Raw genomic sequence first — 71,558 nt, 5'->3', positions numbered from 1 at the left:
TGCTGTTAAAATACTGCCCACTTGGGCATCCTTGTCATGTTTTTTGATTCCCTGCCTCACCACGTATAATCCAGCTCTGTTAAAGAAAGTGTACCAACGATTCTTCCAAGTTGAATAAATTCCAGACTCGCAAATCTTCCGCAGCATATTTCCTAACATTTTACCAACCCAATTTCGAGAAGAAATCCACCCAGATCTTTCACCGAGCAGGTAAAAATCATCGTTTTTGAGGTGCTCGAATCTCCTAGTTTCCTTAATTAAGGTTGTAAAGGTTTCCAGATTTGAAGAGGTTTGAAGAATAACGAATGTTTCTGAAATTTTGATACCTCCGACATTTCCGAGGTATGCTAGCGAGACAATCGAACCGTCGAATAAAGATAAATCACTAGCATTTGGAACTGTCTGAATCTTAATATTCCTCAATTGTGGAACATCTTCGATTAATTTATCCACTGATGTGGCATATTGATCATTCTGAAATGTGTAAACTTTGACACCCGGGACGTTCAAAAGTGCTACAAAATCACTTGGCAGGCTAGCTTTCACGTCCCTCATTAAGAACGAGTATAGCAAATCGGTATAACAATTAGATAAAATTATCATCATCAATGACCACGTAGCGATCAGGAAAGAGCCGACTTTGATTCTTTTCTTCACTTCATTTTCAAAAATGTGGTTCCCTTGGTTCAGAAATATGCTAATCGTCCAAAATAGGCTAGTGACCAGTTGAGGAGACGCTCCTTTTGGAACAGAACACCCTAAAAGAATCGATAAGACAATGGCTAAGACTGTTACAGAAATCCAGACCGGAGTATCGAATGGTTTCAGAAACATAAAATTTACAACTAAACTAGACTTATTAACGAACACAGCATATTCTAGGCCGTCCTGAGTTTCCGCATATGGATGAATATCAATCGAGTACAGATTAAATTGTTGTGCAACATAATTCAATTTGATACGTTTTATGAAACCTGAACTTTCATTTGTCACCCTATTCTGAAAAGAGTGATTCGTTCTTATCATAAACTCGATAATCAGACATAGATCTCCAGGTAAACTAAAGAATGTATGTAATTCCTTATGGTATGCGACCTCTGAATCTGTACAAAAGTCTTTAACCTTTTCGTAGAAATGTTTCGTCATTCTGTGAAGGCCTTGCTCCATTTCGAATGAATGAATGGCAACAATTCCCCGATTTTCTCCATTCCTTTCCCACATTTCCATTCGGAAATCGAGTATCGGTAATATTTCGGTACATGTATCTACCCTACATAACTCTACCAATTTTAATGATCTTACTAGGTATGAAGTTTTTATAAAACCATGGCGAATTTGGAGGAAAATGGATGAACAAATTTGTATGATTTGCCTGATTTGAATCAGGATGTTCGATTTGAAACTCCATGATCCTGTGAGATCGACAAGAATGATAAAACTTGGAATCTTTTTGTTTATATTTGTCCCCGAGTGTTGATAATGGTTTATATTGACTGGATTAATGCCGCCTAAATTAATTACTTTGGCGTAATGTAAATTTTTATTTTGGCTCCTTGTTAGTACAGATTTTGCCTGAAATGATATTTTGGTCATGTTAATTATGTTCGTCCTTATCACAGGGACATGAAAAAATTCCTGTGGACCTTGATGAATATCGCTAAACTTTACGAGTTCTAAGTAACAGTGGGTAAAGATGTTGAGATAATTGATAAAACTCAACATTGTTGAAGCGATATTTGCAGATATGTCTGGGCTACATGTAAACAAAAGCTTTAGTGGTTCATGTATGTATACTTATTTATAAATACGCCGGAAACGTCATTAAAATAAGTATGTACATATTCGACACATTTGGGAAACGGATATTTCTAATTTCCCAAAAGTTTATTTAGCCAAACTTTGAATTAAATATGTACATACATACATATGTATGAATGTATCACGTCGCTTATCCCAAGATTTAAGTATGTCAATAATTGGTGCAAAATTATTCCCTGAATACGAGGTAAATACTTTAATTGTCGTAAACTTTCCCTCCGCCAAACTATGGTTTAAACTATACATGTAGTTTAAACCATTGCTTTTCAATAAAAGACATTTATTACATGCATGTTTATTGAGGGCAGTTTCGTATTTAAAAAAATAAACTAGAACAATCCTTTCAGTTGTAAAACTCAGAATTACATGTATGTACATATGCATGTTTCAGGCATTGAACCAATTTCGTTTTATTAGCCAGATACTTAAAAAAGTGTACATCCATCCGCTGAAAATAATTCGGGTACTGAAATATATATGCAATACCCAAAAACAGAGCACACCGCGGGTAGCGATTCGTCTCCAAATTATTTAGAGTGTACATTAACCGATATGTAAATTCAACGTTAACACAATCTTACATGCATACGCTCCCATATTATTTTACTTGACGGTCATATGTCAGGACAGAATATTTACATACAATGCGATTGTTTGCAAGTCAATAAATGAAAAAGAGTGACGCACATAATATGTTGAGGATTTGTTAACATGTTATGTTAACACATCCCTGTATTATGTACATACGTAAGTATTTATGTAGCAGTAGACAGAAAATTAGTATGTAGCCATTCCCCATCCATCTCTCCACCAAACAACCCCACATCTTCACAAGTTATGAATCATACCATTTATCACTCATCAATAAATTAATTCAGGAAAGATTCGCATAAACTTCGCCAATATTCAAGAAATTCGTTTTCACGAAGTGTCCAAACAGTTATAACATGGGTCTAAACTTTACAGGAGCGTTTAAAGTGATTGCTCGATTACCGGAAGGACGTACGTTGAACTTATAATTTTTCTCATAAAAATATGTTTTTTTAAAAATTTATCACTATGTATTCGAGAAAAAAAAACTTGTAAAGTGTTCAATTTTTTTTCACTTTAAGCCATGAATTTACATCCGTACCTCCACTTCAACATGGGTGACACTACAATTACCCAAGTTTCTGAGGAGGGAAGGTACAAGCTATCGCTTAATCCGACCTTTATGAATCGCTGTCTGGAATTTACTCTGGGTGAAGAATTTGAACAAACTATTCCGGAACTTGGGACTTTTAAGGTACATACATACATACATATCTGCTGGTTCTTATTATTTTAAGCAAATACAAATGTTCACACTCTTAGAAATATGGTATAGTAAGACAGGTTTTGATTTCTTGGTATATTGATAATAATTTTTAAAAATCTCAATCCCAAGTCTTGTAATTAATCGAGATTTATGTAGGGCTTTTCCCTTTGCACAATTTTCTATTATACATAGAGTGTCATTTAAACCACCCTGTATGTACCGGCTATGAGGTTTCCTTGACAATGAAATTTGGGTTCGTGAACCTTACATAATCGCAATTTTTGTCCAATAGGATTCTTTTCCACGAAAGAAGTATGACCTCATCATTCCCAGTAAATATGTACATCCCTTGTACAAACATACATACACACATACGTATTTATTTACGTGCTAAATGGTTTTTTATGTGTGACCATGAAAACCCATAACCATCACACCATGGCCAATTACATATGTTTAGAAACGTATGTACTTTGCGTATGAACAAATTCAACCTCGGATTGAGCAAGCATTAATGTAGCTCATAATGCAGGTCTCTCAACGTATGCTTACAGCTTTGGACCAAACTAGCGTGAATCGATCACAAATATAATTAATATGAAATTTCCAAATGGAACTATCTGCCAAGTTTAGTGGAGATATTTGCATAAAAAGCGGGAAAAATGCGCAGCAAATTTGAAAAATAACAAATTTGCCAGCGTTGAGTGCATTTTTCTGCTCTTTTTATGCAAATATCTCCGCTAAACTTGAGAATTGGTAGATACTGCCATTTGCAAATTTCATACTAGTTATATTTATGATCGATTGATGCTAGTTTGTGTCACAACATATGTGAGCATACGTTGGGAGGCCTCCATTGTCAGTTTGTTGTTTATCTGTACATTTATACTTTTGAAATGATTATGTATGTCTTGCACGTAGTTATGTATTCGGTATTATGCAGATACATATGTGTACATGCTACAACTTCGGATTAAAATTATTAGAGTCGGAAAAAATTTGCTATCTTGATATGTATGGTAGAACTTTATTACCGAGGTGTTGATAGCACTAAATCCAGAGTTGTGAAAATGAAATACTCATTTCCGCATTTGCATTTATATTTTTGTAGACCACTTTTATCCTAAATGGAGAAAATGAGCTGGTCCAGACTGCAATTTCTTCCCAATCAAATGAAATCCTTGTCATAAGAAGGATTTATAACGGAAAACCGATTTCGTTCTACGCGCACAAGGAACAGGTGGAAATTGTGAGTAATTTACATATTATATAGATTGAAGACACATCAATGAGAACAAAATACCTGTGCTTCTACTTTAATCAATATGCACACTCTTAAAAGCAATGACACCCTTTTGAAAGTATAGAAATACAATTTTACATTAACTAAATCCTAAACCCTGAGGCTCTAGTTAAGGTTATTCTGGATTTGATAGAATTTACATAAAATGTAGCGTGCATTTATTTTTTAATGATAAAACTACTTTTAAGAGTGTTTTTAGATACATGTATTTGTTTAATTTTAGCGAATGAGCATTGATGGAAATGCGGTTCCCTGGTTCTACGTGATGGTGACTAGATGAAGGACTTTCTACCCGTGCGCATGGATAATTATTGCAGCTTATTTAACATGATCATTCATTCTGTCAATTCTTATTTGGCTTAAACAGAAATACATGAATGAACTATTTATGATGATTTTATTAAGTGCTCATACTTATCGCAATTATTTATTGTCATCACTTGTAATCCAATTTTCTAAGCGAAACAAAATTTGCAAAACACACATCCATTATATCCAAGGTTTTTCAAATCCAATGTTTTTGTTGAATCTTAAATACATAGTCGTGTATGTATATGCATTAAATTACTCAAATATATTTCCTATACGCACAAATTGTCATTACATACTCATGCACATGAATAAGCAACATATGTATTGGTACTCCATCCGGACTTAGCAAGTTTGATAATTTTGCGATTTTTGCGTGATAATTAATGGATATCCCTTCATCCAGGTACCAATGACAGGCATCTGTTCTAGGAATTCAGAGGGATCAAATTCAAGATGGAGAAACTACTTATGGAGCTGGGATACAATTAAATACAAACCTATTTGAAATTCCTCCAAAAAGCTACCTAATTTCTCCTCTATTTTTGCCGGTGAGGTGAGGATAACTCACCGCACATTAGTTTGAGTTGAGGACATCTTTTCATTCATTCATTAATTACGAAAGAAGTGAAAAATAATTGCATTCAGCAATTCATCTGAAATGACTGAACCCTTCATCGATTTTCTCTACAATGATAGGAAATTCATTATCATTCGCTACCTTCCGGAATCATAATCAGTCAAATGAATGAAAGTGAACATGTATACAACTATGCATTACAAAGGAAAAATAAATTATATGAAAAACATAAAAAACCTACAAGCCATTCACTAATGCATTGATTTCCTCCGCCGAAGGGTGGAAGGTCATTAAGAAATTAAGCGTCCAGTCCTGGATCGAAATACAGAACGTCGTCAAAACGGATGCATTCAGTTTGTAAAAGTAGAATCCCGCAATGCCTGCGTAAACCCGGAGGGGTCTCGTCGGCTTGAGTTTCTTTCGCATCCAACCATTCTCCTTGCGTCCCCCGGGTATCGAATGGGTCCAGATTTTGAGGATGTTCTCCGAATTTTCGTACACATCAATAGCCACGGGCAGCAGGGATAGAATTATCAGGATGAGCAGAGTTCCGAAGAAGGGAAATACGGCGTAGTACAGGGGCGGAATTCCAAAGTCGAGAAATCGAATTGTCGCAAAGTTCAGCGCGGCGCAGAAAAAGAGTCCGCTCGACATCAAGATGAATGTTTGCGTAGCCATCTGTTTTTCTGGTTGAGACACGAGGATGGAGAGATGTGTGTATAAAGTGATCCAATTCGGGGTTAGGTGTACATCGCCCTTCCTAAAAACAACGGATGACTAATTAGAATTATTAATTTACATTTATTGTAATTTATATTTTATTTGTTAGGTTAGTTAGTACACAAAAAATCAGTTTTTAACGATTCTTTGTAAAACGGCGAGTATGAGTCGGATATCGTTTTTTTGGGATAACCCAGGTGTTTTGTTTTTATATAAAAACAGGATCGGATCGGCTCGAATATTAAATTTAAACTGATAGAATGCATTTCAAAAAACTTTAATCTTTGTCAACTCTGCTTCAAACCTAATTTGCTCCGCGTATTCTGCAAATATTCGTATATTGATGATCACCAGCTTCCCAGATAATGCGTAGAAATACATCAGAAACGGAAATATACGTTGAGATTCCAGATAGGCAATGGACGTAATCAAGACGCGGAGAAAGGTGTGCACCAAAAGCAGGACGGGGTTAGAGCTGTAATCGATGTTCAAATATGACCACATGTCCTCCAGTGGGAATCGGTAAACATCAATCTTGAAGTAGAACACAGTAGTTGGGATCGAAAGCAGGCATACGATGGGTAACGCGATCAGCGAGACGAGTAAGGTTATCCCTGCGGCAAATAAAATTAATGTTATTGGGAGATTGCAAATTTATGGGTTTTGCACTAGATTTACACCAAATCGCTAACGTCATAACTCGCGCCAATTAAAATCTTTGATACGTGAGAATTCAGTATGAATATCTTTAAATCGCAATCTCCCTGTATTTAAGAAACCATATCGTCCCTTATACCACGATACCTGCCAAATCCAGACCGCCATCGGGCAAGAATATACTTGGAATTCTCGCTTTCCGAAGTGCCCTGTCCACAAAATCCAACAACTGATTCTCTCGGCCATCCACAACTCGAATTCGTTCTTCTAAACGAAAAAAACATGTCCCATCTTACACAATTTCTAATATTCAAAAATTTTCCAATTTTACATACCCGGGATCTCATAGATTTTCATCTTTTCATGAAAATCCAGTATTCCATTGACTATTTGGACGGCATGTTGCCCATATGCCATCACCACCAGTGCAATCCCTGCTGCTAACGAGCCCGCCCCAATTTGCAAGGCGAACTGAATGCTGTGCGAAATATTTAGCTCCTTCCGTGGGGCGTAGATTTGCCAATAAATGATGTAAACAGATGATGCCCCCATTGCACTGTAGACGCACCCAAATACGCAGAAATACCACCAGAAATATTTCAAGTGAGGGGCCTTATCGTACGTCATCCGATCCGTTTTGCCATCCCAACCGATCGGAGTTTGCCAAAGGTAACGCCTGTTAAAGCGGAAACTTTGGTCGATAGCGTAGAAAATTAGAGGGGTTGGCATATTTTTAAAGAAAAATAGAAGGTAAACTTAGACGTGGAGATATTTTTAACGAACGTAATTCCCTCCCAAGCCAAATGTGATGTCTGATTTGAGATTAAGATATTTTTGAAAAATTAAACCGGACGCGTGCAGGCTTGAGAATTAAGGCTTAACGATCTAAGTAAATAATTAGATTATTTAGACTTTAATGGGCTTAACTATAGGGGTGCCACTCCTTTTTGGTGTACCTCATTAGCATGTAAATTTTGCGCTGAATTTCTCTACTTTGATTCATGTAAATCTATGTAAGGTAAGCCATATACATACATAAGTGGTACGAATAAGAGTTGTTCTCTAAGGGACTTCTAACTTAGAGTTCCTTAGTGGAACGGGCTTTACCATAAATTAAGGTAGCCATAACAAGGTAATAAATTAAGGTTCTTTCAAAATGCTTAGATTTGGCTCATGCATATTCTAGTTTATTAGTTACTTATGTATGCCTTAAGAAATTCTTGTCTCAAGGATTCGTTAATTTTTATTGTAAGAAATACGTAAATACATACTTAAGTCCTAAAAAATGTATATGCTATTATGAATAGCTTACATATACACATGAATAGTTCTATAGATAAGATATTCAGCATAATAATTCTAGATACGTATTTAATTGGGGAAATGCTGAGTAGTCACAAATATTTACGAATTTAGTATTTGCATGAATTATGCCTAATAAAATCGACATTGCTTCTCCAAATCAGATAAGTTTGTATGTAAATATGTATACAGTATGTGTCCAACTCATAATTGTTGCACTGATATGTACATATTTACATTTAAATTCATATCTATAAATACATATTTCTTTATCCGTATTCCATCGATACAATAATATACACGTGTACGTGTGTAAATGTAAATATTTTAACATTTCTAAAAAAATTCAATTTTTTACATGTCTGTGTGACTAATACATACGAAACGGTAAAACATACATATGTATAACACCGCGAAATCAATACCTGTCTGCCAAAACCAGACAATTTGAGGAACTAAAAAGATTCCTTACCAAGAATTCCTAGTCAATGCATGAATTTCAATCACTGTTCTGAAATCAATGTCGACCCGAGATGATGGAGAGTAAATAATGAACAAAATCCATGTCGACCCGAGATGATGGAGAGTAAATAATGAACAAAATCCATGTCGACCCGAGACTACTACAAAGACAGGTCGTCAAAATGTTGGTTTTAGTATGGTTACAATCAAGAGGAAATATTTACCTTTCAAAAGGGTAACATGATTTTTATTTATTTTCGTTTTTATTTATTTTATTTTCGTGCAAAAATCTCGTAGCACAAAATTTTTACGGAACATTCGTCAGTTTAATTTATCTAGCCACAACGTTCTAAATAATCTTATTAAATTGATGCAGCACTAGAATTTTTGCCAAACCTCTCAGTTTTGCTTTTTCTAACAAACTTGTGAATCGGACATAATTTTGTTCCCATTCTCACTTTATTCATATTAAGTAGTACCCAAATCCCCATAAATTTACGCGTTGTATAGACCCAATTTTCCACAACCTTTGCCAAAATTTCACCCCATTGCACCAAAAATTTCCAATTTTCCGCCGCAAGTCCACCCACCCCAAACGAGATAACAATTGCACAAATGTAAAATGACGGTAGAATTAAAGCAAGAGAAACTGCTGTCGATTCGTGAAATACGATTGGTTCCCTGGCAGTCCCTAAAATTTTTTGCACGGTTTCGAAATATTTACCTCGTGCCAATAATTTTTCTTTATACTCCAACATTTCAAGGATGGGATTCAAATTGATCCATCTCTGCGTCAACCCGGACTCTTGCATCCGTCCCAATCCTTTCGCAAGGTAAGGGATGAACAAAGTTCGCTGCCCGCTCCTGAATACTACAACCCGAAATGGCGAATCACTACTACTCTTGACAATGTGACGATTTCCTAAGTAGTTAATATGCCTTACATACTTTTCGAACCGATCTCTAAAGAGGAATAATACTAGCATAGGATGAGTACGTGTTGAATTTTCGGCTACAACTTTATACCACATTTGATATATGCCCTTATCTTTAATTGATAATAGCTTTGCTTTAAATTTAGTTAAGAACTTAGTGAACGGGGAGTGTTTATTAACACTTAATATTAATTGATTAACAACGAAATCGCGAAGATAAGTTTTTCTAGAGCTATTCATAGTATAAGTATCCATAGCTACTACTTGAATATCTAAGTCGAGAAGTTCATCAACTCCACCAGGAGTTCGAGGCGGGTATAGGACAGCAAGGCATGAATATATCGAGCCCTGATAATAATTAACCATGAGGAAGAGATTCCCAAAGAACCATAAAGTGAATAGGATAATGGCTACCTTCGCTTTACGATATAACCTTCCAGAACTATCGCCTACCTGGCCGAGAAATATGCATGATACTGTGATTACCTTCTCCGCCATCACAGCAACATAGGGTAGCAATGCCTCCTGCTGTCGCCCATTATTTATCATAGAAACGCAATCACCACGGCTTCCTTCACGCCAGCCTATATACGTTAAAAATCCTGCAGCTGAGATAACGCTAACCAAGAGGTAATACCAAATTTCCAAGTCTAAAGGCAGCACGAACGTGGCAATCCTACTTGCAGCAGAGGGTGGGTTGGTAATAGTCATGAAATTAATTGATCGAAAATGAGGCTGAAAATAGGCAACTAAGAAATTGTTAGAATAAGAAAGCTGTACTGCAAATGAATTCCCAAAACTCTTGATAAACGCAGAGTTGTTCAGTATCATAAATTCCTCCACCTCGCTAGCCGTGGCCCCCAATATGGTCAAATTATACCTTTCCCCAATTATGACCATGGGGCAGAAGTCGAAAGTTGTTAATTTGACAAGTCCATCCTGTAGCAGTTCGCACTTTCCTTCTACCGGAATTTCCTGAAATGCTAGATACTTATGAAGGTCATTATTCTGAACGTCCCAAGATTTACGGATGCCCCGTAGCGACAATGTTCTAACTTTTGAAAAAGTTATTGGCTCACACGTCAAACATGGAACAAATAACGATGAAGGGATAACATCTCGGAACAGGACTAGTTTCATGGTACCCAAAAAGTAAACATGGAATGAAAGGCAGGACAAATCATTGTAACTTCGATAGTAGGCAAAAATTATTTCTTGTCGGAATAACACACTGCAAAACAGCATCAAGTTTTTGCACGAAATTAGATCGACAAAGATGACTTTAGCCCGCGCAGATTTCTCCGTTCCACGATAGTAGTGAGCCTTAAGATAATTTGAGTATGGGTTGCCACGCCTGGTTGAAAATATTGATTGCTGAAGGTCGAAATATCGCAGAGGGGTGTATGAATTTTCTCCCCGAATGGCCTGAAAATATGTGGATTCTGTGTCCTCGTACCTTACTTTATATCTGTATGTGAATGTGAAGGTGAGATCGGCATCTAGAAATAGACCGCTCCATATTGTACAATTACTATAATGCGACAGAGTGGAAAGTGTCGCGATAAGGATGAAAATCCAGTATAGAAGCAGCATGATAACTTTGGCGGCAGAAATTGTAATTATTGGCGCATGCGAATTTTTGTGTGGATTTCACAGATATGAAACATTCTGATAATTTTGAAACAAATATTCTACACGGAAGAGTACGGATTTGCTCTTTCCCGGTGTACAATTTTAAAATCTCTTTTTCAACCAAAGGTTGATACATATGTCCAGGGAAGGAAAACTAATGCCATAAGCATGAGCTAGCTGCCTTTTTCTCGTATACCCATTGAAGTTTTACATTACTGGACGCGCGTAGCAGATTTGTCTATTTGGTTATTTATATCCTGTACAAAAAACGTGATAAGATTATCTTTAGAGTGAAAGTGGGAAGATTGAAAATGTTCGCAACGGCGAACCATGAGCAGAGCGTTTCTGAAGTTGTGTTCTTGTTGAAATACTAATTTAAACGCGAGGATTAAATGTTCTCAGTATACGAAAGGCTATGCTAGCGTATCCTCCTTCAGTCACGTACACAAATAAATCAAAATAGCCGTTATCGAGAATTTCGTTAGAACTAACGTTCAAATTGGATTGATATGTGCATGGGATCGATACAAGTTTTTTGCACGAAGTATCTTCAATACCTGTTCAAAAATTCATATTTCATTCAAAACTCAGTTATCTGGCTTTCTGGTTGAAAATGTTCATTAAAATTCAATCATTTTAGTTCTACTTCATTTCACTTCATCGGACTACATTCTTACTTAGCCTCATGTACCTATGTATTGGTGAAAAATGAAAGTAATGAAAAATCTTTTCATTCATCTGAAATAAAGGAATCCTTCAGTTATTTTCATTCAAATGACAGGTAATTCACTTTCATTCACTATCATAGTCAGTCAAATGAATGAAAGTGAACAGGTTTGATGGGCCTCTGGCCTCCCAAGAAAGCAGCAATAAATACTCCAATGTAATTTACTAACCAATCCTATCCAAGTTACGAGCGGAAACATAACCTTGCCTAATATTTGTAACGTTAGGAAAACTATCCACTAAGAAGGGAACCTCAACTACTGTCCCATCTCGATTTCCTTCGGAATATCCTTGATAGATGGTAATTTAGTGAAACTGAAACTTTGTCATAGAACATGAAGCTTTGTAAATTGTGTTGCATTTAAAGGAACGAAGAATTCAAATTTGCGAAATTTTTCCGATTTTCGCAATTTGCAAAAAATTGGCAAATGTTTACATCACGTTTTTGCATATTCGTGATCGGGCTGAAATTACGCGGACGGGTACATAAACAATTTTTCAATATCCTATAAAGTTCATTTCATCAATCGAAAGGCTGGGGGCTATGTTAAAAGCATTGAGAAAATAGCAGGTTTTAGGGCAGCTCTCGCCAAATATTTCGCGAAAACGTGATTTTGCACCGCATGTTCTATGACAAAGTTTCAGTTTCACTAAATTATCTATCGATCAAGGCTATTCCGAAGGAAATCGAGATGGGACAGTAGTTGAGGTTCCCTTGTAAGATATAAGTATTACTTGCCTTCCATAACGAGCTATTGGTAAAAACATCATGTCGTGCAAGAAACTTATGCACGTACATAGCAAACTGCGATGCAAAAGTCAATCCACTTTTAACATTTGTGGTAATGAAATTCAGTGGCGGCGGAAGTTGGAGGGAAATATAGAGACATAAGCATTACGAGATATGAAGAGGAGGGGCTAATTAACATAGGCAAGATAGAAGGATTACGAATCTGGGAGGACTATGTCCTCCTGTCACCCTGCTTCCGGCGCCACTAATGAAATTCACCACCATGGGGATATTTATATGTATTTACATACGGGCATCGTGGAGTCACGCAAGGTTATAAAATAGCATTTGTCAGATTAAATTTAGAATGCTTTTAATCAATATATGTATTATGTATATCACGGAGTAGGGTTGCCGCGGGTAACGGGTCGGGTACCCGTTACCCGCATACCCGCACGATTCTTGCGGGTACCCGTTATCTGCGGGTAGCGAGAACTACCCGCACGGGTAGCGGGTAGTTCAGTTTTTATTTAATTTTCGACATAAATCAGTTCACAAAGAAAGTTAGCAGCAAGTTAGTCCATTTACCAACAAAAGCGTCAATTTATTATTTTTCCATTTCAAAATTTTTCATTTGCCAGCAAAAAACGTTTATAACGTGCGTGTCTTTACGGAAGGCACAGAGGCCTATGCCGGCCTCAAATATTTTTCACGTCCAGAAAATGCGGAGCAATTACATATTGTTTCTCAAGCATGGTTTGCCCGCTCAAAATATCAGTAATAATTTTACTTGTATTTGTGTGTATTTATTTATGTAAGACTGCCGAGATTTTAATTTGTGCTTTGAAGATAAAAAATCTTAATCCGATTGAAGACAAAAAATTTATTTATAGACAATTTTTTTGAATGAAAACTTCATTTAAATCAAAATTTGAAAAAATAGAAACAAAAATTGAACCTTTTTAAAGCTAAACCAAGATTACCCAGCGAGCATATATCAAAAAGTCACGCCAAAAATTAGGAATCGCGTGATACTTATGTATCTTTCCTTTGAATGGCCCCTTCGACGAATAATATTGGCGGTAAAGTTTAATTTTTAAGTAAATGTTCTGTATCTTTTTCCTGGTTTCCCGCTGTCGTGCTTTTCCGAAGTCCATGGTCGACTTTGAACTCTGCCCCCGCAATAGTTTCCTTTAAACTGTTCATTCAATGGGAAAATTAGTTCGATGTAATTCCTATTTTTTGGTTTAATTTTTTGATGAATCATAAATCTCTAAGAATACCCACATACATAGCTTGAAAAACGATCCAATTGTAAGCCAAAAAGCATGCCTTACTTGCATAGTATTATCTCAAAATACATATCAACCCAAATGAAAAAATAATTGATCAAATCAAACTTATTCTCATGCTTGGTTAGTTTTTAACCCAATTCTCATAACGGGTAGCGGGCAACGGGTACCCGTGCGGGTACGGGTAGTTGTGCTGCGGGTAGCGGGTCGGGTAACGGGTAGCATTTTCGCTACCCGCGGCAACCCTATCACGGAGTAAGATAAGAATTATGTATACTTGCAAAATCCTGCAAAAGCATCTACCCTTAATTTATTTCATTATATTTCCCATGTGAAAAGAGTTGGATTTTGAGTAAAATTTTTGGATATCGAAATTTTCGCTGGGGTGTTATGCGAATTACTTATGCGAGTTTAATATGATAGACATGACATTTCTCGAACGGATGATAAAATTACAATTTTTTTTGATGACTCATTGGATGAATACATAGCTCCTGATAAGTATTTCTTATTTTCCAGATTAATACTTATCTCCCCACTGGTTATGACTCCTGACCCGTATGCGGTTTCGATACCCACCCAAACCCAATGTACGGAAAGTACAATTGATGCATCTGGGCATGTAAACACACAAATTACTTTAGGTTACAAGCATTGACTAAAATCTTATTAATAAATGTATGTATTTATGACAGCAAAGTACAATTTTATTCTCTTTGAATCTTAATTATGTATGTATTTGTAGTTACAGAAGAAACGTATGACGAACCACCAACATAACTTCTTACGAGTTATTTCCCTACAAATAATTGTTAATGTAAATACACCAATCAGTAATGATTTACATAATACCTGTTTTCTTTCAGAATGTGCCATTTTTTGTCACTGTTTAGTTAAAGACAATTTTTTGGAAAAGGGTTCATTGCATTCTCGTCAAAGTATATGTAGGTAAGGGGTCTCTTTCCAGCTAATTTTGACCAGTAGCCGATGCACGATTGTCTATTCTTTCAGTGCATAAACCACACTTTATTTCAGGGACCGTCCATAAATAATGTCACGCAAGATGGGGGAGGGGGGGAGGGTCCAAGGGTCCAATGATATCGCGCCTATGTAATACATGTTAAAGAAGAAGGGGGCTCTAAAAATCGCGATTTTTGCGTGACATAATTTATGGATGGCCTTTTACACAATCCTTTATTCCATTTCAAAGTTTTGGAATGAACCTTTCCCAAAAATTTGCCTGAGGACAAGAAAGGGTTCAAGCTATTGTTAGCTTTGACACTTAATGGTATTTATGTCCTACGTATTTTCGCGTAATATGGGAAAAGATTGTGTGAAACATGTATTTGCAGCCCGTTGAACATCCAGTCTCTGCCACACTCTTCCAATAAATACATCCTGGTGCACATTTTTTTTTACTCAAAAATCGTTTTTTTCTCACCTTTACGCGTAATGGCTCCACGGGCAAAGAAACGCCCCCACCACGAGTGTCCCCAATGTGGCAAAATATTTAAGACGGGGTTCGAGCTTCGCAAACACGTAATCACTCATGATCCCGACGCCAAAGTAAAATGCCAAGTAAGTTTTGCATAATACCTTGCAAATATTTGCATATGTACAAGCTACGTTTCGACTTCACGTTAACTTATCGCCAAGATAAGTAGTCAAATTAGTATTCATTTCCCAGCTCTGCAAATTTATTTAAAAATTCTGTACCACGAATTTGTAGAGAAGGGCATTCCCAATTTTTTAAAATACACACTCCACATTATGGAGGTGTTTTAAGGAGGAGATTTTAACTTTCAAAAATCCTCATAAAAATTGAAACTGGCTCAAAAACCGACCTCCATTCTATGTATTAGTCAACTCACTGACTGCAAAATTTGCCGTCCATAATTATAAAATAAATTTCCAAAGCCTAGGTAGAAGTGTGCAAAAATCTGTTTTGATTTTGACAATTTTAGTGATCGACCATACATAATTACTAAATTGAATATTTAGTAGAATTTATTCTTTTTTTGGTACAGATTTGCAGAAAAACGTACAAAAACCCGGTGTCCTTAAAACATCACGTGTCCCTTATTCACACCAACCGAGTCCGATTTCCGTGTCCCACGTGTCGCCAAACGTTTGCCGAGCTTTCGTATTTACAACGCCACGAGGCCACAGTGCACGCTGCGGAGCCCCGACCATGCCTCCCGTGCAAGTTTGAAAGATGCGAAAAAACTTATCTTGATAAGGCGGCTTTGCGAAGTCACGTGAAAATGGAGCATTCTGACAACCCCGTCCGTTTTCCGTGCCCCCTGTGCGGAAGGGAGTTTAAACAAAGGGGAAGCCTCCGGACGCACATTGCCATCCATACGACGGAGAAGACGTACAAGTGCACCACGTGTGGGAGGAGTTTCGCGACGTTGGTCTGTATGAAAAACCATGAGGTGTAGTATATTCGAACAATAGTTTTTTTATAGCTATGCCCGGATTCTGGAGTAAAAACACGTTAAAAATTAGCTAAGAAATTAAAAATCACATGCCACCTACATAAATAGCTTCCCGTTGAACGATCCCTTTAAATTGAACTTTGCCTCCAATATTTTTTTAAAGGACTTTATCTTATCTTACACTTATCTTTCCACCACTGCTGGAAAGACAAGTATCATGTGATTAATAATTTTTGGCTTAATATAATTCGCCACACAATCCCGGTGTAGTTTGAGAAAAGGTTATACTCTAAGAATGTTAGAATGAATGGGATAAATTGCTTCTGTACAGAAACTACATATGCACACTCTAAAAAATAATTTGGTCATTTTCGAAATATAATGCACTCCAGAGTAACTTTCATACGGTAAAGGGTCATGTTTGCCCAGGATTTTGTATATCTAGTTCACTTAATATATTTACAATTCAGAATGCATCTACTTTTCAAAAGGGTAGCATTATTTTTAAGAGTGTATTCGTATATATTTATTTATTTTGTATTACATCTCATTTCAGGACACCCACAAAGATAAATCAACTCGACCCCTTATTCCGTGTCACCACTGTAATAAGAAATTCTTAAGTAAAACGGCCATGCTAAATCACATCCGGAAGGAAAAAGAAAATCGAAAAAAATACCCGTGCGAATTTTGCAAAAAGAGATTCAGATTTGAATCCAATGCAAAACGACATATGAAAATGGATCACCCATTACGTGTGAATCCGGTCCGTTCGTGTGATAAATGTGAATTCAGAACCTACTCGGAAGACTTATGGACGAGACACGTGGCCCAACACGAGAAAAGGAGCACGTGTTATTTCTGCGGCAAAAAGTTTCACGAATTTCAAGAATTAGTACAACATTGTGGGAGAAGGCATACCTTGGAAGTTTAAAATGGGCAAAGTGAGCCTCTCACTCACAATGGAACATTTCTTCACGCTGGTCCGGGATTGTCTACGATTCATGTCAAAAAAGCAAACACAAAATTAGAACTCACATGGCGCTTATCATTCCGTCGAATTTCAAGAAGAATATTGGGGTCAAAGTACCCAGGGGCTCGTTGGAGGAAATTTTCCAAAAAAATTGAAATTTTCCGTCCATATTTTTGTTGAAAGGCCATTCAACGGAAAGATAAGTGTCACGAGATTCCTAATTTTTGACTTGTTTTTTTGACATAACTCGCTAGAAAATCGCGGTATAGCGTGAAAAAAGGTTCCGATGTCAGTATTGATATATTTGTGCATCATAAGTACTTGACTTTATATATGTATGCAAATATCTGAGCACATTATACATAGGTATATTCTCTACTGATAAGGGAACGTTCACATTTTGCGTCATCAAAAAGGATGGGTGGCGTTGGTCGGATATGCAGCATACACGTTATGTCATGTTAAGCATACATGAGTAGGATATGCATGGGGCATGTGGTAGTTAAATAACCTCCGTTTTTCTCATGACGTAATATATGAACGTTCCCTACGTAGTAATCATTATACAAAGTCTGTCACTCCAAACATCACATTAACAATGTCGATTTATACATATGTGTTTACTATTTTGTATTTCGTTCGAGTAGAGGTACATACTTAATGTTTATATATTCAGTTGCCTCAAATTTTAACTGTCAAAAAAATACTTGATAATGAAACTGGGCAAAAAAAAACTTCTCAGAAAACTGTTCATTTAAATAAAAATTCCATGCGACTTATTGTCAATATTATGCAAGCAACTGGCACATCAACATATTTACGCTCTTTACGTACGTACGTAAATATGTTTCTCCATGCACCACAAAAATTTATCAGATCTGTCCTCTCCTCAACATAAATTCGATTCAGTCTGAATTTCTACATGAAGTAAAAAATAAGTACAACAAAAATCATTAGAAAATGGGACCATTTACCAAAATATTTCTCTACTTAATTGCAACGTTTCCCAACCAGGTAACTATTTTTCCAATCATTTAAATACTTTAAAGTCCTAATTTTATTTCCCAAAGTGGTGAATAAATATTTTACAAAATGACTTGCTCAATTTTAGTTTAATTGATATCCAATTTTTGTACCCAGATTTACACCAATCCAACAATTATTTCGGGAGGGCGGGCTATCCCAGTAAGTACAGAGAATCCGGAAAATATTCTCCCACAAACGGGGGAAGAAGTAATATTCAGGAAAAGCATTGCTGAACCATTATTCGAAAATGGAATTTTTTCCAAATATTGCTCTAATTGTGGAGGTCATACACCCGAGGGATGCAGTAATTATTGCTACAACGCTCAATATCCGTGCTATCAATGCTCCACTTGTCACTGCTACTGCATGTGGTACAGTTGCTACTAAATTATTAGCGAAAAAACAGGATAATAATCGATTAAAATCCAAAATAATCGTAAGTTTATAGAGCGGATAATTTATTAGCGAAAAGTAGTCTAATCTCCAGTGAAGAATATTTTGACCCGATTATAAATAATTAGGAATCGAGTATAATCAACACACTTAATCGCTAACGTTTTTTTTCATTCTTTGCATATCTATTTTATAAATTCTTCTCAAATTGTTAATGGATTTGTCAAATTATGAAAGATAAAAATCCTCATTATGAGTGTAAATAGCTATGAAGATGAATTAACAATTTGATAGGTTTCGCACAACTGTTTCGGACAAATATTTCAAACATACAGTAAGCAAAAATTTAAATCGTACCTTTCCCTAAGGTTGCACAAATCGATGCCTTTCAGCTTCTTGGAAACCAGTTTTGATTATGAAATGCATCAATTTTATAGGTGATTCAATATGCAGATTCCAAAAATGATATGCATTTGTTATTTTCCTTGCGGATAATGAAACATAAATTAAAAAGTGGAGGAGAATTGAAAATAAATGCAAATAAATTAAACCGTATCCATCTGTATTTCGAACTCAAAACCAATTAGGTAAATTTCGATTTGTTTGCAATTTTTAATATTTCTATGTAAAATTTTTCAAATTTGTATAGGGAACGTCCCTACGTCATCATTTTAGTGGGTGGGTGGTTTAGGTCTTCTTATCTTCCCCATGTTAAAATTCTCCATCCCTTAACGTTGACGTCGGGAGGGCGGATGATAATATCCAGAATTCTTGATGACATAACATATGTATGGATAAACCCTTTCTGTACATACGTATTTATATATAGAGAACTACGCACAACCACTGTGCAGAACTACCAAATGGCATTATTATCATATCTCACCTATTTATGTAAATTTGTATGAGTAAGTTACCTATCGTCGCACTAATTCTAAAAAGACGTAAGTGCATTCGATGCTTAATTTTAAAACCACGTAAGTGCACTCGATGTTTAATTTTAAAACCATGTAAGTGCAGTCGATGTTTAATTTTAAAAAGACGTAAGTGCACAAAAAAAACTAGTAAAAAGACGTAAGTGCACTTTTTAAAATTATAAAGAGTAATTACTTGTTCAAAATTGTCCTATCAAGGGAAATTTGAACTTATTGGCCCCCATAGGCAAGTAATGAAAGAAAATTCAAAATTTAAAAACCACACCCTCAGGGGGTGTGGTTCTCGGCCTTTACAGTAAGGTGAATTAAATCAAAACGTATTTCTCTCCTCACCCCGGTGACGCAATTCCAGAAGATTATTAAAAATTTAAAAACCACACCCCCTGAGGGTGTTGTTTTTAAATTTTGAATTTTCTTTCATTACTTGCCTATGGGGGCCAATAAGTTCAAATTTCCCTTGATAGGACAATTTTGAACAAGTAATTACTCTTTATAATTTTAAAAAGTGCACTTACGTCTTTTTACTAGTTTTTTTTGTGCACTTACGTCTTTTTAAAATTAAACATCGACTGCACTTACATGGTTTTAAAATTAAACATCGAGTGCACTTACGTGGTTTTAAAATTATGCATCGAATGCACTTACGTCTTTTTAGAATTAGTGCGACGCTATGTAAATGTTATGCTTACGCTTAATACTAAAGTGTTATAAAGCGCATTCATTTCATTCTGAGCAACTTATTTTTAAGGAGGGCGAAGGTCACGAAATTGTGTGGTCATTCTGGATAAATGAAAAATGCCCATTTATGTACATACATACACTCTAAATAATGTGGTGACAAATCGTCACCACAAATCGTCACGGAGGTACTACATTTAATTCTCAGTTTTCGGGAAATATCTAATTACACCGACGCTTTGTCACCAAGGGAAAATAGAAATAAGTCAAAAATTCGTATACTTAACAGTCGCAACGTCCTTATTTAAAAATTAATAGTTTTATGTAAAACAAAAATCTTATATTTGCATCAAAATGTCCAATTTTTTTGCAAATAGAGAGAAACTTGTCGTAAACCATTACCCAAAAATAGAACACTACAGCAGCGGGTGATGATTTATCACCAAATTATTTAGAGTGTAGTGATATATTTACTTAATTTATGTATGTCGCCTGCTTTGCTACACATTTCTCATATGCATTAATACAACACATACATAATTAAACTTGTATTTGACATTGGTACATACGTGACACAACTGTTCATTTGCATCTTATCTGTACTACATATTTATTTAATCTTAAAAGTTTCTGTGAAATGTTACATTTTGTCGTCCAACGTTTTTTCCTAGTACTTCCACTAATTTCAAGATTTCTGCCCACTTATTCTGCAACTGAGGATAATAATACCATTAAAATCTGGGAATTCAAGGATACATCCCTTTACTCGCTGGGTATTTTAACTATTGATTATTGGCTTATTAAACCTTCAAGTACTAACACTGGAACCTTTTACCAAGCTACACAGAGATTTTCAAGCGAGTTAAGCAAACCAGCCAAACAACTGCTGTTCTAATTCATGACGACCAGGGCTGGGATAATCCTGGATTTCAATCCCAGATTAAGGATTATTAATCTAATGACAGTTTTTTTTAAACTAATCCCAATCTATAATCCTGATTTATCCGGAATTATTATTTATAATAAATCCTAGAATAATCTGATCAGATACCAGAAATTCGTAATGTCGATTATGGATAATCCATAAGGGATTATGGATTACTATTCCGGAATAATCCCAATCATGATTATCAGGATTCTTGATTAATCATCCATCTGGATTATTCAGGTCACTTGTTTAACCAGTTATGTAGTAAGACGAAACTAAAAATTAGGAGTCACGTCACGTGACTGACGTGACTCCATACTCGATATTACGGACTACTGGCACCAGATGGGATTATTCCAGGATTTATTACAATTCCGGAAAAATTAGGATTATAGATTGGGATTAATTTTAAAAAAACTGTCATTAGGTTAATGATCCTTAATCCGAGATTGAAATCCATAATCAGGATTATCCCAGCTCTGCTCGGCACGAATTAAAACGAGAATTGTTGTCTCTGCTCGTCCAACGGTTAATGATTGCGAGGGATGAATCATAATCTCTATCTTCTAGTTGATGAGCCTACCTCGCATGACTTGTCTAAGTGTAGCTCCATCGTAAACGAGACAATGAACGGGGTAATCTACGCCATCGAAGGGGAACGATGTGTAAATCTTTATCAAGAAGAAACCGACTGTCACGGTCCGTTCGTTCGGTTCTTTGGACGTTCTGGTATGCAAATATGGGATCTGCATACTTACAAATGGTCCCAGGAAGGAGTTCTGACCAAGGATCGGCTTAGAGCGGCCTCAATAGGGCCTTGTTTTAATAAATGTGACTCCAGGAATTTGGAGGGTAACACGGGGGCCCCCATTGTGGTTTCCCTGTATTTAAGTGAAGATCATGAAGGTAGAAAAATATTTATTAACACTGGAACCTTTTTTAATGTATCAAGCTAAGTACACTGGGATTCTCCAACGAGTTATATATATATATAAGTCAAGTCAAAATTAGGAATCAGAAGTCAAAATTAGGTTTTACCTGAGTTTTGGTTTGGTCAGGGTCGTCGGGGTAGTCAGGGTAGCCGGGGTATTCAGGATCGTCGAGGTAATCAGGGTCGTCGGGGTAATCAGGGTCGTCGGGATCGTCGGGGTAGTCTGGGGTTTGGGGGCAAATTGAGTCAATACATCGGGTCTTAAGTTGTGCAAGAATCCGATTTTTCACTAACTTCACAACAACGCTGTTTAATAATTCAGTTTTAGTACATAACCAATTACTTTGCACAGTTTTCAGCAACGTCAAGGTATGTATAATATGCCCGTATTATGCATTTTAGTAAATTTGAAAACCCCGACTACCCGTGGGTAATTGGCTACCCCAAAACATACCCAACTCCCTAAAAACCCGGAGAAGAATACTCTGGCTCGGTGTCTAAAATCGGAAAATCTTGAAAAACTGGGTTTTGGATTATTCCAATTTTTCCAATTTTGGTATACTCGATTAATTTCCTTTTTCTCAACCTTTTTTCGACTTTTTTTCAACTTGTAAAACCGGTTTTCCGTTAACCCGGAAGCCGATTTTTAATCGGTATTTACAAATCTTAAAACCCGATTTTCAACGCCCTAACTCTGGCATAAACAAATAAATTTAATTATCAGGGAATGCAACAACTCTACATATTACTGGGGATGACTGCTACCTTATTCCATCCCATATGCCCTATGTCAGCTCTATTCAAATATCTGGGGATGAATCGTCCTGCATCGAGTTGCACGATGAAGCCTCCTGTTCCGCGGACTTTACACAATTACGACCCTGGTATCCGCAACTAAATCGGTTGGAGGATTGGTTTTCGAAAGGAAGATTCAGAATCAACTCTCCATATAATGCCAAAGCATTGGCGCGATGTGGAAGCCATTGCGGGCGAACGATTCCAGGCATAAATCCCGCAAATCCGGTACAACCGGGCAAAAATGTTGTAACAGTTTACCCCGAAATGGGATATTATGGTAAAACAGTTATCAGTTTGCAGTCTGAATACAGGGTGGTTTAAATGTCACGCAACGGCGGAAAATTTGGCACAGGGAAAAGCCCATTACACTTAATAATCCGGTAAAGTCACTCAGGCAATGATTTCTCGGTAATAAATTTGGTAATAATATTTTACCAAGGAGTAAAATTTCGTTATCATGATGGTAAATACCCTACCATTACCACACGGTACAACTTATCATTACCGCTTTGGCAGAGTCATATACATACTTGTGCTTTTCGGTAATGTTTATTACAAGATTATTTACAGTGTAGTTACAAGATTTGGGGTTGACATTATTACCAAAGTTGTTGGAACACTGGTAACAAAATTCTTAAAATGTTGAATTTCAGAGACAGAATTACAGTAACTAATGGAAATTTATGAATTTTTCCCATTAAAAAATTATCCAATGTAGCGGGACATTTAAGCCACCCTGTACATACGCATTTAGGGTTGCCGATCCTATCCTATCCTATCCGATCGGATAATCCGACATTATCCGACACTTGTTGTAACATATATCCTATCCGAGGCTCGGATGGGATACATGTTATAACAAGTGTCGGATATCCGTCATCCTATCCTATCCGATCGGATAGGATAATGTCGGATAAAAACGGCAACCTATACGCTGTTAACTTGTTTTTTTCCCAACAGGCCATGGAATTAATGCGAACCTTTCGAACGGATGCGCCAATGTGGAGCGACCTTTCCTTTCGATTAGAACTTATGGCACCTGTGTTACCGTGTACGCCACGCCAAACTGTAGTGAGGCGAGATTTAGTTTTAGGACGAATGGGGAATCCGTGGATTATTATAAAACGAGATTATCCGCTTTAACTACGCTCCGCCGAAGATCAATGAAACTGTGTGATGATGAGCAGGAAGTTGAAATTGAGGAGGAATCCGTCTCAAATCAGGGTTGCGAGTCGGTTTTGTTTGATTGCACGCATTTTTCCCTCGCGTGTTTTATTACCAGCCTGATTTTTGGTATGGTAGGTGTCCTCCTCACTGTTCTGTGGGAGCGTGTGAATTGATAATAAATTTAATCTTGGCCAATTATTTTAATTAATTTCCGCGATATTGGAAACGTGCACTTTAATTGCTGCATAATATCTAAGTACGCTATGAGGATCTGAGACTACACAATCATTAATATAGGGAGTAATATCAAGCATTGAGTAATTTTAATTCGTAATTGAGTATTCTTGGTAAATTGTAATTTCCATTGTGTATGTAGTAGCCTTGGAAACCACTAGTGGTAATTGTGCCAGCTCTGCTAATTAATTCCCGACCATGCATTATTACCAGAGTCTGGTTATGTATTTATTGTAAGCTTTTTAATAACAACCCGATTGAATTCAAACTTTGGGACCTTGCTTCTGGTCAGGCATAAGTCACACGGTCAAAAAAATGTTTTCACATAATTCCAGGTTTTCACGCATATAAATATTTTCTTATATATTTCAGCGATTTTGTCGAAAATATATAAATTTTTTATACACATAAATATGTTTTTTATATATTTCGGCGATTTTTTCAAAAATATACATTTTTTCAGAAAAACCACAGAAATTCAGATTACATAAATAATTCCGGTCATCGCAGAGATTGTACCAGAGCATGGGGAAAGGTTGTTAGTTTATCATTTTGAAATGTATATGGTGGCATTTTACTCTCAAATAAATGAAATTTGAAGCAATTTAAGAGGAATTAAAAAAATGTTTTATCTACATATTTTGACGATTTGATTAAACATTTTACATAAATATTTCGGGATTTTTAAGAACATATTTAACCGGACTCTGATTATTACAGAACATTTTCTTAATCCGTCTCGTTCGCTTCAAGTTGTACATACATATATGTAGAAAATGTGATGAACGAAAAGAATGAATGAATATCTGACCATGTGAATCGAAAAGGGTTAAAGGTTACAGTTTGCATGTTAAATACAGATACACATTTGTATTAGATTTTTTTTGCCAGATACATACGTACTCTTCCTGAGGCTTGTCATCTCATTTGCATAAATATCACCATGCCCATTGGCGGCCATACGAGCTTTCTACTTTGAATAAACTCTGTGCCTGTCGCGAATGCGTCAAAATATGGAAATGAGGTGACACTCATAAATAATTCCACTATATTCACGTTCATCGTTCATGATTTGTGTTGCAATGAAAAATAATGGATATATACGTACGTATCTATGTACATATTTATGTACATACGCAAATGCTTCACATAAACGCGTAAACTCTGCATATTTATGTATACTTGATCACCAAAAACAAACGTGCTCGCATACACACATATCTTTGAACTTGGCATATTAATAAATTAACTACACAAATTTGCAAAGCATATGTTGGCCAGTATGTATGTGTTCGGTTAAATTACTTTCAACAGAGTTGCGACTTATGCCATTCTACAAATTAGCTCCTCTCTTTGTGCACACTTTTAATACAGTGGTCCTCTTAATTCAAAATTAATCCAATCTTAATTCTAAATTAAGTAAACTATCTAGAGTAACCTTTACTTAATAAAGAGTAAAGTTTGCTCGGGATTTACATGGTATAATTTACTTATAATTCACTTAAGAATTCAGAGTGCGATTAATTTTCAAAAGGATAACATTATTTTTGAGAGTGTACACCTTGTTAAAATTTTGAATTAGATTAAAACTAGAATGACACATTCCAGTGTGAAACTTCCCCGATTTTCATTCAGCTTAACCTGGATTATTGTTAGTTTGCTGATCACCACGTGCTTCTTGGTAACATGTCGTTGTTCAGACCAAGATGAGTTCATCGAGGACTATTTTGATCGGGTTCCATCAACCGCACCCGGTTTTAAATGTAAGCCGACAACTTTGGGAGAGGACGCGAGTGTCAAAGTGACCGTGTGCGATGACCGGCAAGGTATTTCACTTAATTTTGTGATATATTTATTACCGGCGCAGACGCTACACAACTCTACCGCATGGTACACTCTTAAAAATCCGACAAAGTCATGCAGGTAATGATTTATCGGTAATAGGTAAACGTAGTAATAATATTTTACCAGGTAGTAAAAATTCGTTAACATGATGGTAAAACTTTATTACCAAGCTATTACCACACGGTACCACCGATCATTGCTACTTTGGTAGAGTTGTATACTTTTGCTTTTCGGTAATGCTTATTACAAGATTATTTACAGTGTGTACTACATCCAGGGTAAAGTTAACTTGACAAAGAGCAAAGTTTACTCTGAATTAACTAATTTTAAGCTGATCACGGAAAGCGTTGTTTATTTTTTTAAAATTAGGCTAAAATTCGGAGAGTATTTATTTTTCGAAATGGTAACATTATTTTTAAGAGTGTAAATACATATATTATTATTTTTTATTTCAATACGTAGAAAACAAAACGGATCTACTGATACAGGGCGGTACCTGTTACTTAATTCCACGCCCCCGCCCCAAACTGGGCGATCGGTATAAATCCAGCTATATAAAAATGTCCGGAAATGAATCATACTGCATTGAGTTACACAACGAGGCAGATTGTGGTGGGAAATACGACCAAATTCGACCAGAATATCGAGGAAATCGTACTCTACACAATTTGGGTTAGGAGGTGTCCATATATTACGTTAGAATAAACGTCCATTTCCATATCAAACATATAATCTTCATTTATAAGTCGATTTCTGACTCAAGATTTTCATTCATATTCATTGATTTTGGCTCAAATTCATTTCACTTCATCGGACTGCATTTCTTACCTCGCCTCTTGTACATATTTATTAAGCACTGGGTGAAAATCAAAAGAATGAAAAAAATCCTTCATTCATCTGAAATGACGGGATACTTCACTTGTTTTCATTCAAATCAAAATCAGCCAAATGAACGAAGGCGAACAGGTATGACCTAGCTACCCTTCCCCTATTCTACTCATGTCTATTTCTGTGTACTTGCATTCATTTGACTTGATAATGAATGATAGCGCGTGAAAATGAATAGCCTGTCAATTGGATTAAAATAACTGATAGATTTTGTCATTTCAGATGAATTAAAAGGACGTTTCACTCCGTTCATTATTTACCCTATGCTTAATACATGGGGCGAAGTAAGGAAAGAAGTCTGGTGAAGTGAGGTGAAATGAATTTGAATGAAAAAACGATTGAATGTGAATGAAAATCTTCAATTTGAGATTATTAGGAATTACAGAATTTTGAATGAAGACGAAGTTTTTGAACAGTTATGCTCATGTCAGGCTTAACACGAGTAAGATAGGCGACTTAAAACTATCCGCTGGTCGTTTTGATGACGTAATATATGGACGCCCGATTTAGAATTGGAGATCCCGTTGTTCTCGGCTAAGTCTATTTCACTTTGTGGAGCTTTCTGTAATAAGACAATTGCGGAAATTAATCCCGTCATGGAAGCGAATCCGGGTCCAGGCATGGTTTCATTGTATCACGAGTTCGGGTACTATGGTAAGGCGTTACATAATTTATGAACGGCCCCTTATCCCATAGATAATGAATAAATTATTCATTCATTATTTCATAAATTGGTGAATAATGAGTGAATAATTTTTTATATTTTTTTTTTCACTGAATTGAGGAAATTCATTTCATATTCATGAAGAATGGATGCCTTCTTTTATTAATTATTCATTTTTCACAATATGCTTAATGCATGGGGTACATTGAGAAATCCATGTAATAAGGGGAATTTAAGTTCAAATGAATGAGGAATGAATATTGAATAAATACTTACACTCCATTCGCACACAGTTTGATCTTTTACAGAAATTGAGAATTCTGAGAAACTACGGCACTGTCGGTCTCACATTCCCTCAAATAATGCTGACAGGGAAGTTTTAAACTGGCATTGGCGTAGCTTCTCAGAATTCTCAATTTCTGTAAAAGTTCAACTGTGTGCGAATGGAGAGTATTTTATAATGTTAGATACTTAATTGAACAACTTTTTAATTTTATGAGTTTTGAATGAAGAAATATATTTTTTTAAATTATTTTTTTGTTAATATAGGATACCCCATCCACGTGAATTTATCCGCGGGATGTGTCGAAATTGAGTCCGTTTTCGCCGTTATACGAACATACGGCACATGCGTGATTTTATACTCATCGCCCCATTGTGCTGAGAAAAGTGGGGAATATTCGTATCAGACGAGCGGGAAATCGTTGGAATATTACGAAGAGAAAATGACCAGCTCGACGATACCGATCTTCCCAAAATCTCTCCAATTTTGCCGGGAGACTGACATTCAGGGTATTCGTTACAAGTTTGCAAAAAATTCGCAAGTTTGTAAACAAATTGGGGTCTGTAAAACAACATGTGATCGATTCGGGTAGGGGTCAAGGAATCTTATCCTTCCCATGTAAATTATAACATGGGGCGTATAGGTCACTCCAGGGGGGTAGGGGTCATAATTCCCAGAAAATCGATCACGTGCTTTATGTATGTACGGTTCTAAAATTCGTTTGGGAATCTTCAATAACTACACTTTAAATAATTTGATATTAAATTGACACCCGTGGAGAGTGCCCTCCTTTTGTGTAATAATTTCGGAGAAGTTTTATCACAAAGGGAAAATATGTCTGTAAAAAAATATCGTGTACCAAACAGAGACGACGTCGTTATTTACAAAAAATGAGCATTTTTATCTAAATATGAAATTTTTGTATAATTTTTTAATAACGGCGTAAAACGTGTGTGCTACAGGATTAAATATTTCCCTCGGTGGCAAAACCTCTTCGTGGATAATCATTACCCAAAAATTGGGTAATGATTGTAACTGGGCAATTTCCCCGCGGGTGGCGATTTATCTCCAAATTATTTACAGTGTAGTATTGTTTTCAATTATGTATGTGGTCATCGGAATGAATGAATGAACTCGTAATGAATGCCCCCATTAAATCAGTTCCGGAACACGGTGAAGAAGATGTAGATATTTGCAAACAATCTCCACCCCTGAGTAACATTGCGGCATGGGTACAAATTTACGTGGGGGTGTGCATCGCTATTTTGTCAGCAGTGGGAGGCTCATTTGTTACCAAGTTTGTAATAAAGAAGAAAAATAAGATTGGACGGAATGTGCAAGAAGTTAATGTTCAATATAAAGCAGAGGATCAATAAAATATATTTTATGCCAATTTGATTTAGTCTACTTAATTGTTATGGCTTGTCCATATTCATATACATATATATTCATACTTATCTTTTATACTTATCCGTATATGTAAATAAATTTGATTGCTCACATCCACTAATTAAAATCAAGTGAGTTTATCTTTACCAATAAACCCATGCTTACCTTCTGCCCCGTTTCAATCTCAATCCGCCCTACGTCACGCTTCCAGTTTGAAATGACTGAACATGACGCCGAAAAAAGTGTGAGATGGGGCGGGTTGAGATTAAATCGGGCAAGAATAAATATGAATTTTTTGACAAAGATAAACTGACTTGATAAGTACTAAAAACCGCATTCTTGGTAAAAGCTACTACTTAAGTAAGATAAGCCTCTTTCCACGAAAGTTTAAACTTTTACAGAAATTGAAAATTCTGAGAAACTACGCCACTGCCAATCTCAAAGTGCCCCGTCAGCATTATTTAAGACGGACAGTGCCGTAGTTTATCAGAATTCTCAATTTTTGTGAAACTTCATACCTGCGTGGAAGGAGAAGCAGAAATATAAAACATTGGCATCGAATTAAATTGGTTCGATTTTCCCCCAGATTGGTTTTAATTTACTACTACGCGGAACGATCCGAGTATGTGGGGACATGCAAGGATCTATAATTAGGCTGATACGACGGCGAGAACGAGAGAGACGAGAGACTTGTCCACTTTTCTCTGACAAGACACAAAGTTGGGTCGGATCAACGATTTCAGAAACCCGATCCGATCACTTTTGCGGATTTTTCAAAACTACCTATACGATCCGTTTTTCGGATTAAACAAATATCCGATCCTATCCGTTTTTTGGATTAAAAAAATATCTGATTAAATCCAAACGGATCAAATCGGGCCGGGGATAATCCGAAAAAATGGATATCAGACTCAGCTCTGCTTCCCTGCTCCGCAATTGCTTTGTGAAAATGGTATACGTCATCCTTCGTGCATATTTGCATTTAAGCAGGAAATACTGTGAGTTTATGTATGTAGTGAATAGGTCAGTATATATGTAGATATACAGACGGATACAGAAACCTAACCTAACCTAGTACTTTTAAATAAAAGAATTTTTTTTTTTGGTTTTTTCGAAATTCCGATTTTTTTTTCTGAATTTATTTCAAAATTGGAATTTCAAAGAAACGCCTAAAAGGGGTGGAGATACTAACAAAGAAAAAAATTTGGTGCAATTCCATTCACCCGTCCGCATAGGGACAGAGAAATCTTTGTCCCTATGCACACTATGTACACCATGTTGTAGGCTCATAATTAGGCATAATGCCCCCCAAGGTAATTTCCCCGCCAAAAAATTTGGTTTAATCGCGAGACACTGACCATAGTAACATCTTAAAATACTTGATTCCAAATTCTAAAACTAGTTTGGATATCGTTGTTGAAATGAATAATTCTTACTCTTACCTCAACATTATCATACAGTGGTGTTTGTAATTTCCTACCATGTCGGTCAGTCATATACTAACATCTGTACGCATGTATGTACCTTATAAAGGGTGTTAATAAAGTCCGATCCCATTTTTCCTATAAAAAAGTGAAGGCTAGTATAAAAAAAACTACCCGTGATACTTACAAAAAATGTTCGACATATTTACCTTAGTATTTGGTCTTGTTACCATTTACTTTAACCATGCCCTCAACTCTTTGTTTAAGGCTCTGTGCTAATTTTTCCAATGTGTCTGTGGGAATCGAATTCCATACATCTTGAACTTTTTTTTACTAGCTCTTCCCTCGTCCGGGGTTGTGGTTCTTTGTATACATTTTCCTTAAGTATGGACCACAGGTTCTCCAGGGGATTCAAATCTGGGCTGTTTCCGGGCCACACCCCCTTGCTCCAGACCGTTGAAACTTGCGTCTTGATGAGACTCAAACTCGCTTTTGCTGTATGGGCTGTAGCACCATCCTGCATGAAAACTATTTTTCTTTCATTCGGAAATATTTCCTTGTTCCCCATGCTATCGAAATAGATAGGTAATATTTTTTCCATATAATACTTTGCATTGACTGTTTGGCCTTTTGGTATGATATGTAGAGGAGTCACGCCACGTGCACAAAATCCACCCGCTACCATAACTTTAAGCCCGAATTTTGGGACTGCTCTTGATGGTACATCCGATTTGTTTTCTGTCCTGTAACGAACATTTTGTTGGTTCAATTTTGGATATAGCTCAATAATAGATTCGTCAGTCCAAAGGATGTGACTGCGCAATTCTTCACCAAGTCTTTTTTCACTCAAATGGCCACTTTTCTGAAGGAGTTCTCCAAATTTCAGACGGTCATCGATATTTTTTTGTGACATGAGAGGTTTTTTGGTTAGTTTGTAAGCTGTGTGACCCCACCTCGTAGATTTCACAAATTTTTGCACGGTCACATAGTTAATTTGCTTCTTCTTCTCTTTATAGCGTTTTGAGTCATTTAACTCCCTTGCACAATTACGTAATGAACTACCGGTTTTCTTGTAAAGTCTGTTTTTAATCATTCTCTTTGTGGTAGGTGACACCTTTCTGGGTCGCCCGGGTCGCTTTTTGTCGTGGACAAAATTTTTGTTCTTCCATTTCCAAACAGTTCTGCGGCTGCAGCCCAATTTTTGCACAATTTCTGCAGGTTTAAACCCCTGCTGATGCAATGTTTGTATCTTAACTCTAAGATGCTCATGACTTACACGTTTAGTTGTTCCTCCCATGGTAAAAATTTGAAATAAATAACTTCACTGGTTCAAAAGTTCCAGCTGAATTTGTAACAACCGCGCTCCAAAAAATTCATGGGATCGGACTTTATTAACACCCTTTATGTTCTTAGTCCATCGATGAGTTAATCTCAGTTTTCTAAAAGCGCAGATGCAAAAGTGACTGATGCCTGTATGCCCAACTGTAATATATGTACACTCTCAGCAAAATTGCCACCAAAATTGTCTCCTCGTGTAGGTAATATGCAACTCTACCGTAGGGTGATAATAAAATTGGTAATAATTTTGCTTCTAAATTATTGAGAGTGTATAATACAATAAACACATCGGGCAGAACCATACCTAACATTTGGGGAATATTTTCATTCTTGTCATTATCTCCTGGCTTAAATCTTTGGGATAAAATGAACGATATTATCACAATGAGCACGGACGCATATTTTGCAACATATATTTTGCAACATATGTGCGTTGCACGGATTCAGCAGATGTAAAACATTTTAGTGGAGGAGAATTAAGATAACTTCAATTTGATGAATGACTGGTGGCAAGCCAGCACAAAACCAAATGTGATAAATCCTTCCCAGATTATGTTATGAATATATACACTGCAACCTATTCAACAGGGTGTGGCAGTCGATCGCCATCTCAGATGCTCGCTTTACGCGGATTGTGAATTTACATGTACATATTTTCCGAATATAAATATATTGAAATTTTATCGAATTTCGTGAAATGGCAGGGTACAGACCAACAGCCCCTCCCCCAAATTTAGAAGACGCCCTCGAGTGCACCATTTGCCTTGACACGCCAGTCTCGCCCATCCATCAGTGCGACAATGGGCACATCGTTTGCGGGACTTGTGCCGGGAGGATGACAGCTTGTGGTTTGTGTAAAACTAAATTGCAAATTTCTATCTTGGCGGAGCGACTTTCACGACAAGTTAGTAAATTAAATCAAAGTCATGAACTTATTACTATAGACACACACAATGAAATAGCAGAATTTTCGCACTTGTACGATTTTGATGTATCATAGCTTGAAATTTGCTCAATGTAGGTGGGTAAATAATCAGCAATAATAATTGGAGTGCGCTTACACTGTAAATAATCTGGTAATAAACATTACCGAAAATCACAAGTGTATGACTCTACCAAAATGGTAATGATAAGTTGTCCCGTGTGGTAATGCTCTGGTAATAAAGTTTTACCATCATGGTAACGAATTTTTACTACTTGGTAAAATATTATTACCAAATTTATTACCGAAAAATCATTACCTGCGTGACTTTACCGGATTATTAAAAGTGTAGCCAATTTTCGGGATACCAGCCAAAATGTGAATTTTTGCATTTTTTTTACTCTTGTCTCAAAATCGCCTACATTTTGCCACATATTACTGGAAATAATTTTAAAAAATTACTATAGGCTAAAATATGACTATTGCGTCGAATTTTGACCCCAGTTTTTTAATTTGTTGAATTTAGAGACAATTGCAATTTCCCTATTCGTTTTTACACGATCGAGATCTGAAATTTTGAATAGCATTTTAGGTGAGCCCATAAGTTCTAACGAGACATCGGATTCGTTAAGTTACTGTTACTTATTCCGAATTTTGTGAACAACAGGATTTTTTTAAATAATTTGGAATCTATTAATTACGCGACGACTTGTTAAGGTTGTAATTATGTTTTCCCTTTTTATAGTTAGACCTTAAGCCTTCCTGTCCTTACTCCATAGCTGGATGCGTAACAAAAATATCGAGGGCTGAAATGGTCAGCCATCAGGCTAAGTGCTACTACAGGTAATGCTTGTTTTTTAAGTGTTGCTTAATTACTTAAGTATGTATGTATGTAATTAACTAGTAATTGCTTATTTCTACTTTACCAAAGCCAGTAATTCCATGAGCTAATCTTGTTTGGAGACTTACTTACGTTACTTTAAATAACTTGGACATGCATTGATAAATTTATAAACCGAGTTCTGTAATTATTTTAAGGGATGTTATATGTGAAGATCCAAAGTGGCCTCCATGCGACAGGGTGCCAATCCCTTTTGGAGATTTCTTCAATCACTTGCATACCAATCATCAAATTGATTTGGATGAAATAAATCTGGGACAGTTCTGCGACAGAACTGGGATAGTTCTCCCGGTTTTTGGTGGAGACCAATTTCGAGGTATTTCAAAATAGATATCTTGCAAGATAGCGACCTTTATTTTTTAGCATTGCAAGCAATGCAAATTTGTCATGATAACGCGCTGTATTCATGAGGGGATATGCAATCCCATCTAACTTCTTACAGATTTGGAGAGAGAGCAGATCGTTAAGCTTGTCAAGAAAAATGGTCAGGCATTCTTGCTTCATTGTCACATCGACACAGACCTCGCAACCTTCTGGATGACCGTTCTTGGCGATGAAGCAGAGGCTAATAAACATTGGTTCCAAATCAAGCTGGGAAACGAAAATAAAACTGAAGCGAAGGTAACTAAATTGCTATTTTCACTACACTTGTAGCTTACTCTGGTAAGGTAAATCAGTACTGATTTCAAAAGCCATTCAAATATTTGTATTTCCTAAGTTTAATTTAGATACGGTGACGCGGGGCAATAAGTTCTAACTTGTATGGTTCATCAGCTGATGGCCTTGTTAGGCTTAATTTTAATAGTAATTTGAGGATCCATAATAAGTTCGCAGGTTTCTGGAAAGGACTTAATAACAACAGAAATTTGTTGAGGGCGAGACTGCCATTAGCACAACAAAGTTAGCAAAGTTTTACGTATCACATAAAGCAGATACTTTACAAATTGCCGCAGTTCCTTCCCTAGGGGGATTTTAAACGGTTTTTACCTAAGAAGAACGCATACCATTATGTATTTTTTTAATTTGTTAAATCACCAGTAGTCTTTATATACATAATTAACCAACGTGATCAAACATTTCTATGCAGAAACAGAATGTCGCAAAATGTGAAACAACAAGTACTAAGGTTCATCCAATTGTTTACGCAAAGCCAGTAAGAACAAATGGCGCAGCAGGTAAGGTACCAAATGATTGCAATTTATGTAGATATACACAAATTCACATATGTATGTATCTACCACCCCTGCTTTTAAGTACATTCTAAATATTTCGGAGGCCAATCGTCACCCAACGGGGGTGCAAGTGCTCTATTTTTGGGTAACGATTTATGAGACGGTTTGTCATCAAGGGGAAATAAGTCAAAAACTTGTCCATGAAGCACGGGTGACGTCGGAATTTGAAAAATTATCATTTTTATCTGATCACATAATTATTTACATGCAATTATTGAATTTTTTGAATGACAACGTCAAGCGTGTTTCGTACACGAGTTTTTGATTTATTTCTCATTAGTGACAAAACGTCTTCGTAATCATTTCCCAAGAATGGAGCACTACCCTACTTGCGCGGATGACGATTTCTTTCAAAATTGTTTAGAATGTATGTTTTAAATACAATTAATTCAGTTCAATTAATTCAGAGTTTAAAATATCAAACTGCTCTTAAACTGATCATCGATTATTGTTAGGCTATAGCTCAATACTTGTGGAAGATTGCATTTGGTTCCGTCCCATGGGTTCCAAGGATTATCAATATACTGCTCAGTTAACAATAAAAAACGAGTCAACAAGCGGAGAAATGTTTATTGTTTGGGTTAGATTATATTTGTGTTAAAATTAAAGCCTAGTAGTCAGGACTGATTTTTCAGGTAATACCCTATAGAACAATTTATGGAATTTCAGTGAAATAGTAGTTTAATGCAGGGCAAGGAACCTGTGAAAAATCCGTCTTGAATACTAGGCCCAGAACTTGGAACTAGTTACATTAACTATGCCCCTTAATTTTGTAGATTGAGACCAGTGCTCCAAAGCGGTATCGAGCAAGCCACCGAATATTTTTGTTGAGTACCCACGAAACTGTTTGTGTTACTATTGTGATCCCGTAGGGAGTTTCAGCTGGTGCTATGACGGAGGACACGTTTTCTGTATGGCCGAGGGTAATTCCTGAACATTTGCTGTACACCACAGACGAAATTTGGAGTGAAGATTGTAGCAGAAGTACAAAATTGTATGATTTTCAAGGGCCTGACGAACGAAAACAAATATATCAGGTTTGCTACATAAGAAAAAGTGAAAATACTTTAAATGTAACACGTTCCTCTGAGGAATATTTACGTTACATCAATTATTTGGTCTTGAAATCTTGAAAAGTGAAAATGCTTTTAAAATGGCCTACCATCTCATGCATTCGAACTTAAAAGGAAACTTTTCGAAAGGCTTACGTTTTGATATGTGGTGGGAAGTTTTCGTACTATTGGAAATCATGCAACTAATTGGTGGCCAAGTGATCATATTTGTGTTACCTGAAATAAAATTACGAATGCTTTATATCGTGCGTAAAACGGCGCGCTAAGGTAAATTGATTAAAGTAATTATGCCACAATTTTACAGGACATAGCCAAGTGTAGCCCTAGTTTTTTCCGGTATAACTTAAAAGTTGCTGTAACGGATCCATACCCTCCTGCTCGGAAACTTATTGATTTCAATATTGAAAAACAGCGAACTGCATTGAATAACGTGGAGCGAGAGGTTTGTTACATAAACTTATTTCCAATGTGTGAGTACGTGAGGGATTTTATGGGATTAATTATTCCTGAAATCTACTGTTCCTTCTCTGAATTCGGGTTGAATCTGTCAAAGATTTAACTTGACTTATTTGTAAAATTTATATATTTTTAATCATTTAGACTCAAATATGTTATACCATCCCCGTTTTGACGTATCACCATCACTCCAAATTCGACAAGGCGCAGATGCAGCACAACTGTGCAATGTTCCCAGCTCTACTTCTTCGTCAGGTTGGAATGAAAAGGGGTGCCGATACCAATGCGATGCCCTTAAGTTTTTCATACGGCATACTTTAAAAATTTATTTTAACTCGACGACTTTACCAAGTTTATAAAGCCGTGATGATTATTAAATAAACCGTAGTAACGTTAGAAGTAGCTCACCCTGTAATAATGATTTGGTTATAACTTGCCCCAAAGGTGCAGAAAAATGCAACAAAATAGTTACATAATTTTTTGCAATTATGCACCAATGGTGCAGAAAAATCCAACAAAGTGGATCAATAATTTTTATGCAATGTTGCACCAATGGTGCAGAAAAATTAAACAAAATAGATCAGTAATTATTATGCATCGAGAAGAGTCCAAAAATTGTGCATCACTGGTGCAGAATTACCTACCAACGATCAACGATAATTTTGAAAAATTTACGTCAAAATTGTATGATCATTTCTCCCGGATATTCTGCACTATTGGTGCGTTTTGCATCCCTTCCCCCAATTATTTCGCATCATTTTGTGTTCCCGATTGTTAGATATCAATGGTCCTATTAACTTGTTAAAAAATTTGATTCGGTTTGTTTAGTACCAATGGTGCGCCTAACGTATCCAATAATGGTCAAGGGGCTTTATAATTAGCATCAATGGATGCAAAAAATTCGTTAACAACCAGACGGACAGACGGACGGACAGACAGAGGGACAGGAGGAATTCAATAGCTCTCGTGCTACGCAGGGCGAGCTAATAAGTAACTAGATATGTCATTATTTAGAGAGTCGTAGATAAAATTGAATAATTTATTTTAAATTTAAATACCAGAGTTAAGTTACTATATCAAATTATTAATGTCCCCTTTCTTAACTAGGTAGGTATTTATATACTTTTTCTCCCTTGAAAGATACTTATGATCCGTATGAGAATTGTTAAAATATATAAATTCAAATTACAGGTTTGAATAAATCGATGAGAATTAATCAAGTAAATGTTGAACGAAGGATAATTATCAAGCAAATTCAACATTATAAATAATAATTCAAAATAGGTACATAATTTTGGTAGAAACTGTACGGGATACAGTAGCAGTTACACAAACATATATATACATATACATATGTTTGTGCTATCAATGCTCTATATGGAGCAATGATATCACGGATACTCAGCATAATAGCAATTGCATCTGCATCCCTCGGAAGTATGACCACCGCAAGGGGAGCAATATTTGGACAAAGTCCTGTTTTCAAGTGAACAAGTGATGATTCAAATGATTCTTCGAATTTTCTGTAGCTATTGATATTGCACGTCCACCTTACCCTAGAAAATTGTTGGGGTGGTGTTAATCTGGTTATAAAATTGCGAAATAAAATACGCTGCTCTTAACGAGCCTGGCCTGCTACGAGCTGCGATGCACATTGTGGAATACATGGATGGTCAAACTTGTTTATCGTACTGTAAGGAGAACGTCCCAAAAATCAACTTTAGGTTTGGGTATCTTTATCCATAATGGTGTTAGCTTCCTGGATTGCTTGCGGACGCAAGGATGGCACCTTCACCTGGAAAATTCTCCTGTTTCAGGCGTTCTTTCAAATTTCCATGTTTATGCGTCAACCGATCAGAAACTTTAACAGTATAAATATAACGATGGGATTGATCAGCTTAGTTCTTTTGTCTCTTTAAGAAACCTTAACAACCGGAAGTCTCATTGCTCCACAACCTCCAGTAAAATTTCGACATGTCGGGGACTTGTAAACGCTGGGTTTATAGTTTTCAGTTCTCCATCGAAATGTCTTGGATTTGTTAACCTCAAAACATTACCGGACGTGAGGGAAGAAATATGGAATACTTAACAAACTAAATTCTACATTTATTTAGGGTAGAATTAACAGATCGGATGGATGACATTTTTGAAATGGTTTGATTTTTGAAATGGTTGAAACGAGCTTTCAGGGTTCAACTGCCCCCTTCTTCATGTGTAAAATTGTACAGGAGAAATTATCGGAATAATTTTATGAAAGATAATATTTTCAAAATCGGATGAGATGAAAAGTTGTTGACATCATTGGGGTCGCTGGGTAACCGGGATTGTAGTTTGGCGTATAAGCGTTGGTGCTAAGGGCAGGAGTAGTGATGTCCAAATGGGGTTTATTTCCATACCTAGATCTCGATTAATTTTATTTCTAGTATTTCTGCTCAGCAATCCCTCCTTGAATTTCCGGTGGAAATATCGTTCCTCCCGATGAATGAGAGTTGCTGATTCTGTTTGAATCCTGTGATCAGGATTCTCAATTATGTGTGTTGCAATCGCGGATTTAATATTTTTCTTTGTTAAATCTCGGTCGTGTTCTTTCATCCTTTCCTCCATGGGACGGGATGCCTCTCCAATGTATGATGAACTGCAGTCGCATGAAATTTGATATATTCCAATTTTAGGAGGTGGCTCTTTTTGTTTATGCGTGCAGATTTTGTTCCCTATTTTTCTACCAGGAATGTAGCCAAAGTCGCAGTTTAATTTTCTTCTGAGAAAATTAGTCATTAGGACCCATATATGGGAGAATCATGCGTGGTTTATCATTTTGCTCATTTTCGTCTCTCCTTCTGGATCGCATCCGTTGTATCCGAGATTGTAGGAGGGTGTTTGGGAAGTTGTTGCTGAAGAGGTTGGTTCTGACATGCTGAATTTCTTCCTCAAGATATTCGGGGTCAGAAATTATAAAAGCACGATATAGTAATGCATTAATCACGGAGATCTTGTGCGATGGATGATGGTACGATGAATAATTTAAGTAACGTCCTGTGTGAGTAGCTTTCCTAAGCACCTTTCTCCTGAGTTGATTTTCTTCGTCTCTAATTAGAGTCACGTCTAAAAAGATATTTGTCCATTTTCTTCTTCTTCATAAGTAAATTGGATATGTTTGTTGAATTGATTGAATTCTTTTTGTACATCTAGCGTTGCGTCATCGTTCATAATGCAGAAAGAATCATCCACGAAACGTCGGTAAAGGTCAATTTTTGGGTGGTCTTGTACAACTTCAGATTCAAAGTACTGCATATACAGTTCGGCGAAAACGGGACTGATTGGAGAACCCATAGGTGTTCCGCTTGTTTGTTGGAAATACATGTCCTTGTATTGAAAGTAGTTAGATTTGATGCAAAGTTGTAGTAAGTCTAAGATGTCTTTTGCTGTTAGACTTGTATGAGATTTCCAATTTGATGTTTCTCGCAATAGTTTTTCAATGTATGTCATAGTTTCTTGAATGGGAACTTTGGTAAATAATGACGTGACATCAAAGGAAACAGGGACAAACTTTTTGATGATGTTGGAGTTTGTAGTTTTTGATTTGTTGGGAAAATTGATAAGAGTTCTTTAGTGTAAAAGGGTTGCGGACCAGAGATTTTAAGATTTTGCTGAGATGGGAAGCAATCTTACAAGAAGGGGAGTTTCGGAAGTCACATATTGGTCGTAGAGGTGTGCCGGATTTATGAATTTTAGGTAGGCCATAAAATATCGGGGCTTTTGAGTTTCTTGGGAATGTGGAATTGTAAATGCTTTTGGATATTCTTTTGGTTTTGTACAGGGATTTCAGTTTGACTTGAATTTCTTTTTCTAGTTGCGTGGTGGGATTTTCTCGAATCATTTCATACGATGGGTCAGTCAGCATATCCATGATTTTGTTGTTCTAATCATCTTTGTTCATTATAACGGTTGCATTGCCCTTGTCTGCCGGACAAATAATAATATTCTTGTCTTGTTGAATTGATCTGATTTTGTGGAGGGATCCATTGGTATGACTTAATATTGTTGTCGGGTCGATTCTTGTATGAAGATAGTATTCTTGAGAGTCCGCTTCGTATAGAGTTCTTCGGACAATTCAAGTTCATTTAAACAACATTCTAGAGAGATCCCAGATTCCACAATGAGTTCAGATTGGTTACGGAGGGGAACGGCATATGTAGTTCAGGCCGAGCTCCAAAATTTCGGCTTCGTCCTTAGTCAGAGTTTATTTTGACAGGTTTACGATGCTGCTTTTTCTAAAATGTGTAGGAGGAGGTGGGTGGGAGTTGTTTTTTGGTGTAAGTTTTTGGTTTTTCTGGAGTCGGTCAAATTTGTTTGTTTGTTTCTCCTTCACTTCTATGTTGTATTTCATTTTGGACGTGTTGATAAAATCAAAAATTGCATGATGGTGCTCTGTGCATCTTGTCAAAATTTGGGTCTTGGTATCATCTATTTCTCTCCTCAATTTCTACATTTATTGATTCTTCGCATATCAATCAATCAATGCATCTTGGAATGAGAAACCCCTTAGGGCAATGCACTTCATGAAGTCGCCCGCTGGAAATAGAGAGATGTAGAAAATTAATAACATGATAAGGACCAATTCAATTGAGCACGAATTTCAAAGGGGTGACCAGTTGTATCACGACTTGGGGGATATAACCCGGGTGAAAATCGGATGTCGAATTTGACAAAATTCGACACAAGTGCCCGGACCAATGGTTTGTGCGGAAGAAGTAGTAACGATTGTGCATAAAACTTCTGATAGGTATATTTTGCAGAAAGGTTTTGTATAATTATGCATAATTCTGCTTATTTTGTGCACAAATTGTTTCAGCATGAATTTTTCTGCATAAAATACAGCCAATTCTCTGTATAAAACCCAGCCAAATTTATGCATAAAATCCTTTAAGTTTTTCACCCGGCAAGGCATGTAAATTTCTAATATGACTCGAGGTTAATGGAGAAAATGGTTAAGATTCATAGGAGATTGATGGCCAGTGGATTAGTTGAATATTGGAATGGAGTTTTTAGAAATTAGGGATTTTTAAAGACTAAACATGTTAACGTTGCCGGTGAAAAATTCAATGTGGATAAAATTCTTAATGTGGACAATTTTATTTGGATTTGGTTCATTAGTACTTTTGTTTCTAGAGGTTAAGCTTGATCAAATTGGGAAGAATGAATAGTAAATTTAAGTCACCAATCAAATCAGGTCAAGATATCCTAACAAACCGGCAACTAATTTAAAACTAATTTTTCAAACCTGTAACTATTCTGATTAAATACGATAGATTTATTCAATTGTTTCTTAACTTGAATAACAATCAAATTTGTAATCGTCTCCATTGATGGATTTTTAACCCAATTAAACATACATTTAGTATTCGAGTAATCGGACGACATGGTTGTTTTAATACCGCAGATATATTTATTCCAACCTTTCGATACTGCACTCAGGGAAAATTTTATAAATCGAAAAACAAGAATGATTTCACTTCACAGTTATCACAAATTATTGTTCTTATTCAAAAACGGTATCGTCGTCAGGGGCGCTTAATCAGGGGTAACATTAGTGAGGACCAGATAGGATTCAGGTTCATGCCTTGGTCCTGATTCATAGCGTCAGGTGTTTTTCGAATGTACAGACGGGTAGAATTAGACTTGCTGAGTCCTGGTTGATACTGTGTTCGTGATTCTCCAGTATGTGTAGCGCCACCGCTGATTTTACGTTCTTCTTCTTAATGTCGTTGAGATGTTCTTTTATGCGTTGGTTAAGAGGGCGGCTTGTTTCACCTATATAAAGTGAAGGGCAAGAGCATTTAATTTTATATATGCCTACTTTATCTTGGGGCGGATTTTCCTTGTATGAGCAAATTATATATTTGCTTCATCTTTTTCCCCGTCAGGTATCAAAACTCGCAGTTTAGTTTCTTTCGCAGGTATGCGGTTAATCGGTAGGTGAGTGGTCCCATATACCGTAGGATTATTCTGGGTGATTTTGCCTCTATGTCTTGATTTTCGAGGCTAGTACGTTGGGTTGCAAATTTTGTCCTCATTAAACATACATACCTAATTGCGTTCGGTATGAATGATCCACAATTTCATCTACATACTTATTGCATTCTTGTTTAACAAAAATTTTGGAGATTACAAAAATTATGAAAGTTTATATAAACAATTTACTTATGTATGCATATATATACTTATTATAAATGGTGTACATAAGTTAATTTAATGCCTCCAGTAAAAACGCATCGTGCATGTTCAAGATATTATACCTTGTATTAAATAGGATTATCAATTTTTAAACATATGTAATTAGCAAACATGTCTATGTATTAAATAGTTGAACATTGTAAGCCACTCGCTTATGTACATATGTAAACTGTTGTTTCATTAAGATCAATAAATCTAAAGCGTTTATATAATAGCATGTAGAAAAATTGAATTAAGCAGCCACTTTTTTGCGAAATTATTGAATATTTTTTTCGCAACTTATTTAAGACATGAAGTATTGATTCAGTTTGCCCCCCAATCTCCGACTTTGCCGACTATCCTAACCCTCCAGGTAAAACAAATGGCTATCGGTTTTCCTAAGCCGAACCCTGGGGTTTTCCTCGCCCTGTTTCCCGCCCTTTTTACGCTATGAAAATTCTGTATCACCCAAGCCCTTGTAGTGTTATAGATTCGCCTCACAGCGTTCACCAAATTTTTTTCCCACTGCACGAGAATTTTTAAATTTTCTAGCGCGAATCCAGCAATCCCAAGCGAGATAATAATTCCGCAAATGTAGAAAGCCGGTCGAATTACGTCGAGGGGTACTGGATTCGATTCGTGGAATATAACTCGTTCCTTTGCATTCCCTAACACTTTTTGCACAACTTCGAAGTATTTGCCACGTACCAACAATCTCTTTTTAAAAGTCAGCATAGCGAGTATTGGATTTAGATTGGTCCACCTGTGCGTCAACCCGAACTCTTGCATTCGTCTCAATCCTCTGGCAAGGTATGGGGTGAACAAATTTGTTTGTCCACTCTTGTAGTGTACAACTTGAAATGGTGACTCACCACGATTATGAACAATGTAGCGATTTCCCAAATAATTATTCGCCCTCACAAAATATGCGAAATCATCTCTAAACATGAAGAGTACCAGCAAAGGATAAGTACGTGCTGAATTTTCGTTTACGATTTTATGCAACATTTCACGTACGTACATGTCATTAATGGACAAGAGCTTTGCCTTAAACCTGGTTAAGAGCTGATAGAGTTTGGGATTCTGACTAACACTGGGTATTAATTTAGGAAGAACGACATCATGAAGATTCGTTTCTTTTGTACCATTAAAGGTAGTATATGTCCCAGTATCCACTATTGGAATATCAAAATCAACAAGTTCCTCCACTCCACCTGGAGTACGAGGCGGGTATAGGACGGCAATGCATGAATATATTGATCCCTGATAATAATTAACCATAAGGAAGAGATTACCGAAGAACCATATGGTGAATACGATAATAGCCACCTTTCCTTTACGATATGTCCTTCCAGAGCTATCTCCTACCTGGCCGAGAAATATAAACGTTACTGTAATGACCTTCTCCGCCATAGCAGCAGCATAGAACCCTGCCTCACGCCATAGTCCCTCAGTCTTCATGGGAATGCCATCATCACGGCCTCCTCCCGCCCATGCTGAAAACGTTAAAATTCCCGCAACTGAGATAACACTGACCAAGAGGTGCCACCAAATTTCCAATTCAAACGGGAGCACAAATGTGACAATCCCACTTCTAGCAGACGGTGGGTTGGTAATAGTCAGAAAATTAACTGATCGAAAATAAGGCTCAAAATAGGTAAATAAGTATCTGGGAATATAATCAAAATCTACCAAAATTGAATGCCCGAAACTATTATCATTATTCCGCATCACATCAGCCACTTCGCGACTTTTCGCGCGCAATAAGGTCAAATTATACCTTTCCGCAATTGTCGCCGCGGTGCAAAAATTGAAATTTGTTAACATGGCAAGTTCATCCTGTAAGAGGTCGCACTTTCCTTGCACTGGCTTATCCAAAAATACGATATATTGATGGAGACCTATATTCTGGGCGTCCCAAGATTTACGGATGCCTCGCAACGTCAACGTCCTAATTTTTGAAAACGTAATTGGATCACACGTCAAACATGGAACAAGTAAAGATAAGGTGATACCGTCTTGGAACAAAACTAGTTTCATAGTACCCAAAAAGAAAACATGGGTGGAGAGACAAGACAAATCATTCTGACTGCGATAGTAACCAAAAATGACTTCTTGTCGAAATGGCAAACCAGTGAACAGAAATAAGTGGTTGCACGACTTCATATCGATGAAGACAATTCTAGGCCGTGCAGATTTCTCCGTATCACGATAGCGATGCGCCCTAACGTGATTTCGGTATGCGTTGGCATCATTCGTTGAAAGTATTGATTGTTGCAGTTCGAAATATCGCAGCGGGGTGTATGAATTATCTTCCCTGATGACCTGAAAATATGGGAATTCTATGTCCACGGACTTTCCCTCGTCATTAGAATTTATGTATTTGAAAGTGAGATCGGCATCGACAAATATTCCTCTCCAAGCTGTACAATTACAGTAATACGATAACGCGAAGAATGTCGCGATAAGGATGCAAATCCAGGATGGAAGCAGCATGATAAGTTTGGTGGGGAGATTATAATTCTTGGCTCATTTGATGTTTTTGTGCATACTACAGTTATCCAACGTGTTTCATAGCGTTAGAACAACGTCTACCTACAGTTGTGTTCTTATTGAAATAAGGTTTTCCACGCGTAAATTGAACATCCTAACTTTATTGTACCCAATGCTTTACTAAAACCCAGGGTGGTCTCTCTCAGTCTCGACACCAGTACCTACATACAGCCATGATCGGAAATTTCATCAGCACAAACGTCGCAAGTGGATTGGAATTTGCATGCCAGCTCATAAGTTACCCAAGGCACGGCATGCCTCGGGTAAAAATAAGCGGCTGGTTATGGAAGAAAGGCAATATATTTTAGTGGATTAATTAACGTAACGTAAGAATAACTTATCCATATAACTTGGAAAGTTATATGGATAAGTTATTCTTACTTGAAAATAATGGTTATGTTTTTGCGCAAGGGTCACTTTCCGTAACCATCCATGCTCTAGCTAACGAGCATTTCTATCCACGCCGTTTGGGAAAACAGCATTTCCTAGTATTGCACACGTTACGAAAACTATCCACTAGAACATATTGTTTTCCTTACATAACCACTTATTTTTACAGGAGGAATTTCATGCTAAAAGCTTGTTTGTAGTTGGCATGCAAACATCAACTCATTTTCAGCATTTGTGCTAATGAAATTCATCATCATGGACATACTTATGTATATCTACTAACAGATACGGGCATCGTGGCACGGAGTAGTCACTCAACGTTGTAAACTGGCATTTTGCATGCAGGTTATGTAAATTTAGAATACTTACATATTTACATATGATTATCGCTGACAAGGGAACCTCAACTACTGTCCCATCTTGATTTCCTTCGGAATAGCCTTAATCGACAGATAATTTAATGAAACAAAAACTTTGTCATAGAACATGCGGTGCAAAATCGCGTTTTCGCGAAATATTTAGCAATAGCTGCACCAAAACCTGCCATTTTCCCAATGCTTTTGACATAGCCACCAGCATTTCGAATGATGAAATGAACTTTATAGTATATTGAAAAATTATTTATGTACCCGTCCGCGTAATTTCAGCCCGATCGCGAATATGCAAAAAGTGATGCAGACCTTTGCCAATTTTTTGCAAATTGCGAAAATCTGAAAAATTTCGCAAAATTTGATTTCTTCGTTTGTTTAAATTCAACAAAATTTTTGCATGAATATATATTTTGCAAAAAATTTGCAAAAATTTGCAAAAATTGAAGTTCGCAATTTTTCAATTTTTCATTATCGTATTTCATTATAGAAACTAGAAATTTATCATTTACATACATATGTATGTACGAATGGAGGAAAAGCTAATTTGTTAAACAACTAAAAATTCACGCCACACATTGCAATTTTTTGCAACTTGCAAAAATAAATATCGCAAATAATTTCGAATAATACGTAAAAATAGACTAGCATTAGTTATTTTATGTAATTTTCATGAAAAATTGCGAACTTCAATTTTTGCAAATTTTTGCAAATTTTTTGCAAAATATGCATTCATGCAATAATTTTGTTGAATTTAAAGCAACGAAGAATTCAAATTTTGCGAAATTTTACCGATTTTCGCAATTTGCAAAAAATTGGCAAATGTCTGCATCACTTTTTGCATATTCGCGATCGGGCGGAAATTACGCGGACGGGTCCATAAATAATTTTTAAATATTCTTCAGTTCATTTCATCATTCGAAATGCTGGTGGCTATGTCAAAAGCATTGGGAAAATGGCAGGTTTTGGTGCAGCTATTGCTAAATATTTCGCGAAAACGCGATTTTGCACCGCATGTTCTATGACAAAGTTTTTGTTTCATTAAATTATCCGTCGATTAAGGCTACTCCGAAGGAAATCGAGATGGGACAGTAGTTGAGGTTCCCTTGTGAGTAAGAATTATGTACAAGATTCCTCAAAGGTATAAATTTCGAAAGTAGAGCTATATAATCCCTTTCTTCATTATGTTCCTGGGCTGTGAGATGAATACAATTTCGAGTAAAATTTTGAAGGTCGGTGGAAATACTATCGATTTTTTATACATTCCTCTCCGCCCACTTCAGTCGTGACGTGACTCACATGCGGTTTCGCTTCAAATGTATTCCAATGTAAAGGGTGTTAATAAAGTCCGATCCCATGAATTTTTTGGAGCGCGGTTGTTACAAATTCAGCTGGAACTTTTGAACCAGTGAAGTTATTTATTTCAAATTTTTACCATGGGAGGAACAACTAAACGTGTAAGTCATGAGCATCTTAGAGTTAAGATACAAACATTGCATCAGCAGGGGTTTAAACCTGCAGAAATTGTGCAAAAATTGGGCTGCAGCCGCAGAACTGTTTGGAAATGGAAGAACAAAAATTTTGTCCACGACAAAAAGCGACCCGGGCGACCCAGAAAGGTGTCACCTACCACAAAGAGAATGATTAAAAACAGACTTTACAAGAAAACCGGTAGTTCATTACGTAATTGTGCAAGGGAGTTAAATGACTCAAAACGCTATAAAGAGAAGAAGAAGCAAATTAACTATGTGACCGTGCAAAAATTTGTGAAATCTACGAGGTGGGGTCACACAGCTTACAAACTAACCAAAAAACCTCTCATGTCACAAAAAAATATCGATGACCGTCTGAAATTTGGAGAACTCCTTCAGAAAAGTGGCCATTTGAGTGAAAAAAGACTTGGTGAAGAATTGCGCAGTCACATCCTTTGGACTGACGAATCTATTATTGAGCTATATCCAAAATTGAACCAACAAAATGTTCGTTACAGGACAGAAAACAAATCGGATGTACCATCAAGAGCAGTCCCAAAATTCGGGCTTAAAGTTATGGTAGCGGGTGGATTTTGTGCACGTGGCGTGACTCCTCTACATATCATACCAAAAGGCCAAACAGTCAATGCAAAGTATTATATGGAAAAAATATTACCTATCTATTTCGATAGCATGGGGAACAAGGAAATATTTCCGAATGAAAGAAAAATAGTTTTCATGCAGGATGGTGCTACAGCCCATACAGCAAAAGCGAGTTTGAGTCTCATCAAGACGCAAGTTTCAACGGTCTGGAGCAAGGGGGTGTGGCCCGGAAACAGCCCAGATTTGAATCCCCTGGAGAACCTGTGGTCCATACTTAAGGAAAATGTATACAAAGAACCACAACCCCGGACGAGGGAAGAGCTAGTAAAAAAAGTTCAAGATGTATGGAATTCGATTCCCACAGACACATTGGAAAAATTAGCACAGAGCCTTAAACAAAGAGTTGAGGGCATGGTTAAAGTAAATGGTAACAAGACCAAATACTAAGGTAAATATGTCGAACATTTTTTGTAAGTATCACGGGTAGTTTTTTTTATACTAGCCTTCACTTTTTTATAGGAAAAATGGGATCGGACTTTATTAACACCCTTTATAAGGGTGCAGAAGTTAATACCTATAGGTTGCTTTACATTTAATGTGTGAATTGACAATAATAAACATATTTCTGACCGCATCGTACATTTTATCCACTCCGAATCTTATGTAATTATAGAAGAAACACTTGAAAATAATCAACAAGCCTTCTCCTTACAAGTTATTTTTCTACAAAAAATTGTTAATTTCAGAAAAGCGAGAACAATTCGAATTTTGACCAGGTACCATCCGCACTTTACGTGCTGGATTAAAACCAACGCGACTTTCCCACTTGACACACTCTCAAATAGTAAATCTAAATCGGAAACAAAAAATAATAAATAATTTCAAATAATGCAATCAAATTTCCATTTAATAAGGAAAAACACTTACCCGCGTTTTTTAACAGTTTTCCCTCTTCGAGGACGACAACTTGTTTCAGCCCAACTTTCGTCTGTCCGTACCGAATTAGGACCAAAAATAAGAAAAAGCTGTGGCAGATGGGGACATGGTCGAGAATAATGGAAACGTAAATTTTGTCCAGGCTTGGATTTAAGTTAAGAGTAAGAATTAAATGATTCGACAAGCAGATCCGCCGACTATTTCAAAAGTACAAATACTTAATTGGATTATGTTCCCCACAGGAAACGAATTAAAACTTAGCATTTTTTCGGGCGCCAAAATTTCCTTTGGGGGGGTTATGAGAATAATGGGAGATAAATGTGGTGCACATAGGGCACAGCATATCTATGAAATGGGTTGATGAAATTTCAAAAACAAAATTTTGTTACACTCTCTGGATCAGTACCCCGATAGGTTTTTCGAACTGAGGTGGAATTCCGACTTTGAGGGGTTTTTCACAGCGACGCAAAATTGACTCAGAAATTAATTTTTCGCTATAACGAAAAAGTATGACGAAATGTTCATACATTAGCTTTTCACCAATTTTTACTACATTGCAAATTATTAGTAGTAGAATAAAGGTTAAATTACCCAGAAAGTCGAAATCGACCTGCGTGACCTTTTTCGGGGATCGAAAGGTCACAATGTCAAAGGTCACATAGCCACATAAATGGGGTATCGTTGGGAAGTTATTGGCGAGAGGATTCAGAATATGTATACTTTGTGGGGTCTGAAACCACTCCCTGCAAACATAGAGCCAAAATAATATTTTTGAGTTTTTCCCATGCATGCTTCCGTGTTAGCTCCCAATCCACTGCTGTGTTAAATTCTGGACAACTGCCGATTTTCGTTCTTTGGCCTCTAGACTTGCAGGGAGTGGTTTCAGACCCCGCAAAGTATACATATTCTAAATCCCCTCGCCAATACCTTTCCAACGATACCCCATTTATGGGGTAATGTGACCTTTGACATTGTGACCTTTCGATCCCCGAAAAAGGTCACGCATGTCGATTTCGACTTTCTTTGTAATTTAACCTTTATTCTACTACTAATAATTTGCAATGTAGTAAAAATTGGCGAAAAGCTAATGTATGAACATTTCGTCATACTTTTTCGTTATAGCGAAAAATTAATTTCTGAGTCAATTTTGCGTCGCTGTGAAAAACCCCTCAAAGTCGGAATTCCACCTCAGTTCGAAAAACCTATGGGGGTACTGATCCATAGAGTGCAAAAAAATTTTGTTTTTGAAATTTCATCAACCCATTTCATAGATATGCTGTGCCCTATGTGCACCACATTTATCTCCCATTATTCTCATAACCCCCCCAAAGGAAATTTTGGCGCCCGAAAAAATGCTAAGTTTTAATTCGTTTCATGTGGGGAACATAATCCAATTAAGTATTTGTACTTTTGAAATAGTCGGCGGATCTGCTTGTCGAATCATTTAATTCTTACTCTTAAATAAAATCAACACCTCGTAGATCAGAGGGAGGAAAAACTGGAATCCGAACAGTACAAGGAGAAGCTCGATGTAAAGGCGAAGTCTGTCAGAGCGGGAAGGACAAAAAAATAAGCACAAACGTATCCACGGGACAAGAAAATAGTTTTTTTTTACCTTTTGCTAGTACTGCTTCGTTTGTTCGGAGTTCTACCTAATCGCACGTTGCGCTCTGTGAATTGGGTTTTAAATTGTTCAATAAAAATCGGAATTGATTGCAAGATGGTCGACCGTACCATAAAATGATGCAGTGACACTGGCAGTGTCGACTACGGAAAATGAAGTAGAAGTGAACGGCTAAAAAGGTCACCAGAATTGACGAAGGTGCGAAAAAACTGGATTCGCCCGAATCCATGCCGACCCCTAAGAAAATTTCCCTCACAAATGAACGGATTAAGTAAAAGTAAGTCCCGGGCCCTTAATGTAAACCTTAGACTTATATCTTTAAGATTTGAGGAGAACTACTTGTTCTCCTCAAACCTAAATGGAGAGCTACACGCGAAGTGAAAACAGACCCATCAGAACCCGGGTGCTGATCACGCGGTACGCGCTTGAAAAATGGAAACCGATATTTAAAAAAAATGAGCCCACTTTTATGGGTGAGGCTAAATAAAATAGCAAGAATACCACATTTGTAACCCACCAGTCTAGGCTATTCTTAAAAATTTCAAAAATTTTGATGGGGCCCATCATCCTGTTTTTATGATTTTTTTAGTTATAAATAATTTTGTAATAATTAATAATTTTTTAATTATAAATAATTTTTGACACAAATTTTCACCCCCTTGCAAGGGGGTGAAATCTCGAGCGAATTGTGGAACCATTGAACTATTACCTATTCAAAAATAGTGACGTAACATTCAACACGGGCTCAGGTCCTGTTCATATGGCCAAGATAGCAATTCGGTGGTTAAAATCCTCAATTCCTGACTCCATTTCGGATCAAGAAAAAAATTCACTGTTGTCGAACCTAATCCTGCTGAACTATGATACATTTTTCAAACTTTAGCTGGATGTATGTGCTAAACTTCACACAAGTTTGGAATCCATAAAAAAGTCTGTCGTCAGGATATGGGGTCAATCTTCCCGGGAACGCGTGCGTACTTCGATCGAGTGGTGGGTACAAAGACTGCGGGCTCGCCTAGCCTTATAAGATTGACACTATAAAAAGTGAATCATGTTTCATATACAGAATTTCATGGGCTTTTCAGTGATTTAATTAGTTTTTCGAAATTCGATAAACTGGGTTCGCTACAGCGAGTTGTTCTTATAACAGAACTTTTGCGACTACTAGGTATTAAGTTGAGGGGACAGTCTGCTTTTCAGCAATTTCGCAGCAAAGCAGCTTATTAATTGAATTTTAATAACTTATTAAATTGCAGGATTGTTTGTAAAGCCTTATTATCATAGTTTATAAAATTTGAATACCCTGACTACCCGTGGATATCGCTCATTTTTGCTACCCCAAACCCCAAAACCCGGGGTAGCATACCCTGATGGTCACCAAAGCTAATATGGTTGATTTATACCTGCTGCTACTGTCTGTCCTACTGGTTACGTTTCTTTGGGCAAATTCGCCCTCCTTTTGCATCATTTTAGACTTCCGGTAACAAGAAATGACAAAGAATAAGTTGCACGCGAAGAGAATTATGGAAGGGGCGTTTCCTAGAATTTGAGATACCATTTTGTTCCGTCGATAGAGAAGCATACTGCAATCGTAACCCCTGGATACGAATTCACAAAAAATATGAAGACATTTATATGCAAAGGTTGTATCTTTATGTAACTTGTTAAACTTAGGCAATTTTTGGGGGTGAATGGCGGTGGGGGTGGATTTGATGGGGGTGGGGGTGGATTTGGGTGGGGGTGGGGGTGGAATTATAAATGCCGAAAAAAAGAGGAGGACACACCAAAAAGGTAAAACGTTGCGCAAAATTTATCCCCCCGTTTGGCAAATTTTGCACAACGATTGCATGAATATTACCTTTTTGGTTGTGTCATCCTCTGTTTTAATCAACCTTGAATAAACTTTACTTATTTTTAATTAGAGTTGTCTATAAACTTTGATTTTTCAAAGCACTACAGATATGTATAGTCTACTTACCATACCGTAGTTTGTAATATCAATCCGGCACAGGTGTACACTGCTGGCGACAGAATGGCGAAAGCAAAATGTTTGACAAATTTTGATTTTCTACTTCCCGGGAGAACAATCCCATTGCCAAACGTTTTCCACAAGTCGTATACCAAAAGGGTTAGCCAGAGGAGTTTTGCGTTGTAATTGTACGCAGAAAAGGTATCTGTTTACAATAAAACAATAAGCATGTACAGATCTATCAAAATCAAAATCAGGTATGATCAGGGATCATCGGTACACCCCAGAGGTAAATGGGTGTGGTCGGGGGCAAAATGAGATTTTACGAAGTTGAATGAAACCCACTATAGTATGTCTTCTCGGGCATGGTTGGGGTGACGTGACTGCACTGAAGCTACGTCTATATGTACATTTGTTATTAATGGGTGAAAGCCCTCTATATGTAAATTCCTTCTGTCTGTCAGTCCGTCTGTATGGTAACTCCTAATGTCTAGGAAAATGGAGAGTTACATTAATTTCAACAGAAATGTACATAGTTCCTATATAATTAAATGCTGACCTCCATTTTGACCTAAGAGGTCACAAAAGGTCACAAGAGGGTCACCACATGTTAACCTGCATACATGCAGATATGTCGCAAATGTTAAAATCACGTCAATTTCAACAGATTTTCGATGGACAAATTATGTACAAAATGCTTTCACCCCTGGGTTACATGCATTGTTTTTTTGTATCTTACCAAATTTTGCACAATTTTGCAAATACTTGCGGTTGTAAGAGAACTGAGTGCTTCTTATTCCGTTCAAAAAAATGGCGAGATAGATAAGCTTCCCAGTTCTGTAGACAGCTTCGGAAAGGACGTAGCACAACTGGAGGTGGCCGTGGAGGGAGTGGCGCTCCCACAGAAGGAGGTACGTAATTGCGATAAGTGTCCCAAATACGAGTTGAGCACTGGAATTGAGCAGGAGGAGTCGAAAATAGAAGATGTCTCGTTTCTCCTCGTCCTGTCGGGCAGGAAGTCAAAATAAAATCTTCATGATTATCATTTATCGTCAATTTTTGTAATACAAATATTGAAATATGTACTTGCGACAGAAATTTTGTACAAATTTAAACAAATATTTTGCAATTTTACAATTTGTAATGAATTTATCTCTGTTGACCAAATTGTCAATTTTAACCATTTGGATATGGATATTCACGAAGGGTTTGTGCATACGCTTAAAAATATCTAATTGATTTTGAAAAGTCTGAATTTTTTAGTAAGTGAACTATACTAAATAAATCCAGGGTAAACTTTCATCTTTAGAAAATTATCGTTGCCCTGGATTTGGTAGGGTTTACTCGATTTATAAGTCAGAGTGGATTTTCAAAAGGGTAACAATACTTTTAAGAGTGTATATACTCGCTTAACAACGTTAGTTCCTGACATACTTGTCTTTGTACATATGTAAATATTTGTACATATCACCTCATTTCCATAAATCTCACCATACCCATTCCGACGATACGGGCTTTTCATATCGACTAAAGTCTATTCCTCTCCGGAATGCGTCAAAATATGCAAATGAGGTGACACGCCCAAATACGGTTGAATAATGTGTGCGTTTCACCTCATTTGCATAAATGTCACTATGCCCATTTTTGGATTTCCATATCAAAAAAAGTCTAACCCGAATGCGTCAAACTCTGCAGGTCAGGTGACACCCAAAAATAATTCCACAACAAAATTTAACTGCTTCTTACCCGAAAATATTTAACTTCATCGCCCCCTTTCGATTCTACGATGTTTCTTCTTGTAGCGTAAAATTCCGGGTATAATTCATCCATTTCTGTTGTGAAGATAATTTTTTCCTTCGTGTTATTTATACACTCGTAGTAAAACAATATAGCAATGGTGGGGGTAACGTTGTAGAATGTCGCGTTGTACACGAGATACGGGATGAGTTCGTTGAAATTTGAAAAATTCGCATTATTTCCGGTCTGGTTAAAGAATTTCGTGATTCGTCCGTCTACACGAAAAAATTCGGGATAGTCAAAATTCTCCCCGGTCTGGTTACTTTTCTCGGTTTCTTTTTCCACCAAATCGTTCATATCGCATCGAAGCACGATTGGAATGTTGTTATTCAGGTCGAAAATCCAGAAAGAGAGGGATAAAATGAGAAAAGAGGAAGTCAGGAGTAACACTAGAATTAGGGGTTGCTTTAATTCCATGATTTCGAACTAAATAATGGGATACAAATATTTTGCAAGAATTTACTAATTTCGTTCGTAAACAGCGGTTTAAAAATTAATTACTTCAGTAATCATGTACGCTCTAAATACAAATTGTGAAACATTCACGAGTAAAAATGGGAAGGCACAATAATTGGGTAAAATTTATCAAATCGTTGGACAAGTTTAACCAAGTTTTGTGTCATCTCCTTTTTTACTCAATCTTGGGTAAATTTTCTACAACTTTTATTTACTGAGTACATACATACGTAGATTACATACTTATTTTCACGTCCGTTATCTTTTGGAGAACGTGGTAAAATTTATAATCTTTAACTCACCGATATGACGAATGAATATTAAACCAATTTACGTAGTCGAGACGTTGGATAAAATTTATTTTCATGTAGAGACCGTGATTCTTACAAGGGAAGTTTCCCGACTGCTAAACGTGTCCAGGGTGGCCACTATTTTTTTCAGAATCTATGTACTGGGGAGCTACATATGGTGGGAACATTAAAAGAAGAGGACACTTTTTGAGTACTTGTGAACCATTATTCTTCCTCAGCCTCGGAGGGCGATAGTTTGACATAAGTTTCTCGATTAATACAGCCTTACCTGTAAGGTGAGAAATTGATCGTAATTATTCGATCACTTGAACCCGAACCAGGTCACTGATAAGGGATGAAGGTTAACAAGTACTCCAAAATTGTATTCTTCCTTTAATGTTCGCACCATAAGTGAAGAATGCATTCGTATTTCCGTATAAAACTCTGTAAAATATCTGTATTTTCGACCAATTGCATGCTGCAGTTTCTATTAGATTTTCAAAATTCTGTAATTTTGCAATTTTGTAACTCAAGAGTCGAGCTTTATAGAATTTTTTAAGTTTTTATGTTTTTAAGACTTGCATGCGACAAATTCAAGAAAATTACGGAATTGTGCACAAATTAAAAAAAATCTTTTTTAGAAAAGTACAAAATGTACGAAAGTTATGATGCTACATCGTGATTTAGTTGAGACGGATTGAAATTTTTTGAAATAATATCATTGATGTTATTTCAAAAATTTTGAAAATCCCTCCAGTATTTCAAGGGTTATGGCCGTTAGAACAATAAGAACTTTATAATTAGGCAAATGTTTGGCGCCACGCCTCGGCCCCAAACAAGAGTATTACGTGAAAATATGAATGAATCCTTCATCTTGGGTTTTAGTATATTCTAAAAAGAAAACATAGTGGCCACCCTGGACACGACAAGCAAGTGAGAACCATCCCTTGTTTGAATATTTGACGTTGTACATATTAATTGATGAATCAAATTATTTTTTTTCGCATGTAATATGTATGTACGTACTTATGATGTAGCAGATGCAGTGCTGATGAGAATTTAGTTCGGAGAACGTGAATGGCTGATTAAACAAGTACACAAAAATATGTAAATTTAGTGTGTAAGCACCGCGCCAAATAGGATTAGTAAATTCTCGCTAATTAGTAGCCATTAGTAACCTCATCCAGTATGCAAAGAACGCACGAACGCAACGTGGTGCTAATTCCTTGCCAAATACGAAATTAATTCTATACAATGGCCGCGGAAGCGTGTGGGCAGAGGCTCAATGGTTGTCCCCATCATCCGCCCATGCTACAAAAATCCCCCATTTATGGTCCGCACAACTTATGCGGCAACTGGTTCCAAATATACATTGTAGACGTATTTATATATCAACCAAAATATGCACAAATTTACTCAAGTATCTAAAATAGAGGACGACACAATGGTTGCGCAAAATGTATGTATATACTCAACGGTTAGATAAATTTTGTACGGTGTGCGGATGATGCCACCCCATCAATCGCACCCCATCAATCGCACCCCCGCTAACGCACCCCACCATTGCCACCCCTAGGATGATGCCACCCCTTATCAATCGCACCCCTAGGAGTATCCCACCCCCGATTTTGTGAGATTTTGACAAATTTTCAGGCACAAATAAATGAGTGTAAATATGCGATATGTTGCTGAATTTATTGGGGTTATAAAACAATGCTAGGATTATCTCATGAGTGAGATTTTGAGTTACCGTCATCGTTTTTAAATAATGGACACAATCCTAAGAATTCATGAAGGATTTACACATTGATCCTATTACTAGTAAAATAAAGCTGAACTGATTAATTTGTAGACCTATGTAATTGTTTATATTTTGACGATATTTGAATTTTTACTGAGATTTATTTTCGTTGATATTGACTTATGTGTTTCAATTTTTACGGAGATTTAATTTTTTACAGATTTTTTGTCCAAATATGAATTTAATTTATCAAGCCTGATGATAATTGAATAAATTACACGCCTAGGGGAAGCATTAAGAAAGTAATATGTACATACATACGTACACGTTTGCTTTATTTTTACTAGTAGCAGGATTAATGTGTAAATCCTTCATTAGGATTGTGTCCATTATTTAAAAACGATAACGCCCCTACCAGCACAACCTGTCCGGTTCCGGTACATGTTGCCAGCGCCGATTTTGTGCCGATGTGCCCCATTTCTCGGTACCGATTGTATACCGATTTCGTGCTGGTACAAGGAAATCGGTATCTTACCGGCACAGTTTTGGTACAGGTGGAACCGTACATATAGTACCGATACCATTTTTGTATAGTGTTGCAGGTACAGTCCCGGTACCCAAAATTTGTTCCTAAACTGTGATGGTAAGGTACCGATTTCCCAGTACCAGCAAGAAATCGTTATACAATCGGTACCGAGAAATGGGGCATACCGGTACAAAATCGGCACTGGCAATGTGCTAGTAGGGCGGTAACTCAAAATGTCACTCATGAGATAATCCTAGCATTGTTTTATAACCCCAATAAATTCAGCAACATATCGCATATTTACACTCATTTATTTGTGCCTGAAAATTTGTCAAAATCTCACAAAATCGGGGGTGGGATACTCCTAGGGGTGCGATTGATAAGGGGTGGCATCTACAGGGGTGCGATTGCTCGGGTGCGAATGATCGGGGGTGGCATCATCCTAGGGGTGGCAATGGTGGGGTGCGTTAGCGGGGGTGCGATTGATGGGGTGCGATTGATGGGGTGGCATCATCCGCAAATCTGTACGGTGTGCGGATGGTTTTGTACCACGTTGAACAAATTTTCCGCTATTATTCTATCTTTTAACTGTAACTGTAACAATAACTAGTAGTTATTGTCAACCAACTCTGCTCACATAATTTTCAAAATATAACGGTTCCTTTCCCAAACTCGAGCAGTAATAACTTAATACCCTTTTTCCAAGACCATTTCCTGTGCATTTTCTCGTACTTTTTAACCTTAAGTCTTGGTAAACTTAAGGTAAATAGTTTATGGAAAAAGGATCATTGCAACACGCTGATAAAACACTTTTCTCTTAAAAATGTGGTACCTACATACGTGGATAAGTACATCTGTATGTGAGTCAGTGAAGGGTTGGTATTCAACTAACTCTTGAGCATTAGCTGATGTCTTTCTTTGGTTTTAATCCTTTGCAAGGTGATGGAATGAACCTTAAATTGTCCAAAGGGTTCAATTTATAAATATGTCTGTCTATAAACAGTTGAACAGCCAACTTTTCCTCAGTTGATGCCAAACTCTTCCCAAGATTGGATTATCCTGCACATTTTTTGCACCGAAAAGAGAAACGTTTTTCTTCAGCTAATCATGCCACGTGTAATGAAATGCTCCCACCACGAGTGCCCCCACTGTGGAAAAATTTTTAAAGAGGAACACATTCTTCGCAAACAAATCTTGTTATCAAATAAAACTGTTTAACTATTTAAATTAATGACATCACATATGTTACATGAGTTTTTGACTTATTTCCCTTTGGTGATAAAATGTCTCCTTAATCACTACCAAAAAATTGAGAACTATATTGAGTATATGTACCTCCTCGTGTGACGATTTGTCCCCAAGTTATTTAGAGCGGGTTTATGTAAATGTGATTCAAGTTTCATATTATGAGCGATCATGGAGTAGTCCCCTTCATTGAACTTCAATGAAGTAAAATCTTTGGTATCTTATGAAGGGATTATAACGACTTCTAAAAACGTGCTACAGTAGGGTCAGGCGCTTAAAATATAACGATTTTGGCCTTGAATAACCCCGGAACGGTTTGTCGTAGCGGGTCAAAATTTTGAACAGAGGAGCATGTTATTCTCAAGTACGTGTGTGCAAAAATTCAACTCTCTACTTTCAAAAATGTCTCCCCACAGCCGCCAGAAGTCAAGACAGTCATTTTAACTCTTTCCAAACTCCGTCTAAAAAATTCGGTCTCCGCACAAAAATTTTAATTTTCGAGTATCCGAACTCAAAGAAGTCCATTTGACTTACATCAGCGTATTGTACAGGTATTTCACTATTCGAAGTGATTTTTATCTCAAATCTAGCTTCAAGGTCCTTTGCATAATCTTGCGGCTACTTTGCCGTCTTGGAAGACGCTGCGTCTGCATGAAACATTACCTTATTTATTTTTTTACTGTACAATTTAGGAAAATGTCATTCTAAAAGTGGTTGCAATACACGGTCCACATCATACTTTACAGATACGTTCACTTTTTGCGGGACTTTGATAAGTGGGAGGACACCACGACCGGACATTGCACCCACGACCATAAACTTGTTAGAAAAGTTCTCCTCACAGGGAAGCACAAACTTGCGTTAATTGTTTTCAGCATTTGTCGTGTAGTGAGCTCTTCGAGCCCAATTAGTAATTTGTAGATAAAATAGTGCTTCGTCAAATGTCACCAAAAAGTCACTCTAAATCCATAACAGAAAATTTGAATAAATTTTTTTGTAAACACGGGCGCGATTTTTTCCTGTTTTTCCGTCAGCTGATGCACACGAGTTTTCCGACGAAGTCGTTTTTTCAAAATCTTAATTTCTCTTTTTACTCAAGGCTTAGACACCCCAACCTTACGGGAAATTTCCTTTTGGGTCGGAGGATTGTCTTTGGAGGTCAAGAGGTCAATTTTCCTAAGAACGGTCGAAATTAACACTTTTCTTTGCCATCTTCTCAACTTTTTTGAAATTTTCAATATTTTCGAAGATTTTCTGACCAAGGGTATGTATTGAAAAAATTCGAAATTCAAAAAAATTGAGTTTGCTATTGGATATAATAGAGCAACTATCTGGGATCACAAAAATGTAAATTTCTTGAAAATCTGACCAAAACTCGATTTCTGGCGATGATTTTAGTGCGGCAACTCTGGGGGTTTGGGCGCCTTTGAGGGGGTGTGGCGGGCGTAAATGGGCTCATGGAGTCTAACCCTCCTTCACTTTTTCTACACTCATGTAGTACTACAACATATCCAAAGGAGATCGAAATCGGGGCCCGACAAGTAGTGACCTTCTACTCCTAAATATGGGTAACATAAAATATAATTCGGTCAGATTTAACGAAACTAACCTCCCATGCTTTTGTCCGTTCGTCTCGGCTTTCAAAATCGTAAAATTTTGTGACGGTGCTACGTTCCTTGCTCAAGATTTCTTCTGTGTGGTACAACAGATTTTGTGGTATTACCATGGAACATATGGAAAACGTGTCCCCCGTCATACTGTCAGCTGGGACTCCACGGGGTATCACAATAGTAACATGTGTTGTTTCATTTGTATGCACTATAAAGATTTTGTGGCTTGCTCGATACCGCTTTGGAGCACTGGTCCAAATCTATAAGACACAATGCCAGTTCATCTGAATTAATTTCTTAATTTCAAAACAGACAGTCTTACGCAAATAATAAAGGTTTCTCCATTTGTTGACGCGTGTTTAATTGTCAGCTGAGCAGTATATTGATGTTCCTTGGAATCACTTGGACGGAAGCAAACGCGATCTTCCACAAGTAGTGAATTTGAGCTTGCTATGGTAATAAACACCGGTCAATTCAAGAACAGTTTGATATTTTTATTAAGCTAGAGGTTAAGTGCACATTATAAATGTGCGGTTCATACAAAGATATAAATTTAAATAAAATAAAATGTCACGATGTGTCTTACCTGGTGAGTCATCAACTTTATATGGTTTTGCGTAAACAATCGGATGGACCTTGGCACTTGTTGATACACATTCTGCAACTTTTTCCTGCATACAAATATGTGAATACCTTGATTATGTAATTATACTCGTCTAAATCATCCATACATTTGTTATGCTAATTTTGAATGTCTGCGCATAGTACGCCCGTTCTTTATTTCAGTGGATATTTAATCAAACATAAAAACCCGTTTGATTTGAAAAATTTACTACAAAAATTAATCCTACTCAGGTACTGTTTCTACTCAACTCCGGAAGTCTTAAAAAATCCCGAAGATTGGACAAACGGACTGGAACTCCTGGAACACTTACTTAAAGTGTTTTTGGGGTAAAATTTTCTTAATGGAGGTCTGGAAGTCAAACAACTTCACACACGTGAAATTTTGCAACGCAGAATCCATGTTAAGCTAAGCACTTACGAAGGACTTTTCGCCTTCTAAACTACTTTTGTTTGAATTCCGCTAAAGTAATACTCTGCAATTCGAGCGAAATTTGTCCGGAATTGTTCCGCAAGAGCTATATTCGCTCAATTTAAAGTAAAACTCCAAAATGGGGTAAGTTAAGGTTTGTAATTACTTTTAGAAAACGGCTTATAAATTCAGACCTCATTTTTACATTCGGGTTACAATGTTTTTATTATTACACTTCTCGAATGAAATGCTTTCGCGTCAGAATAAATGGCCACCTTACTTACCTTTTTTTCGCTTTTTGGTTTCGTTGCCCAGCTTGATTTGAAACCAATGCTTTTTAGCGTCTGGTTCATCGCCAAGCACAGTCATCAAGAAGGTTGCGAGGTGTGTGTCAATGTGGCTATGAATTAAGAATATCTGACCGTTTTTCCTGACCAATTTTAGTATCTGCTCTCTCGCCAAGCCTGATAAGAAATTCAATAATTTTTAGTTAGGTCTTCACACTTTAATAAATTCCGGTAAACAAACATTACTACATATTTAAGTTCAGAAGGACGTTACTAATTATTGCATAAATATTGTATACATACATATATTTACATAATTGCGTATCTAATGGCATATACCTCGAAACTGGTCTGCACCGAAAACTGGGAACATTTTCCAGTAATTATTTCATCCAACTGAATTTGATGAATGGTTTGCAAGTGATTGAAGAAATCTCCGACTGGGATTTGCACTTTGTCGCATGGTGGCCACCCTTGTTCCTCACATATGACGTACCTTGAGAATAATTACGAAATACGGTTATGCTCGTAATGTACATTTAGAGCATACATGTATGATATGTATACATTTCAAGTCAATCCGTTCAGCGGCGTTACCAACATTGCCCAATCTTCGCGGATTGGTGGTGCTCAGATGAGACAAGACATGTATTTATAATTTTTATGCTTCGAATTCATGACATAATGTGAATATAAACTTCAATAAAATTAGTGTAAAAATGTGTGTAAAAATTTGTCACTAAATTTTAAAATTATAATTGAATAATTTTTTCTAAATAATAACATCTTGACAATACATACTTATGAAGAAGAAGAAAATGGACAAATATCTTTTTTAGACGTGACTCTAATTAGAGACGAAGAAAATCAACTCAGGAGAAAGGTGTTTAGGAAAGCTCACACCGGACGTTACCTAAATTACTCATCATACCATCATCCATCGCACAAGATCTCCGTGATTGATGCATTACTATATCGTGCTTTTATAATTTCTGACCCCGAATATCTTGAGGAAGAAATTCAGCATGTCAGAACCAACCTCTTCAGCAACAACTTCCCAAACACCCTCCTACAATCTCGGATACAACGGATGCGATCCAGAAGGAGAGACGAAAATGAGCAAAACGATAAACCACGCATGATTCTCCCATATATGGGTCCCGTTACTCATCACCTAACTAATTTTCTCAAAAGAAAATTAAACTGCGACTTTGGCTACATTCCTGGTAGAAAAATAGGGAACCAAATCTGCACACATAAGCAAAAAGAGCCACCTCCTAAAATTGGAATATATCAAATTTCATGCGACTGCAGTTCATCATACATTGGAGAGACATCACGTCCCATGGAGGAAAGAATAAAAGAACACGACCGAGATTTAACAAAGAAAAATATTAAATCCGCGATTGCAACACACATAATTGAGAATCCTGATCACAGGATTCAAACAGAGTCAGCAACTCTCATTCATCGGGAGGAGAGATATTTCCACCGGAAATTCAAGGAGGGATTACTGATCAGAAATACTAGAAATAAAATTAATCGAGATCTAGGTATGGAAATAAACCCCATTTGGACATCACTACTCCTGCCCCTAGCACCAACGCTTATACGCCAAACTACAATCCCAGTTACCCAGCGACCCCAATGATGTCAACAACTTTGCATTTCATCCGATTTTGAAAATATTATCTTTCATAAAATTATTCCGATAATTTCTCCTGTACACTTTTACACCTGAAGAAGGGGACAGTTGAACCCTGAAAGCTTGTGAATAAACCACTTCAAAAATGTCATACATACGATCTGTTAATTCTACCCTAAATAAATGTAGAATTTAGTTTGTTAAGTATTCCATATTTCTTCCCTCACGGATTTAATTTAATTTGGCACCCCACCTTAATACTTTTCAACCTACCTAAGTTTTGAAAGTTAATTAAACCTTAATTTCGAGTCAAGGGGGGGGTTCGCTACCATCCCTACTTCGGGATAAAAAAACTATCCAAACTAACAAAATCTAACCATATATGTAAATACATATATTTATCAGTATTCTTTTTATGATCCTGGTAACAATCGTATAATAAAATTATTGAGAGTGCATGCATGTGTACGAATACCTGTAGCCGCATTTCGCCAGGTGAGTCCTTACTTCAGCCGCCGAAACTTTGGTCACACATCCGGACGTGGCGTTAGGACATGCGGTCTTAAAGTCAAGCTACAACAAGGACAAATTACAGGTTGCAAAAATAATTTCGCAATTCTAACGTAAATTTAATTTGCTAACTTGTGAAAGTCGTTCCGCCAATTTAGATATTTGCAATTTCGTTTTACACATCCCACATTCTGTCATCCTCTCGGCACAAACTCCACAAACTATGTGGCCATTGTCACACTCGTGGATGGGGGATACGGGTGTGTCAAGGCAAATAGTGCACTCGAGGGCGTCCAGTAAATTGGGGGGTGGGGCAGTTGGTCTAGCCGCGGCCATTTCAGGAACTTTGATAAAATTTCAAAATATTTTTATACGAGAACTTATTGCGTAAACTTTACAATCTGTGTAAAGCGAGCTTCTGAAGTGGACTGCCACACCCTGTTGAACTCGGGTGCATACTTATCCCACACGTAGCACATTTACAGGTTCTATAATGACTCGTCAGTTTTCACTAATCTAATCAAATTGAAGTTATCTTAATTAACTGTCGTCCAACAGTTTTACATCGGCTGGACCCGTACATATGTAGCTGCATAGTAATGAACATGATCGCATTTATGTAATTAAATAAATATCAGAAATATATATGTGCATAACTTATATCTAATTTTAATGAAATCATCACTTCCAAACATGTTTGTGATTTGTCACGTAACTCATACTACATACGTACGTACACGCAGTTAGCTCGTGTGCACTTATTCTGCTAATATGTTCACATAAGTTTCCTTTAACACGGCACGTTTTTATCTTGCTTACTGTGTAAACTAAATATTTTTTCTGGTATTTCGGGAGCCACGTATCCCAGCCAAGAGAACATTTTTACGGGGTTTCTCGCTAGTTCCCGTAAAAGTTAACAATGGGAACCAGACGACGTGTTACTGTTAACTCTTACGGGAACTAACGGGAAAACCCCGTAAAAATGTAATCTTTGGCTGGGATACGTTTCGTGGCTCGAGTAATACATAGATATCCCTTCATCTGGTACATACTAATGTGTGTGTAGGCTAATTGAAAATTTTTCACGAGGTTATTGCTAAATCCGTTTTTTCAGTAATTTCTACTATATAATAGGTCCAGCATAAAATTTCGAGGCTATATGTACCATCAATGCATAATAATATAATCCGGTGTCACTCGCCAGCGTGCCATAAATATGCCACACGATATAACGTATATCAAATAGAAATGTGTACATATTTATATATCATTCAGATGTGGCTGACCAAATTTTATTTTTATTTGTAGGCATTTTTTTCAAAAATTTGTATTGGAAACTTATTCCCTAATTACATACATATGTAGGTAACTGACCTCTAAACCAGTGCAGTTTTATGCACCTGGGTTTCTTACTAAATATGATTAGGTATTATTGGTTTGCCGAATAAATATGCGAATATGTACAACTTGTACATATGTATGTATGTATGTATGTATGTAGACGACTCAGGTTATTTTTAGAACTGGGTAATTAAATTGAAAGAAATCTTGAAGTTCTTACATAAATATGTACATGCGTAAAAATGGTAATATGTATGTAAAGGTGCAAATTAACTTTAATTTTACCATTTCAAGCTTGCAATAATTTAATTTTAACTGTGAAATGCGAACTGATATACATTTTTCAATTTGAACCATAAGTTGCTTCGTTTTTTATAACCTTGTCATCTTAAATATTTATATTTGGATTTAGATTTTAAATATTGTATCGAATATGTGTACGTATAAATGAACATGTACAACTACTTATTTTAAATGTTGTATTTAGATAACTGAGAATTGTACAATTACAATAATTAATTGCTGCAAATATTACACATGTTGAAATTACAATGATTAAAGCATCTACACTGTTAATAATCTGGTAATAAACATTACCGAAAAGCACAAGTATATGACTCTACCACAGTGGTAATGATAAGCTGTACCGTGTGGTAATGGCTTGGTAATAAAGTTTTACCATCATGGTAACGAATTTTTACTACCTGGTAAAATATTATTACCAAATTTATTACCGAAAAATCATTACCTGCGTGACTTTACCGGATTATTAAGAGTGTACAGAATTAAATATTTTGTAATCATTAAAATGGTCAATCTACATATTTCAAACAATGCATAGTTTAAGACGCATGATAAGCAGTTTATCGGCGTCCTTAAAGATGATAAATAAGCAAAAAATGCGCTGCGTGGCTTACAAACAAGTCGCAAATCATATAATAGATTCATCTATTTAGGATACAAATAAAATAAAAAAATATATTTACAAACCAATTCATATTAATCTATAAAAACATCAATAAAATTTTCTAACGATTTCTTGAAATTATGATCCCAACCAAAACACAATGCACGATATAAAAGTTCCAAAAGTACGATAGTCTTCTCTCAAATTCAAGTATCACCTCCGCGCAGTAAGCACAACAAGGTGCACAAACTAAATTGGTACTCGAGCCTTGTAGCAGAGTACAAACGTGCTCTAAATTCTTTGTCGCGCTTGTCACGTCTGGAAATAAAGTGGAAATTCTGTTATTAATTTTTCGACAATCTTTGTATGCTATCTGCCCAATTTAAATGTGTGCACACTTAAAAATAATATTACTCTTTTTGAAAAAGTAAATGCACTAAATTAAGTTAACTGTTTCCAAATCCGGACCCACTTTTCCTCTTAATCAAGTTAACGTCCCTCTGGAGTTATTTCGTATAGTTTACTTATTTAATTTAGAAATTCTAAATTAGAATTAAGAGTGCGTTTACTTTTCAAAAAGGGTAATATTATTTTTAAGCGTGCACATTACACATGTGTAAATTTTAGACATTTAAATTATGTAAATATGCACATACTTCTAGGTTTCGTCCCCAGATCTTTAGACAGAGCTCCGCCATGGACACTGACCAAGTAGAGTGTCACCATCGTCACAGAAATTAGCAAATTTCTCCCCATTTTTGAACTCGTCGTGGGGAACAATAGCGATAAATTTCTACAATTTATGCATGTAAGTATGTAGTTCCTCCCTTTCGAAATGAATTTTAGAAACTGACCAGTACACAAGGAATGACTTTACTTACGTATGTGTATGTGTCGGCTACTCGATTAATAATTGACATGCTCAGATAATTAAGTATTTTTGGGGTGGAAGTACTACATACACCAGGATTTTATTACACATACAAATTCCAGGTATGCCTAAGCAGGGAACGAATGACATCAAATTTTTACTATCTTTCCGCCTCTCTTTCTCTCACTCTTGTGTACAAACTGTAATTAAGTCATTCCAATTATTTGTTTACGATGGAGAGTGAAACATAACAATTCCCTTAGTCAAGGTTAATATGTACATACATAAGGCTTGGAAAATTAAGGTTTGCCATGTGTACATACAAACACTCTAAATAAAAATAAGTAAAATTTAATAAAGGTTGAGTGAAAAAGGGGATGACACAACCGAAAGGTATAACTTGTGCAAACTTTAGACACATTTTTACACAACTTTCGACAAATTTTGCACAACAATTGAATAAATTTTATCTTTTGGTTGTGTAACCCTCTTTTTTTACCTAACCTTGAGTAAATTTTACTTATTTTTATTTAGAGTTTACCTACGTATTTAAATGTGCACATACTTTTAGATACAATGTATAACTACGTACGATACCAGGTTAGTCAATGGAAGCCGCTCATACTCAAAAACACATAAAAATTCCTACCGTGAACACACTATGTATAATTAATGATCCGATTAACTGGTACAAATTTAATTAAGCGTTTGCACCACGACTTACAAGGGACACTCACGACCTGTCGTTTGAGTCCAGGGTACCCACCATGCTTTTTAGAATCTACTAGGACCTTAGATGAAGGATTCATTCATATTTCCGTGTAAAACTCATATTTGGCGCCGTGCCGTGGCGCCAAACTTAAAAATTTGCATTTTCGACCAATTTCAAATTAATTCAAATAACTTTGGCAGATTATGTGGGATTTTCAAAATTTTATGCTTAAAATGATCACTAAAGTCCAAATTTATGAGAAAAAAATAAAAATACAAAATTTCTAATTTTTGAAATATTTTTAGCATTTTTTCGACGAACCCTCATTTCTAAGAAAATTACGAAATTTTGCGAAAATTTAAAAGCAAAAATTTTGGAAAAATTTTCATGGGATACGAAAGTTGAACTCCTTGTCATGATTTTTGCAACAAATTTTGAAAATCCGCCCAGGATTTCAAAAGTTATGGCGGTTTCAAAAATAAAAACATTGAAATTTGGCGAATTTAGCGCCACGGCACGGCGCCAAATATGAGTTTTACACGGAAATATGAATGAATCCCTCATCTGGGGTCCTAGTAGATTCTAAAAAACATAGTGGGTACCCTGGACTCAAACGACAGGTCGTGAGTGTCCCTTGTTAGACTTACAGATGATAGCGAAACAAGCTTTACTCGCGTTTGGCCCGATTATTCCAAGTACTCATGCAATCTACGGGAAACTTGGGATTGACGCGGGGTATCTGGTCATCGTGGAATGGGACCGATTGGATGGGTCCAGCCTCGCATCGATTTTAGGGGCGGCCCCTGCCAGTATAACGTATTGGGTGGTGTTCCCCTCATTCGCGGGAGAATTGTGTAAAAACTCGGCGGGATGTGTGTGGTCTTGGAGGCGGGGTGAGGATCTGTGGACTAGATCGGGGGAAAAGTATATGTCGAAATTTAGAAAAAGCTGTAAACCTTTGACCTTTGGGTATCCCGGGATACTGATGATTACGCATAAAACGGGGCAAAGTTTGTGCAAGGAATTGCCCGTGGGTTGTTGAGGACTTTGTTGGCTTTGAAGTAGGATGAGCACGTGGGAAATGTTGGCGGGGTGTGAAATTTAAAGGATGTATACATGTACACTCTAAGAAACCAGGTAACTAAGTTTTTACCAGGTGTCTATGTGACTCTACCGAATGGTAATTAATTTATTCTTGAGCGGTACACACTTTGTTACCAAGCCGGTAATTACCCCGATCGCGAAATTTGAAAATATGACGAGTTGATAACTAATTTTCTACCACTCAATAAACAATAAATATGCATGAGTACGAAAACAATTTGGACCCAAACTCGTCCAAATTAGTTTTAAGAGAACGTGGAAAATCGGAAGTTTAAAGAAGCATTGTTCATAAGAAGTACCGCAAAGAAGATGAATATCTCGAAAGGAGTCACGTATATGGTCAAGTCATTCATGCGAACCTTAATACTAAATAATTTATTTATACGTTTACGAGGTGAAAAAAAATATAAAAAACACTCTTCTATATCATTGCTGTAACTATTTACATATTTATTTATTTCCGCATAAGTACCTTTTCTTCTAGAGAAGAGGGAGAAGTATTTTAATATTGTGTAGTTCAAGCATTTAATTCTAATTTGCATATTAAAAACAATCGCTAGAATTTGCTTGAATTTCATTACTGATTTGTGTTGCTCGTCCACTTAATTTTGAGCACAAATATTTTTAAAGAATGCTGTATGTAAAATTCAAAGGCATAACATTCCTTCCGGCGTCATTCTGCATGCCAACGTTACGAAGAAGGAAAGCTGGAAACGTTGCGCAGTTGTTTTCCATCGGCTCCCTAGCAAATTTTGAGTGCTCGTGATGCGCCAAGACGGGGATGGTGTAACATAATTCCATCTAATTATAAAAAAAAATTATTTGTACTTGCCAAATTGCAAATTTGTAAAGTAATTCAACGGATAAGATAAGAGTCATGTGATTCCTAATTTTTGGTTGGATTTTTTGTAATAGGTAGCTCGCTAGAAAATCCCGGTGTAGCTTGAAAAAAGGTTCCCTTGTAAGTATTAAATATATATGCGACTATTGTTCATTTACTAAAAATGCGTCATGCACCCCATGATGCATATGAAAAATGACGCGTTTTTAATAAATGAACCATAGGGCAGAATAGATTCTGGAGATATGTATGAATACCAAAGAACGTATGGTTTTCTGTACTTGTTCACAAATTGAAAAATTAGTGGCCGTCGTACCGTTCGTTCCACGCCCTCCAAGCGCCGTTCTTCGTTATTAACAGCAACCGATTTCCCAGGAGGAGTTTCTGGGTCCACGACCGCAACCTTCAAGTCATATTGCATCCGAACGAATGGATTCGAGTGATATACTATCTACACAATTGAGTAATTAATCAAACATCTATATTTTAATTAATTGCCTAATATTAATTAATAACTTATGAAAATACATAGTTCCACGGGTTCCACGGGTTCCGTTCCACGCCTATCAAGCGCCGTTCTTCGTTATTAACAGCAACCGATTTGCCAGCAGGAGTTTGTTGGTCCGCGACCGCAACCATCACGCTATGGTACAGTAAACTTTCTTTATTCGATCGATATATGTCCTACATAATTGAGGAATTAATGAAACATCTTAATTTTAATTAATTACTTAATTTTAATTAATACATTATACCCACATAAGAAAATACCACTTTTCCAAATATCATGTTTCGCTAATCGGAATATTGATCGACAGTAAACACAGATATGTACTGACAGAGAAAGAGGAACTATTGAAAAAAGCGTCTCAGCATGGAGGACGATTTGAGTATATTGCACAGCAAAAAATCTCTGTGGGACGGAGAAATACATTCTTAGAAATGGGGTTACGATTACAACCAAAAAGTAAGCGTATGTGACTCTACTTATGCGGTTATAAATTTGTCATCGAGTGGTTACAATTGTCACCGACTAATTATAAAGTTTCACCGACTTGGTATTAAATTGTCACCAGAGCTAATAAATTTATAACCAGTTAGTGACAAAACCATAACCACAGCGGTAGAGTCACATACGTTTACATTTTGGTTATAATCGTAACCCCATTTCTAAGTGTGTACAGGGTTACTCTATTAACATGTGTTGAGACTACAGATCTGGAAATTTTCCGTCCGACGGAAAATTTTACTCTTCAATACAAGTTTGGATATAAGGCATTCGGACCTTGTTGTCAGTTTGCACTACTTTTTAACTTGACCGAAGCCGGAGCAGGATATGGCTTCATTCAAGAATTTCGCCAAATTGTTAGTACTAAACCAATTTGAGATCGGGGATCTATGTGAACTACATATCTGTGAATATTTATGTGAGCACATTGTACACATCTTTCGAAGCTATTGATCTCTATCTGCCGCGCTTAACCTTTCCATTTGCCTTTGAATTTCATTAACAGGAGAGAAGATTTCTCGAGATTGCAAGTTTGCGAAACTTTATCCAAATTAATCAAATTTAAACAAGCTAAATTCCGATGACGATGGTACAATTATAATGGTGTATACTTATCATCTTTGTTTAGCGAGTTCCTTTCCCGTCAAGCACTGCACTCTAAATAACTCGAATACAAATCGTCATCGATAGAAGTACATAGTACAGTGTTCTAGGGTATGATCAGGGTTAAATAAAACCGAGTTCTGTAAAAGTATGCTGCGAAGTTTGGATAGATTGCTATAGCTTTCATTTTTATTTTTTGAAACGTAATTGCATGGGCTTCAAG

The 71,558-nt window shown here is 36.6% G+C and overlaps 6 protein-coding genes across 8 annotated transcripts; 5 read left to right on the top strand and 1 right to left on the bottom strand.

Moving 5' to 3' along the window:
- Positions 1-2,596: 2,596 nt before the first annotated feature.
- Positions 2,597-4,818, top strand: LOC110854722. Its single transcript, XM_022103182.2, has 4 exons — positions 2,597-2,820; positions 2,931-3,103; positions 4,227-4,364; positions 4,642-4,818. Exons 1-4 carry the CDS (start codon positions 2,766-2,768, stop codon positions 4,696-4,698), a joined length of 423 nt encoding a protein of 140 aa, XP_021958874.1. The 5' UTR covers positions 2,597-2,765; the 3' UTR covers positions 4,699-4,818.
- A 10,328-nt stretch (positions 4,819-15,146) lies between these two features.
- LOC118436765 (zinc finger protein 184-like) lies at positions 15,147-17,331 on the top strand. Its single transcript, XM_035855359.1, has 3 exons — positions 15,147-15,341; positions 15,791-16,198; positions 16,758-17,331. Exons 1-3 carry the CDS (start codon positions 15,216-15,218, stop codon positions 17,133-17,135), a joined length of 912 nt encoding a protein of 303 aa, XP_035711252.1. The 5' UTR covers positions 15,147-15,215; the 3' UTR covers positions 17,136-17,331.
- A 707-nt stretch (positions 17,332-18,038) lies between these two features.
- Positions 18,039-24,873, top strand: LOC110854629. Of its 2 annotated transcripts, XM_022103094.2 has the most exons (6): positions 18,039-18,188; positions 18,315-18,359; positions 20,878-20,979; positions 21,705-22,040; positions 22,790-23,140; positions 23,824-24,873. In XM_022103094.2, exons 4-6 carry the CDS (start codon positions 21,761-21,763, stop codon positions 24,201-24,203), a joined length of 1,011 nt encoding a protein of 336 aa, XP_021958786.1. In that variant the 5' UTR covers positions 18,039-18,188; positions 18,315-18,359; positions 20,878-20,979; positions 21,705-21,760; the 3' UTR covers positions 24,204-24,873. The 2 variants fall into 2 exon arrangements, with proteins under 2 accessions (XP_021958786.1, XP_035711262.1); XM_035855369.1 differs by lacking the exons at positions 18,039-18,188; positions 18,315-18,359 and having other exon boundaries at positions 20,157-20,979.
- Positions 24,874-25,561: 688 nt separating this feature from the next.
- LOC110854603 lies at positions 25,562-29,337 on the top strand. Of its 2 annotated transcripts, none has more exons than XR_004835688.1 (4): positions 25,562-26,090; positions 26,572-26,804; positions 27,508-27,651; positions 28,211-29,337. XR_004835688.1 is itself a non-coding variant. In XM_035855349.1 (4 exons), the coding sequence occupies exons 1-4, from the start codon at positions 25,859-25,861 to the stop codon at positions 28,534-28,536; spliced, it is 912 nt and encodes a 303-aa protein (XP_035711242.1). In that variant the 5' UTR covers positions 25,570-25,858; the 3' UTR covers positions 28,537-29,337. The 2 variants fall into 2 exon arrangements, 1 of the variants encoding a protein (XP_035711242.1); XM_035855349.1 differs by having other exon boundaries at positions 25,570-26,090; positions 26,572-26,781.
- A 3,390-nt stretch (positions 29,338-32,727) lies between these two features.
- On the top strand, positions 32,728-37,073 carry LOC118436753 (E3 ubiquitin-protein ligase SINAT5-like). Its single transcript, XM_035855341.1, has 9 exons — positions 32,728-32,999; positions 33,763-33,860; positions 34,056-34,234; positions 34,361-34,539; positions 35,006-35,093; positions 35,606-35,730; positions 35,927-36,187; positions 36,528-36,665; positions 36,824-37,073. Exons 1-7 carry the CDS (start codon positions 32,793-32,795, stop codon positions 36,020-36,022), a joined length of 972 nt encoding a protein of 323 aa, XP_035711234.1. The 5' UTR covers positions 32,728-32,792; the 3' UTR covers positions 36,023-36,187; positions 36,528-36,665; positions 36,824-37,073.
- Positions 37,074-48,900: 11,827 nt separating this feature from the next.
- On the bottom strand, positions 48,901-64,405 carry LOC110854696. Its single transcript, XM_035855342.1, has 17 exons — positions 64,080-64,405; positions 63,913-64,010; positions 62,132-62,288; positions 61,790-61,969; positions 61,059-61,143; positions 60,795-60,922; positions 60,472-60,732; positions 54,554-55,030; positions 53,547-53,811; positions 52,817-53,012; positions 52,394-52,436; positions 52,242-52,312; positions 50,949-51,873; positions 50,830-50,884; positions 50,670-50,758; positions 49,206-49,357; positions 48,901-49,128 (listed from the first exon to the last, which is right to left on the bottom strand). Exons 4-13 carry the CDS (start codon positions 61,856-61,858, stop codon positions 51,777-51,779), a joined length of 1,692 nt encoding a protein of 563 aa, XP_035711235.1. The 5' UTR covers positions 61,859-61,969; positions 62,132-62,288; positions 63,913-64,010; positions 64,080-64,405; the 3' UTR covers positions 48,901-49,128; positions 49,206-49,357; positions 50,670-50,758; positions 50,830-50,884; positions 50,949-51,776.
- Between the last annotated feature and the right edge of the window lie 7,153 nt (positions 64,406-71,558).

This window comes from Folsomia candida, unplaced genomic scaffold, assembly GCF_002217175.1.
Source record: "Folsomia candida strain VU population unplaced genomic scaffold, ASM221717v1 Fcan01_Sc010, whole genome shotgun sequence".
Classification (NCBI taxonomy): domain Eukaryota; kingdom Metazoa; phylum Arthropoda; class Collembola; order Entomobryomorpha; family Isotomidae; genus Folsomia; species Folsomia candida.
This window is presented reverse-complemented; position numbering and strand designations above follow the sequence as displayed.

Coding starts and splice junctions, on each gene's coding strand:
- LOC110854722 (XM_022103182.2), top strand. CDS start 2,766: ATGGGTCTAAACTTTACAGGAGCGTTTAAAGTGATTGCTCGATTACCG. Junction 2,821..2,930: donor TGCTCGATTACCGGAAGGAC/GTACGTTGAACT, acceptor TTTCACTTTAAG/CCATGAATTTACATCCGTAC. Junction 3,104..4,226: donor CGGAACTTGGGACTTTTAAG/GTACATACATAC, acceptor ATATTTTTGTAG/ACCACTTTTATCCTAAATGG.
- LOC118436753 (XM_035855341.1), top strand. CDS start 32,793: ATGGCAGGGTACAGACCAACAGCCCCTCCCCCAAATTTAGAAGACGCC. Junction 34,235..34,360: donor TGGTGGAGACCAATTTCGAG/GTATTTCAAAAT, acceptor AACTTCTTACAG/ATTTGGAGAGAGAGCAGATC. Junction 34,540..35,005: donor AAAATAAAACTGAAGCGAAG/GTAACTAAATTG, acceptor ATTTCTATGCAG/AAACAGAATGTCGCAAAATG.
- LOC110854629 (XM_035855369.1), top strand. CDS start 20,844: ATGTTACATTTTGTCGTCCAACGTTTTTTCCTAGTACTTCCACTAATT. Junction 20,980..21,704: donor TACATCCCTTTACTCGCTGG/GTATTTTAACTA, acceptor TCTATCTTCTAG/TTGATGAGCCTACCTCGCAT. Junction 23,141..23,823: donor CCCCGAAATGGGATATTATG/GTAAAACAGTTA, acceptor TTTTCCCAACAG/GCCATGGAATTAATGCGAAC.
- LOC110854696 (XM_035855342.1), bottom strand. CDS start 61,858: ATGAACCAGACGCTAAAAAGCATTGGTTTCAAATCAAGCTGGGCAACG. Junction 61,144..61,789: donor AACCAAAAAGCGAAAAAAAG/GTAAGTAAGGTG, acceptor ATTTGTATGCAG/GAAAAAGTTGCAGAATGTGT. Junction 60,923..61,058: donor TAAAGTTGATGACTCACCAG/GTAAGACACATC, acceptor TTATTACCATAG/CAAGCTCAAATTCACTACTT.
- LOC118436765 (XM_035855359.1), top strand. CDS start 15,216: ATGGCTCCACGGGCAAAGAAACGCCCCCACCACGAGTGTCCCCAATGT. Junction 15,342..15,790: donor ACGCCAAAGTAAAATGCCAA/GTAAGTTTTGCA, acceptor TTTTTGGTACAG/ATTTGCAGAAAAACGTACAA. Junction 16,199..16,757: donor TCTGTATGAAAAACCATGAG/GTGTAGTATATT, acceptor ATCTCATTTCAG/GACACCCACAAAGATAAATC.
- LOC110854603 (XM_035855349.1), top strand. CDS start 25,859: ATGACACATTCCAGTGTGAAACTTCCCCGATTTTCATTCAGCTTAACC. Junction 26,091..26,571: donor CGTGTGCGATGACCGGCAAG/GTATTTCACTTA, acceptor TTCAATACGTAG/AAAACAAAACGGATCTACTG. Junction 27,652..28,210: donor TCACGAGTTCGGGTACTATG/GTAAGGCGTTAC, acceptor TTGTTAATATAG/GATACCCCATCCACGTGAAT.